This window comes from Erythranthe guttata, chromosome 6 (genome assembly GCF_056151865.1).
Source record: "Erythranthe guttata isolate IM_541 chromosome 6, IM_541, whole genome shotgun sequence".
Lineage (NCBI taxonomy): Eukaryota > Viridiplantae > Streptophyta > Magnoliopsida > Lamiales > Phrymaceae > Erythranthe > Erythranthe guttata.
Window position 1 is genome coordinate 16140950 of NC_142538.1, and position 71107 is coordinate 16212056.

Genomic DNA, 71107 nt, shown 5'->3' on the forward strand with positions numbered 1-71107 from the left:
CGATCTAGATCGCTTTGTGGTTGCTCTTTAACTTCCCCTTGCGAGCTTGTTGTAGGTTGGTGGGCCTCTTTTCAGTCCACATCACGGTGCATGCTTTATTTCCCTGTTTGTGACATTGGTCTGAATGTAGTTACATCCGCTGCTTACACATGTCTTATGTTGAATTATTTGGTAGGTTTTAGCGGTTGTAGTGGACGAGACGACCTTGGGCCTGGGTTGCTCTTGGACTTTGTGTAGAGCTTTTAGTTCAATATAGGTCTTTGGGCAATTGGACCTTTCGGAATCGAAATTCCACGACATGAGAAACCTTATTCCAAAGTCGAAAAATTTCATATTGTGGTAGAATTCGAAAAATTTCGAATTTTTAGTAACCTAAAATGTAAAATATATAATCACTTTTATATTATAAATGTATATTTCTATGATGCACGGAAACTTCAACCCACTCGCGTTTCCACGTTTCAAAAATGTTTCGGAAACTGAAACTCCATGACACTTGTCGGAAACGTTTCCATAAATATTTAAACATTTCGGGGACGTTTCTGATAATAATGAAAATTTGGAAACGCGTTTCCACACAAAATAAATCCAAATTTCATTTTAAATAAAAACTACGAATTGCATACGCTTAAAAAAATCTTAAATATTATGTCTCATTTTCACTTCTAGTGGTGTTTTAATATTTTTGTAGATGTTAATTCCATAAAAAATACATTATATGTAATTTGTGGAATGATATTAAACATTACAATATTTTATAGAAATTATGAATACACCCCTATATTTTTATTATTTACGCTTTTCCCCACATTCCCGTATCCAATTTTTTTGAAAAACAGAGTTTCTCCGTGTCCGTTTCCCTGTTTCCCATGTCCGCGTTCCGTTAAAATCAGGTTGGAAGTCGGTATCTCATTTATGGTGACCAATTCTAACCCAAAAAAAATCAGAAAAATCAAAATGAAAAATGAAAATTGTTGTTCCAAAATCGAAAAATTTCAAATAAGAATCGGCTGAAAATCAAAAAAATGACACTCATATTTCCAACCCCTATCTAAAACTCAGACCATTTTCATCAACTAAAAACTCGTATAATAGATATACATGTGATTTGACTTCAATAGAATGTTTTTCCTAATAAATGTAAGAAATATATATAAATTAGAAGGTATATAAGAAGTTAGGCCATAGGGGCAGGTCGATGAACACAAGAAGCAAAAATCCAAAGTGTTATGCCAACCCTTTTCAATAATTCAAATAGCCCTGCCCATATATATCGTCTTCAATATTATATTTACAGCCTGTTTATTGTCTTATACTACTTTTCATTACAAGCTCTCCACTACTACAATTTTTTTCATTTTTCTGTTTTCCGTTTCGGTTTCGGTTTTCGGTTTTCGATTTTCGGTTTCGTTTTTGGTTTGTGAATATGCAAACATGAAGCCACACAACAAACAACCTTAACAATCTCCAAACTACATACACAACAAAATTACACTACAGATAACAAGTCAACAAAACCATATTCACTATTTCTTTTTTCCCATTAAAATGCAAACCAAATATTTTCTAAGCAAGACAACAAAATATTATACATCCCACCCATCTTTCCTTCTATTAAACTCCAACTTCCTATCACCTAAACTCCCATACATATCTGAGAATTTCTTCAAGCAATTGCTCCTCACTCCGTAATGCGCCTGCGTATTCCTACTTATCGCAACCCCCGAGAATTTCGAAGTGTCGACCGCCCACGTCGGTCTCACGTACTCCACCACGCTCGAAGAACTCCCATTCGCATACAAGTAATTCATCAACACATCCTCACAATTAAAAAACCCATCCACCAACGCCCTACCGGCCCTAGCTTCCTCGCTCCAATACCGCTCGAAGGCGGCACCACCATCAATAAAAGCCGCCCCCGTTAAAATCATATTATACCCATTATGCCCCCGCGCATACTTCTCCCCCCTGTACCTCAACCGCCCCCCGCCGCCAACAAAACGGGGGTAAAACCCAACGATCCGGTCCGGCCGCTCCCGCCAAACCCTAAATCCCCGTTCGACATCATCGCACGTCATCATGATGTCATCGTCGAGCTCGAGGACCCCCCGCGTCTTTATGGCGGGGTCCGCTTTGAACCGGTTGTTCAACGAGTTCTTCTCCTCCACCCGGATCCTCACCGGCACTGCAGAGTCGAAATCGCTCTGCAGTGGAGGCGTGCCTTTGTTCCACACGACCACTATCTCGCGCACAGACGCACACCTCGAGTAGTGTTTCACGTACATCTTCAAGTTCCACAAACGAGCGTCGAAAGTCATCGTCAACATTGTGAATTGCGAGTAGCTTCCGTCCAACGGGTAGGGCTCCTCCGCACCGCTCCTGCCGTACAGATACTTCACCCCGGTGCACGTTAGTGCTGCCGCTGCCACGACCGCCAAAACAAGGAAAAGAACACCCGTGCAAGTGTTCGGCCGCACCCTCGCATGGACAATCGAGCTCGCACGATTCAAACGACTACATAAAAGCCGAATCTTCGAAGACAACAAACTCGGCCTCTCCCAAGCCAAGAAAGAGTCGCTCCTCTTCCCCATACTATGAGGGCACCAACTCAACGGCACCAAACACTTCACCGCACCGACCACCATGCCAACAAGTACAACCAAAGCACCAACCGCAATAACCGCACCGAATCCAAAAACGGAGCGGCGGACAGAATCCCCAGACGGGACCCGGTCGCCGTCGATCACCGCCACCCACTCGCCGGAGCTGAGCCGCTGCACGTCGAGGTGGTGGTGGCGGGCCCCGTTCCAAGCGTTTCTTCCCTTCAACGATTCCTCGATGTTGGACGGAACCTCAATTTCTTCAAAATCTTCGGTCGTTAAAACTGATATCTTGAATACGCGTATTCTACGCCCGTATGTATCGCCGCAGTCTTGGCCGATACGGTAGAGATTACCGTTGTGTACGAAGGGTCTACCTCCGTTTCGAGCCCCCACGCTCTTGTGTGTGTTGTGTACGGGGTTCTTCTTGTGGGGTTTCCATGGACCGAGAGGTGATACACTGTGCCATATTGACAGGTGTCCGTTTTTCTTGGTGCCAAATCCGCTGTGATCAGAGCCGAAAAGATAGAATTTTCCTTTGTGAGGAATCATAAAGGAATCGACTAACGGCTTTTTCATGATTACTTTTTCCAGTGTCCATTTTAATGGGAAGTCGGTTGATCGATATAGGCGAAGGTCCCCTTTTGTGCTGCCCTCGGGCATCATATATATCTGTCATATACAATTAAAAAATATATATTAAATACGTTAAATTTGAGTAATTCAAAATCAAGAAAGGATATTGGACTGGGAACAGAAAGTTGAACTTCTCTTACATTTCCGTTGTACTCGAAGACGTACGGGTAGGAGAGATGCCAATCTTCGTCGAGGGCGATACCGAGTTGCTGCCAGGTGGCGCCCTTGTCTAAACTTCTTGAAACTCCAATGTCTCCTTGCATTGTAATTGAGTTTTTCGTTTCGTAGAAAACGTACAGGATGTCACCCTGAGACATGTAACGAAACGTCAGGCTTATATTATATCTGAAATTTCCAACAGAAACTGCAAATTCATTGTTTTCGAGCTTACTAACGAAATTAAGATATGTAGGTAAACACTAATGTCAGTGAAAGTAATGTACAGAAACGAAAGGTATCAGAATTTTGCATTTGGCCAATTAGATACAGAAAAGATATGCGATTTATTATTATTATGAGAATTAATCCTAGTACTTCTGGTTCCGGGGCTTTCATACTTGAAAAATAAGTCTTGGGAATATTGTCGAATATTTATAACGCACTCGTATTTGAAGGCGAGATAATAATGTTGGTTAACCAATTAATGTGACGTGTGAGGTACAGCAATTACTACGAAATAAACATGATTTGAATGATGCTGTATTAAGAGCTAACTTGGTAAATGTGTCGGGTCGTAATTACTACGGCAATCCCCACAACCCAATGATCTACTCTATTTTCATTACAATTAAAATAGTTAGCCGACTAAGAAAGACCATTTCATGAGAATAGCATAGACAAATACAACACAACTCCAGACATAACATCGACTAAACACGACTTTCCATTCAAAACAACCTTTTGCGCATTCGAAAGAAAGATAATTAATTTCCTATAAAAGTATTCTGATTCTATCGGGGTGGACACACACAAACACACACACACACACTTCCCTTATCTGTGAGAATCTCCATACACCTCACCACGATAATCAATTTCCAGCAGTATGTTTTTTTAATTCTTGACGACAAATTTCCAGCTCATTCCACATAAGCACCGTTTAATTCAAACAGAAAAAAAGGGAAAAGGGAATATATTCTTTCCCCTCAGGGGCAATTAGATTCTACGTTTCTTTTCCCATTCTTAATTTACTAACGATGATTTGTATCTTGCATTTTTAAAGCATATGCTGCCGCCTTCACTATTTCCTCAGTAAAAAAAGAAAGAAAGCATATTCAGAACCTAAAGAATTATATATATAAAGACTCTTGTATCAGAAGCTGAAAACTCAACCTAGTTGCTTTAATTCCATCCCCACGTATGCACATAATATAATACAAATAGCAACGCAAATACTAGAAAAAACGAATCCCGTCATTTACAAACACCGTCGACTTAGTCTACTCCAAATTTAGAAGTGGTATATCCATTGATGGAAAATTACAAGGCCAGAAAATTAAACGGTAGCTACGAATATAACTAACCGATACTGTTTCGACACGCGTCTATAAAGCAAGCAGGCACGATTTAATAGCGAAAACGCGCAACAGATATCCGATTACATAATCCATACTCGAAATAACATATAAATTTATATATCAACTAAATTGAAAGAAGATAGATAAAATTACCTGAACATAAAGAAAAGGGTCGGCGACAAAATTACTCGGGGATCCAGCATCCGAAAGTGAGGCGCAAGTGATAATCGGATTGGCTACGGGCCATGCTGCACTCTTGTTCTTCCATACATTTATCTGTCAAACAATTCACTGTCTTAATAAGTAACAAATCTACAAACCCATATTTCAGAAACATAAATCAAAATCAGGAAAACCCAATAGTTCGAAAAATCGGAAAAAGACTCATGAATCATAAACACACAAAAGGGCATCAAAAATTAAAAGTAAAAAATTTCAGAAACCCAGAAAAACTTCACGAATTCAAAATAAAAAAAAAACTAATAATTAATATTGTCATGATTCAATTGGAATTTTAACCAACATGCAAAAAATTTAATTTAATTAAAATAAAAAAATAAAAAAAAAAAAAAAAAAAAAAAAAAAACCTTACATCTTCAATGGGTTTGAGAGAAAAGGGGGAGTCGCCGTAGAAAATGCCAATTGCCCACGAGCCCTCATTGTCTTGTTGACATCCCACCGCCGTGATCCCCGTGCGCACGTTAGCGGTGATCATGAACCTGGCGTACAATATCCCGATCGAACCCAAAACGGCTAACGACAACAAGAAATACGCAAGGGTTGACGAAAAAACACAGGCCTCGTTGTTATTATTATTATTATGATTCCCGTTCCTAGCAGCGCCGCCGTTGCTACTCTTGCCGCCGCCGTTACTGTCGTGAAACCACCTGGACCACCCTCCACCGCCGCCGGAGGACACAATCGGGCCCGAACCCATCACTTCAATTCACTCAAAAAATAAAAATTCGCAGAAATTAAAAAAAAAAAAAATTGTTCCTCCACCGCCACCGCCGCCGGAAAATCTCACGGCGGCGGCTATGCATGGAATAATGAAAAATCCAGAGATGCCCGCATTTTTTTTTTTGCTTTTTTTATTTTTATTTCCCCTTTTCTCGAAAGGAAAAAGAAGAAAAGGGGAGAAGGTTTTTAACTATTGGGAGGTTTTTTAAAAATTGATTTTTTTTTTTACGAATTTTGGATTTCTGAATTGGTAAAATGCAACGAAATAATAATACTCGAAAGTTGACAACAAGAAAACCGCTAACGTGTTTTGAGGAGAGAGAAAGAAGAGAGAGAGAGAGAGAGAGGGTTTGGGGGGTTGGAGGAGAAAACGTTGTCAGCCACCTTCTTCTCTTTGGAATTCCAATTTTTCTATTATGTGCTCATCTGTAATTGCATCTGTGTATATATATATATGTGTGTGTGTGTGCATATGTGTGTTTTATTGTGTGTGTATTTATGTGTGTACAGGTCAATGTGTATGTATGTATGTATTTTATGATTTATTTAAGAAAATGCTCTTTACGGGCTAATAAGTGCTATTTACCGTTCAAAGTAAAAAACAGTTTATCTCTCTAAAACCCCTAAAATTCGAAATTCTCTCCAATTACCCCCCATTCCAAAAATTTCAGAAAAATTTTTTTTTTTCGAAAAATTTCGAAATCAACCAAAATCGAGCTTGGGCTTCGATTTTTTCAGGTAATTTCAACACCTACATGTGTTATATGCAATGGGTAACTCGATTTTGCAACCAATTTCATGTTTAAAAGCCCTACAAATCGATTTGTAGGGCTTTTGAATTTTTCGGATGTTAGAGCCAAACGCCCAAACCGGGCGCTGGCTGCATGAACCGACGCCCAAAATGGGCGTCGGTTCATGCTAACATCCGTGATAGTCATCCACTTCTCATAGGGTGCTGGGGCGTTGTCCCAATAAGCGACACTCGCCAATACCCGATACACTAAATTACCACCACCGAAATAATCCTTGAAGAACTCTTCGTGTGTTTTAATACAGTTATAAACATCCATTCTAACATCCATCCAATCATCCTCGTGGTTCTTCACTGCACACGCGACGCTTCGATAACCACAATTACCATCCCCTTGAACGTCCGTCCACGTCACAACCTCCGGAACAAGGCAGAAATGAAGGTGTCGCATCCAAGGGGGTCGGGGAATTTGACCTATTGCGGGTCCACTCACGGTCGATGAACGAGCGCGACCACGGCTAGATCTCTCAGAAGATGAACCACGCCCTCTGTTGCCTCGTGATCGTCCTCGTCCTCGTCCTCGCCCTCGTCCAGACTCTTCACCTTCTCCCGGAAATAATGGAAACTCATGCCCTGACCAATCCCTCTGTGTAGAGTTCGTCCGCGGTCTACCTCTCGGGCAGTCTAGTACTTGTGGCGCATTCATTTCCATGGCCCCGGGATGCATTCGTTCAAAAATGGCATCTGTCACGTCCGTGATCTCAATTTCTGACCGCTCACGCAAATCATTCATTAACCCTTCTAGCCTGCCAATAGCCTGTGACCTGTGGTCGGGAACAGAACCAACACTTTCATCTAGGGAATCCCCGAATCCCGAAATAAATGTCCTCCAAAAAATGTGGACATCCTCTGCATAAAACACACCACGTCGTGCATTCATCTTTGCACGAATTTCATGTCTGCATGGGAGTCCAAGACATTTCCTCATATAACAGACGCAACCGTCTATGTCTTCATCCTTCTCATCGTCCAACATCTGCAGAGCATTATGTGTTACAATTCCACTGGACAATATTTTAAATACGGGCACGTTGATCGTCTGGGCCCGAATCCTCTTTGATTTTGCAAAATCGGCTAGTATCTCGTTAAATTGATCTTTCATCATTGAGTGATACTGTGCCCAAAATGTGTCGAAGCCACCCGTGGACGATTCCAACCATCTCTTCAATGCTCTATGGTTGCTCTCCACCCTAATATGTTTAGAATATGCTATGTTTCAATAAACTACATGACAGTAAGTTAAGTATATGTATTTAACCACTTATAAATAAATACCTGCTTGTCGATGTATTACCCAAATGGAAAATTAGATCCGTCCATGCTTTTACAAATTTCTCTTTGTATACGAGCCAAGTGTATTGGAGATACTCAATCAAATCTGGATAATTCGCGTACTCGTCCGTCAAAGCTGTGTAATTCCTGGCGAAATCTTCTTCAGACACTGATTTTACCAAAGTTTGCCACACGCCAACTACAAAAGCCGTGCCGCGACGCCTACTATTGCCGAGACATCTTGAAGCACGACGCCCCACATTCATGTTAATGTGCCAAAGACATAAGAGATGAGGTACGGTCGGAAATACATTCTCTAGCGCCTTTATGAGCCCTAACTCTCGATCCGTCACGATGGCACTAGGTAGAGTCTGAGGGGGGAAAAGTCTCTTCAGCTTTTGCAACACCCATGTGTAATGGTCTTCATTTTCATGGCGCAAAAATGCGACTGCAACAGTAAAATTTTTCCCGACAGGAGTAACACCAACAATCTCCAACAAAGGCAATTTGTACTGATTTGTTTTGTAAGTACTGTCAAGTAGTAATACGTACGGAAACTTACTTAACAATTCCACAGATTGAGGGTGAGCCCACATCAAATCAGTAACTGCATGTGTAGTTTCATCAGTGCGGAACCACTTGTAATAGTTATGCTCCTCAAGCAACCCAATCAAATGTTGCATCACTGTACGGTCACCCCTAGATAGTCTTTTCAATTTCGCCTTCTGATTGTATATTTGTTTTGAATAAGCATCGAGGCCCAAACCATTTTGTCTCAAGTTAGCCAAAATCTTCTTGGGCGGCACATGACTTTGTGACAGATCACTAATGATCTTCGCCTCCTCCTGAGACAATGCACTCATCCCATGCCCGGACTTGTATATCGGAACATGATTATGCTTCCCGTATATTACTCTGACCTCCCATTTATCATCCCATCGTAGCTCTCCGACAATATAAAAACCACAGCCTATCTTTTTGCTACCGGTCCTTCTCGGGCGCGCTTCTGGATTAGTTGATGGACATTCTCGTTTTTCCCCGAATAGGTCACAAGTCAAAAAAATCTTTTTTTTAGGACTGCTTCTTTTTACTATTTTCACAAAAAGACCTCTTGCAACGAACCTCACCCAAACCACTACCTCATCCTTTGAGTCAAACAACTGAGTAGTGGTAAAATAATCTGTATGATCAACTTCAAATGTAGTCGTATCGTCCTGAAAAAAACATAAAAAAATTGATTTAAAAAAAAAAAAAAAAAAAAAGAGGTTTAAAATTCAAAAGCCCAAGTCGGGCGCCCGGCAGTGCAGTGCACGCCCATGTTGGGCGTGCAGTTGGCCTACAAACGCCCAAAATGGGCGTGTAACAGCCAACTGCACGCCCAACATGGGCGTGCACTGCACTGTCGGGCGCCCAAGTTGGGCTTTTGAATGTTTAGCCCGGTTTTTTCGATCGAAAAGACGGAATTTTTACCTCGCTGTGTTCGCTATCCCGATCTTCATTCGATAAATTCATTTATGTTCGTATATCACACCAATAAGAATGATTTGTGAAGAAATTGTCTTGAGAGCAATTTTTTTTAGAGAGAGAGAGAGAGAGTTTTTTTGAACGGTAAATAGCCTTTTTCAAACGGTAAAAAGCAAATCCCATTATTTATTGTGAAAATTGAAATGTAGTGGAAATTGGAATAGATGTGGATGGATTTGTCTTTTGACTTGACTATCTAGTCTTTTTCTATTTCCTTCTCTTTCTACCTTTTTCTCTTCTACCTTTCTTTCATTTAATTATTATTATTATTAAAAAACAAAAAAGTAGCATTCAAATAGGGATGGCAATTGATAGCACCGGTAATTGAGCCGGGCTTAATCGAAGCCCGATGACTCAGCCTAATTTTATTTGAGTCGAATCTGATTTTCTGTAAGTCGGACTGAGTTTGAGCCTTTTTTTCAACCCGATTAATTTGTGAGCTGAGTTTGAGCTGCTATAGCTCAAAACGGATAACGTTTGCGCGATTAAATTAATAATTAAATATATAATATATTTATTATTTTAATGATATTGCTTAACGCACAAGTTACAGCCGTAATAGATCATTTTATTTAGTAAAATGATAAAAATAAAAATAAAAATAAATATAATAATAAAAAGAAATTCAAAATTAAAAATAAAAAGGAATTAAGTGGTGACGGTGATAATACTCAAATGGGAATCAAGTGAAAGATATCCCACTCAAACCTAATTACTGAAATTATCACTGAGATTTGAGAAAATAAATTGTTTCCAATAATAGGAGATATTAATTTTCTTTTACTTCTTTCACTTTGGACTATGATGCATTTTTTGTGGTATAATTAATTACTTAGTGACCAACCCTCATTAGGAGAGTTGGTATCTAGCCTTACCAATAGGGTAAAAAGGTCTAGGGTTCGAGTCACCCTCCCCTACTTCCCCTTATAATGACTTGAATTACTAAAAAAAAAAAATTAATTACTTAGTGATTAAACATTTACAAAATTAAACTTCATTTGTTTTAAGGAAAAGACTATGGTTTTCATCTTTCCTTGAGACTATAGTTATTATTTTATTTTGTTCTTCGTGAACATTTTAGATTTTGTTTTTAGGCTACAAAGGATTTTTTTAATCACGTCTAGCTGCAAAGTTGTAAAGTATATAAATTATATATTGCTCAATAAAAGTCCAATATAAACTCGAAACCTATAAAATACATGAGTCAAATTTGAGTCTATAATAATGAGGTCCGATAATTTTGAGTCAAATAAGTAGCTTGTCTGCCCTAGCAATTGGTAAGAGTTTAACGATTTTAGATAATAATAACAATAATCATAATAATGATAATTATTATTATTATTATTATTATTATTATTATTATAATATAAAATAATAATTAAAATAAAATAAAATAAAAAGATTCTAGAAATTAGAAATGAATAGTCATAAAATCATAAAAATCGTGTGTGACTATATATGAGAATGACTTTTTCTTTTTACATGCATTAAATAACAAAAAGTTCGATTTATTTGGAATTTGGAAGTAGAAAAGTTTAATTTGAAAGGTGACTAAAACGCATGGGGATGGATGTTTGACCAATTATTCTTTTGGTCTTCATCGAATTTTTAAATATTTAAATGTGGTTCTTCTTGACCTTGGGTCTTTCTCGATAATTGTCCTATAATTATTACACTCTGTACGATGAATAATAAGTATTTAATATTTTGTGAAACAAAATATATTTCTCCACTTATTCATTTATATATATACATATTAATTTAAAAACAATTATTGTTCTCTACTGTTTTGATCAAGGCTTTCACAAATTTTCATTGGTACATGACTAACTAGTGATATGATTTCTAAATTATGAAGCTAAATTAATGGATAATAATTGATATATATATATATATATATATATATATATATATATATATATATATATATATATATATATAGGGATCACTATTTCAAATACTAACTTTTGCTTACTTGAATACCAAAAAATTAAAAATTAAATAATTAATTGTAAATTACTTTAATGCCCTTAATGAAAATTAAAACCCAAAAAATATTACAAATACTATTTTTCTTTCTTAAATACCAAATAATCAAAAACCTAAAAAAAACATTTCCCTCCTCACTCACAAACCCCTCATCTCCTCCACTTCCTTCTTCTCCTTCCCCAAAAACCCTCCTAAAAAACCTCAAAACAAAAGAAATCAAAACCTTACACAACTTGCAAAATGGCGTCAAATGACAATAGAATAGTAGTTTACGAGCAAGGAGAACTCATTCAAGTATGTATTCATTTTTTTTTTTTTGAGCTAAAACATCGATTTTGAAATTTTTTTTTTTTTTAAAACTCGCCATGTATTTTCGACACATACAGGTCGAAAATACCCTTTTTTTTCGACATGTATGTGTCGAAAACATAACAATTCATACTTTATTAAGTTTCGACACCTAAGTGTCGAATTTTGATACAATTTTCGACACCTAAGTGTCGAAAATAAAAAAAAAAAAAAAAAAAAAAAAAAAAAAAAAAAAAAAAATTACACAGATCTAATTTGACAGGTAGCTGTCGAAAATTGGTTGAATATTCGACAGCTAGCTGTCGAAAACTCATCCAAATTTCGACAGCTATCTGTCGAATTATCAAAAAAATCCCATTTCAAGCTTTCACATTTTTCGACAACTATATGTCGATTTTTGATGAATTTTCGACATCAAGCTGTCGAAAATTCATCAAAAATCGACATATACAGGTCGAAAATTGTGAACGAAGAACCAACCCACGAATCTCAAATCAATGCTCAAATCGACTGAAATTAGATGCACCCATTACTAATTAACGATCATTTCTACCTAAAACAATCAAATCCTAATTACCCATATCAAACAATCAAATCCTAAGTAAATATTAAAGAAAAAAAAATTCGAAAAAAATTATTACTTGGATGAATGAAACCGGAACGAAGAAGCGGCGGCGGGTTGATAACAATGGACGAAGAAGCGGCGGCGGCGTACGGTGGCGTTCGGCGTCGGCGGTGGCGGCGTCGGCGGCGGCGGCGGCGGCGAGGGTTGGAGAGGGTTGGAGGTTTTTTTTTTACAACAAAGGGATTTTTTTCTTTTTTTTTATTTGGTTTTTGATTAGGTAATTTCTAATAAAATTTGATATAATTGGTATTTTGTATGAAAGGGTGTTTTTGTAATTTTCTTTTTATTTTGGTATTAAAGTAAGAAAAAACTGATAAATATGTACTCAATTTTGGTTTTAAACTTGGTAGTATTCAAGTAAGCAAAAGTTAGTATTTGAAATAGTTGCCCCCATATATATATGCTAAATCCCACATTATTTTTACCAAATCATGCACATAATTAAAAATATTTTTCTCCCTACAATCTTCTCTTTCCTTTCCTACCCTTCTTTTATTTCCCTAATTTTTTTCACAAAAATCACACAATAAAAATATCCCTAGCATTCCAAGTTCGAATTTGACATAGGCCATGTTTGATACGATTAAGCACTGAATGCTGAATGCTGAATTCATAGCTGAATGGTTAAGAGTAGTTTCTGAATACTAAATGATGAACCATTAAGCTCGTTTGATGGTTTAAGATCAATAATGTCTGAATAATATTATGTTACTGTTTTAACCTTGGCTAAATATTAAAATATTTGTTAATGGAATTATTATAGACATATATGTATAAATATAACCTTTTAGCATGATTAACTAAAGTTGTAAAATACGAAAATATTCCACATAAATTATTCTAGATCTCTCAAAGGAAGTTTTATGGACAAAAATAAAAGTATTTGGGTTGAAAGTTGAAACCTCCATGAAGACTTTTAAAAAACAAGTAACGCATATTATTTTTTGTTAAGACAAATGATGGAATTTACATACGTATTTTGTTAAAATAAATGAAAGAATTTTGTTAATATACAATAGAAATTGATTTTAATATTTAAGAGACAAATTGATAATGGATCACGACAAAAAATAATAATTAAATAATAACTCAGATGGATAAAATATAATTAATAAATGTATTCAAAAGTGGAGAACACTTTGAGAAAAAAAGAGGGGGTGCATTGCGCGAGGTGGCAATAAACGAGGGTAGTGGGGGTATAATTCTCATTCATTTATGCACTTATTCGGTCAGCATTGATTTTCCAGCTGAATAGTTCAGATCCTTTTGGAACCATTCAGCTATTGCTACCAAATGCCCTGAATGGTCCAAATGCTTACCGAATCAGCAAAGTTGTCATTAAGAGGCTCATTAAGAGCAATCAAACGGGCCCATAAAATCTTCACATGTTCAAACTAAAATAAATTTGAAATTTGAGGAAAAAAATCGAATTGATATGAATTTGAATAATTAAAAAGGCGTAATGAAATTGAATAAATATTAAATAAACGAAACTCATTTTTTATGATTATTTCACGTAAAAATTATTGAATTTCGAGTGACTTGGATAAAATCATTTTAGAGAAAATTTAGTAGAGAGATTTTTTTAATTTGTATATGGTATTTTAGTAAATTTAATATATATATAATGTCTGAAAAATTATACTTTTATCAAATTATAAGTTATAACTAAATGTTATAGTGTTCAACTCTTTGTCCAACCACAATGTTTTCCCTAATTATGGAGTTATAAAAATTTCTGAAAAAATCAAATCAAAATAATCAAAGCAAATGGTTAATTGTTTTCATGTTGCAATGTCTTTCTTTTTCAATAATTCTAGAAATTTCACGCGTGCGATGCACGGAATATATATATTCCTAATCAATATTTAATAATATACTTAGTGCAAAATAAGAATATTTTAAAAGTATGAAGAAAATAATATTGGAACTTGGAATACTAATATATATAACCAATATTTGTTTTAGGAAATTACTTGAACCAATAAATAATAGTCAACCTAATTATATAAATGCTACCGGATGTTTGTTTTTATTTCCAAAACCCATTTCCAGTTTTATACTATTCATAAAACCGAGATTATGTTTGTTTGATAATTTTATCCGGAAAATCCCATTTTTTTCTTATCAAATTTCTATTAAAAATACACTATTCATACTGTTGAATTTGAATGCCTATCAAAGTCCACTCATCTGTTGAGACAGACTACATGTTACGACATTAGGTGACGTAACAGAATTGTTGTGTTGTCACAGTAATAAATCTACGAAAAACAGAATAAAGAACACAACAATTTAATGTGGTTCGGATACAAATGTACCCTACATCCACGAGGACTTGCAAAACTAGTTCAGATTTAAGTGTACATTAATAGGACTTAATAAAACACTAAAGACTCCCTCTTTATGTGATACGCCGTTCTTGCACACGACTCGAACTTGTTGATAATCAAAGCAATTCCTCCTCCGCACTCTTGGACTTCCTCCAATGTTGAACTTCCTTCAAACGGCGGATCGACCTCTCCCGAGATCTTTTAAGCACTTCTCCCGAAACGCCGATCTTCTTTATGGCCTGGTAGAAGAAACCTGTTCTGTTGCCACACCTGCCGTGCAGACAGGGCTGCAGCACGGGCTGCACCCTTCAAAGCCTTTATGCTGGGATTTTTCTTATTAAAGCTCCATCGGACTCATATGAGGTTGAGGGCCTTATATAGGCACGAAATCCACCACCCTAAACCTAACTTGGGCCCTAAGAAATCGATTAACTAGGTAATAGAATCCTAGTCGATTTCTACTTCTATTCTAGATAAGTACAAAAGATACCTAACTAGGATATAATACATGGAAATAAATCTAAGTCCTAATAACAATATTACAAAAATAGGACTCTAATTAATTCCAAAATAAACATGGAAAACAAATCTTTGTCAATCATTAATTTCCACGTATGGCGGATTTCTTCAATCTTCACAAATAGAAATCTCGTGCCAACACATATTTTTTTTAATTTCCAAACCTACTAAAACCTACTAACTAACCTATATATTTTATTCCACCAATTCATTTCTCTCTCCTCATTAATATATACACTCTCTCCCATCTCATTTCTCTCTCCTCATTAATATCTACACTCTCCCTCCTCCCAATTTCTCTTTCTCTAATAATAATAATAATAATAATAATAATAATAATAATAATAATAATAATAATAATAATAATAATAATAATTATTATTATTATTATTATTATTATTATTATTGCTTATTTTGCTATTGTTATTATTATTATTATTATTATTATTATTAGTATTATTATTATTATTATTATGATTATTATTATTATTATTATTATTATTATTATTATTATTATTATTATTATTATTATTATTATTATTATTATTATTATTATTATTATTATTATTATTATTTATTGTAGAAGTAGTAAAAATATTAATAATGGTAATAGTAATAATAATACTAATAAATAATAAAATAATAATAATTATAATAATATAAGAATATAAGAATATAAACAATAATAATAATAATAACAAAAATAATAATACTGAAAAAAATTAATATATGATAATAATAATAATAATAATAATAATAATAATAATAATAATAATAATAATAATAATAATAATAATAATAATAATAATAATAATAATAATAATAATAATAATAATAATAATAATAATAATAATAATAATAATAATAATAATAATAATAATGATAATGATAATAATAATAATAATAATAATAATAATAATAATAATAATAATAATAATAATAATAATAATAATAATAATAATAATAATAATAATAATAATAATAATAATAATAATAATAATAATAATAATAATAATAATAATAATAATAATAATAATAATAATAATAATAATAATAATAATCACTATCATCATCCTCAATCTTTATATTCTACTTTTGCACGTACTTTCGTAAAGAAAATTCACCACAACCAAACGTATTCCCATTTCTACACCTACATAAAACTAAAAATACTACTTCATCCAAACATATTCCATTTTCTACACAAAAACCAATAATCTACTTTTTCCATCAAAAATTTTGAAAACTAGAAATTCCCATTGGAAACATAACCAAACATCCCGTACATGTTCCGAATTAAAGTCAAATATGTAGTCCATCATAATTGTTAGTTAACAATCAAATGAATTACACGAGAACCTCGATAAAGAAATATTCAATAATTAATAATCTTATTTAATAATATTTTTTCTCGATCTCGATTTTGAGAAAACATACTAAATTATTAATTAAATAATTTAATATTTTGCGGAGTTAATATAATTTTACTAGTCATGACTGTATTAATTGATGGAGTTTAACTGTATTTGGACAAGAGCCGACAATTTCATGGATTTTACCTAATTAGTGCTTATATAAAATTTAATTCGTACCAAATGTACGTGCTATGTTATACTCCACCGGTTCCTAAAAAGATGTTCTATTATTCACACTGTCACAAATTTTAAAAATCTCAATAAATATGTCTTGATTTATGATAAAATAGATATTGTTAGACAAAAATCCCATTGTTTACTAATTAATTAATGAAGAGTGCAAGAGAGTTGATAAGGGCCTAATTGAAAAATATGTAGCTAATACAATATTGAAATTCTAAAATAACAGAATATATGGAACAAAAAAAACCTTTAGACTTGACAGATATTATGGAACATAAGGGAATATTATTATACCTTGTGAAAAGTATTGGATGATTTTGCATCATATATTTATAAAAATAATTATTCACTAAACACGCATACACATATGTATGTGTGTTATTATGTGTAAATCAATGGTGCAGGATCAGCCGTTGTATTTTATTGGGTGTGAATGGTGACATTTAAGTTTTTGAAAACATTGATAATATTACATTTTCAAGCATGTGTCTAATTAATTAAAGAGACAAAGATAAAATAGTCTGTGAGTAAGCACATTGCACTTAAGGCTATTTGATAATGGGTTCGAGACACGAGGAGAGAAATTGAAAACTAGTAAATAGTCTCCTATAAAAAAAATAAAAAATAAAATAAAATAATAATAATAATAATTACTCCCTCCGTTTCCTATTAGGTGTCGTTTTTGGCTTTGCGTAAGGATTAAGAAGCTCAATAAATGTGTCTTGATTTTAGGTAAAATATATTAGAAAGACTAAAATAACCTTGATTATTTAATGATGTGATAAGAGAGAATTAATAAGGTTAAAACAAGAAAAAATGCATTTAATGCAGTATTGGAAATCTAAAGTGACAGATAATATAAAACAAAAATAATTTTAAAAAAAGACAGTTGTTGTGGAACAGGGGAAGTATTATTCAAAGAAACTATAATAAATTAAATTAATCACGATACTTTTGAATTTTGATAATATTTAATTATAATTTATATCCAAAATTTCGTAATGTAAAGGCCTCGGCCCTTTTTCAATTGTAGTCAAAAGCCTCGATAACATGTTCGTGTTGCAGAATGATGTAACTATAAAGTATATGGAACAATTTTCCATCCAATAGCTAAATTCTTTAAAAAAAAAAAAATTTAAATTTCTTAAATTATATTCTATTTAAGATTAAATGCACTTTACACTCCTAAATTATATTTTATGTACATTTACCCCCTTAAAGTATTATTTGTAACAATTTTTAGATATCTGCGATTTGGTATACCTTGGCGTCATCAACCCAACACCTATTAGTCTATTACAATTTATAAATGCAATATTTATTTTACAAATACAACTTGGTCATGTTGAAGCCAACCAAATTCTTTTATCACTAAATAAATCGAAAGTCACATATAAAAAAACAACAATAATAATAATTATGATAATTCTCTTCGAATATAAAATTTACTTTTATTTTATTAATCTGAGGGTCTAAAACAAATATAATTGTTGCAATTTGTTATATTTTATGATTTCAATAATATCATTAATTCTAGTGATATGTGGGATGACATCTAAAGTGAGAGTTAAATAATTTAGCAATTTAGCATTATGATGTTATTATGGCCCTATGATCTCCATTACTTTTCTAAAAGAATCGTTCCAAAGAATGAATTTAAAATATAATAATACAGGGATGTGGTTTGCGAATTATTGCACGAGTATATAATTTATTCAGTGCACTTTCAGTAGCAGCGGGTCTCGTGTCAATCGAAAATGAAAGCAATTGGAATGAAACTTCAAATTTCAATGATTTTGATTAAAACATACAATCAACTTTTGGACCCTTTTTTTTATTTACAAATAGAATTATATATGAAATTCTTATTTTCGGGGTAATTTTATTTTTTATAGAAATAATAGCTAAAACTAGAAAAAATACAAAAAATATATTTATAATATCAAAATATTATTGTGTTTTTATATTATAGGTAGATAAAAAAAATAGAATTCTGAATTCTTCGATTCCAATTTGATTTTTTTTTTAATCAATAATTTTCATTATGATAACAAAATCCTAATTTTAGGAACGGAATTGGAATTAGTTGTATATCGCTGTTTTTCTTTTTTTTTTTTTTTTTACCTTTTGCTTCTTCGTAAAGAAATTAAGTTTTCATGATGAATTATCAATAGATCGAAAAACGAATTACATGAATAGGTACTCCACTCCCATCTTCCCATTTTATTTGTCTTTCAAATTTTATTTTTATTTCAAAATAGTTGTCGTTTTGGGTTTCCAATAAAGCATTTATTTTATTTTTCTCATATTTAACCTTACTATTCTTAGAAAAATTAGCTGAATCAATTAATGAAAATGGTTTTTTAGTCATTGTATTATGATTTTTCCATAATCCATATACATTTTTTAGTTTACTTAATACGTGTGCATCAGCTCAAGAACGACAAATAAGATGAAAAGCAGGGAGTACTAATTAAGTTATAAATTATAATCGATGATGATGGTTACAAAGTTAACGATATTATTTGATACTATAGTCCACGAGATAAAATAATTAAAAAATATTAAAAAAATAAAATTGAAGGAACTTTCTTTTCTTTTACCCCATACTTGCTCCTTTGTTCTTTCTTTTTTGTCCAGATACAAAAATACAATAAATCTTTAATTTCTAAAGATGGATAAAATTAAGAATTGGAAAAATCATTCCAAATATACGTACATACACCATGATAAGAAGATGGAGTAGTTGATGTAGGCTCCAAGCATATTCTACAACCAGCTAGAGTTAAAAAATAAAATATACCTATTATTTTAGAACGTCGATAAATTAATAACTTTGTTTTCATTATTTAATTTATGCAGGTCCCGATTTTGTTACAATGTGCTAAATTATTAATTCAATAATTTAAGATTTCACTAAAATTAATAGGATTTCACATATTTCGACTGAATTAATTTATAGAAGTTTAATCGTATTTCATCCTTTTCTTTAGTTGCATTTCCCCAAATCATTATAATTAAACATCACTTAGTCAAAAGTTGGAATATATTTATTGTTGAATATCATGGGTAGTTAAAAGAATGTTCATTACTTGGACTTCTGTATTTTTTTAATAGAAATAGGAGTGGAAATTGAAATGAAATTTCCAAATTCCATCAATCTTTAATTCAAAAATTCTGGTTTTAAACAATATTTTTACTTTAAATCGCTGAAATTTGCAATTTTTTATTATTCCAATTTTTTGGATCTCAATTTGAGGGTATAAAAAAAATTGGGTTTTGGATCCTAATAATTTTTGCAAAATCAAATTTCCCCAAAATCATACTTATATTATTGATAGCGTTATGTATTTTATATTATTGGTGAATAAAAAATAAAATTTCAATTCTAATCTGATTTTTTTATTTAAGTTTCATTTCAACTTTGGACTTTCTTGAAATATTTTGGAACGAAACTGAAATTAGATTTTCACTTTCGATCTAGTCCGTCCAATTTCCAACCCCGAGAAAATAAATATTTACCCGATGGTAGATTAATAATTTCATTTTCTTTTAAAGAAAACTAAACATAGTACATTATTATGCACAAATTGGATGTACTTGTTGTATGCAAATATAGATACTTGTTGATATTCTTAATATTTATTTATAATGAAAACTGAAGCTCCAATGTGTGTAAGAGTCAAACTCGACGTATTTGGAGACTTCAAGTTCAAGCTCAACTAAAATTTTAACAGCTCGAACTCAAACTCGAGCTCGTCTAAGCTAGAGTTAGCTCGTGAATTTTCGAATATTTGGGCGAGTTTAATTTTTTTTAGTAATAGTATTAATAAGTTTTTTTTTTGTTATACGTAATACCTATATATTTCTGCTAAATAATAGAAAATTAAAGTTTACAAGTTGGCTCGTGAACTTTAGATAATCAAAAAATAAGTCTATATATATATATATATATATATATATATATATATATATATATATATATATATATATATATTAAACTCATCAAATTTGAGCTCGAATTTTTGTTAAGTCTTAGCTGGTTAAATTAAAAACACAAGGAATTTCCACTTTGAAACATTAGCTGGTTAAATGAGAGGTATTTGGAATTAAAAATAATTAGACAACCCCCACTTAATTAAATCTCGTAATTAATTTTGATTACTTTTGTGACCCCACCATTTGGTCACTTGTCCACTAGTATTTGGAATCATTTACTAAAAGAGGTAATTGGTGATTGATAATTGTATTGCTATTTAGATGTATTAATTAACTATATTTACCTATTGATGGTGGCCAAAAAAGATGGCAATAATGCACTATTCCCTAAAAGTAGAAACTTTTCCATATATATATATATATATATATATATATATATATATATATATATATATATAATCACATTTTAATATATAAATAGGTGTAGGATGAAATTTATACATGCAAATTAATTAAATTGATTAATAGATATGTAATATAAATAGCATAAGATGAACTTGGAAGATACTATCGCCAGATAGGTTTAGCTTTTCATGTGCTTCTTCCTATGTAGGGGGGATTGTTGTCTTTACAATATTTTTATATGATATATCATATTTAATTAATTTCGTCACTAAATGATTCATTACGTCGGCCTTTTCGATCTCGTATAATATTTTACTTTAGAAAATCTCATAATACGATATTTTCGATGTACAAAAATCTGGGTCCAAATGGTTATGATTTTATTGGAAAAACAAATATTTGTTATAAGTCCCTCAAAATATAATGTTATTAATAACAATGATATCAGTTTTGTTGTTCGATAAAAAGGTCATCGTTCGTTTTACAAAAATACTTACGTATTTCCGTTTACTATTCTTTCTGGAAATAGTGTGGGTGGGTGCGTTAACTAGCAAAAATCTTACTAATAATAAAAAAATAGATATATCATAATTCATGTACAATAAAACATCGATAAATTAATAATATCGCTTATATAATAATTTCTTATGGTCCCGAATTGGTAAAAAAATTAAATTGTATATATAGACAGAGAGATAAAGAAAGATTAATTGCTGGTCAATATCTTGCCCAACAAGTATATAATTCTTCACATAAGGAATTAGGATAAGATGAAATGAAGACTTAAAATCTTCTAGAAGTTGTTTATGCTTCTTTTGTATTGGTCAATAGATATCCAATCAGCACTAATTAATTTCCATGATTTAGGAACAAGATTGGAAGCACAAAGCATAAAGCACTTCCTATTAAAATATTACATCTTCCTTTTATTTTACTTTATTTTATTTATGAAAATAAATAGTAAAAGATGATTGGCTGGGAATCGTTTTAATTTCACATAAAATCTCACGATAATTCAATTTATTTTCTTGAAGCTTTATAACCACTACACCACACACTCACCGCCTTAACTTACAGACTAACGGTAAATTGACAAAAATGGTCAAAAAAGACCAAGCGTGCTTTTTGGGGACCATATGCAAATTGGTGCAAACTTGAGGGGTGAAAAGTGTAATTTTCCAATTATAATGTATTATTTTTAAATAAAAGGTATACACAAGATTTGAAGAGTAATAGATAACATAATAAGTATTACTTGTTTCCTAAATTGAATGGTTCAAAACTAAAATAAGAAGTTGTACAAGGAAGAGAAAACAATAAACTCTCAAACTAAACACATTGAAAAAAAAAACTCTTGCACAAATAATACCATAGCTATTCCTTCCTATTACATCAATGTATATCTATGAGAACAATCTCTCTGGGGGTTGGGGTGAATTGCAATAATTTCAATTGTCTACAACATACTACGAGGGTCCAATTTCGATAAAATTACTGGTAAAAAAAGAAGAAGAAAAAACAAAACATCAAGATTGTACCTTCTTAGAAAACCGTTGTAGAGACTTCGGCAGTAGTAATTGATCCTCCCCCACTTCGTTTCTCTTCCTCTTCTTTTTCGACATTTCGATATCTCTACTCTGTTCATCCAAGAAAGGCTTCTTCGCCATAGCCACAATTTCCTGCTTCTTTCTAGCCACTTTACTCGGTTTGCTCCTACCTTTTGTTTTCTTCTTCATCGGACGACTCTTGGCACCTTCCACAGCCGATTCCAGCTCAGCATCCTTCTCCTGCTTGGTTGGCTTCACTTTCTTCCTATTGGGCCTCACCGAACCAATCTTTGTAGGGTCCAGCATAATAGTCTCGGGGGGTAATTTGTCCAGAAGCGAACGCACTTCCTTTTCGTTTCTCTGCTTACGTGTCTCGAACGGATTCGCCACCCAAGTGTCGAAATTCGCCTCACCAGATCCAGGAATCAATATCGAAGACCAACCCATCGAATGCCCAATTGCCAAAACATCCTCGTAAGGCCTAAAAGAAACATTTCGTATTTGGTACCCTTTTACAATTGAGTGACCCATATACCGGCTATAATCCGACGACCCGTTTAGAGCTCCCAGTATCTGGACGAAAGATCCGGTTCCAGTGGCGAGCAAACCCTTGTGGCTGAAGTCAAGTGTCTTTGCATGGCCAGATAGTGTTTGGACAACCTCGTATTTCCTCAAATCCCAGATTTTTATTTTTCTTTCCATGCCAGCTGTTGCCATGAGGTGGCCGTTTGGGTGGAAGGCCATAGCTGTGAGGGGGCCTTGATGACAGAGCATCTTGACGAGTGGAGCTGCTGAGGTGGGCTTCCACATGCTGACTGTACCGCCGGAGTGGCCGACTGCTACCACGTTGTTGAACGGGTTGACCCGCATTGTGTCGGATCGACCCAGACCCGTTCGGTAGTTGCCTATCATTATGCCTGTTGTGATGTCTTGGAAATGGAGCTGACCGAGTTTGTTCATGGATGTTAGGAGGAAGTGCTTGTTCAGGAACTGAAGCTTTGTTACAGCACCGTGTTCCTGGAGAAAAAACGAGATTTGGGTCGCATTTTGATTTCTAGATGTTAGAATTAGTAAGTCCAAGCACCGATACATAGGTTTGCTATAAGCATATACAAACTGAGATGAAAAAATGTAACATCTGGAGGGGACACTAGTGAAGAGGATATATATACACACACACACACTATGAAAATTACTTCAGCATGCTAAAATATGCAAAAGAGTTAAAATTAGGTGAGTTGCTAACCTTCAGGCAGTGCATTTCAGTACCCTTCTCGTTATACATATACACATACCTGTCACATTCAAACAAAACGGTTCAGAAATGTGCATCAAGATTTGTTCTTTATCATTATCTAATTTTGTGAGAAAATGGGTGAGAGAACCTACTTCTTTTGAGCAGCCGCTAAAAGCTTCTGATTGTGCAAAAATACCACATCACGAACTGTTTCCCTAACCTGGAATAAATATTTGTAATACAGCATATATTAACACAGCTTCTCAGAAACGAGTCCAAAAATAAAGAGAAAGCTGGCTTCATTTGTTCCGAAAGCAGATGATGAGTCATGAATGTACTATAAATTCAGTTCTGTTCAAAAACCAAAACTCAAACTGACCTGCAATATAAAATATTATACCTTTGTTTCTCATAAGAATTTTCACCTCCTGTTCACTTTTCCCCTTTTACTCTCAAACCAAGAATTTAAGAAGCCTTGGCATAAAATTATCATCAAATACATGTCAAATTTTATGATTGTTTTGCTTGGTTCCTTTATCTTATGCTGCTTCTGAGAACGGGACCTCCTTTTGTTTCTTTTATTGAGTGGAAAATTTGCAGAATCTAGATTCTAGCCGATAGTTATATGCTATACAATATATAACAGGCTTTAACTTTTTAAGTGTCATATCTATAAGGGAATAATCATATATTTTGATCTTTTTAATGTGCAATCTTAAGATTATTTATCTACTTTTTAGGGTCGGCTTTGCAGCTAAGTTTGTGCTTGTCATTTTTACACGTGAACAACAATTCTAACTCAGTACCTTTGAGGGAGAGAACAAAATTTTGCAATGTTCTCTTCCTTATTCTTTTAAGCACGAGGAGAACAGTATTCTCAATCAAGATTTCTGGCATAATTTCATGTAAGGCTCAGCTTAGCAAAGAGCCAAATATGTAACCTAAGCAACCAAAAGCTACAGTTCATCGTAATTCTTTCTTTTCAAGGATGCTATGCCAAATGCTTACAGATTACACTTTGTCATTATAAATGGAGAAATCAGGATGTTTTAGCTTTTAGCTCATTAAGAACTCAAACGAGCTGCCATTATGGGATCATAGATGAAGAAAATTGTAACATATTTTGAGCAGACATCAACATATATTTAGCTGGTTAAAACCCTTACCATAATCTAAAACCTAAACATTAATTGTAAATCAGTATGCATACACATAATCAGAAAAATATTGGAGTACCTGAAATTCTTTAATGAGGTCCATATTTTTCATGTCTAAAAGAGCCAAATGGCCTTTTCTTCCAGCTGCAACCATATATCGACCACTCAGGCTGAAATCCATTGTGTATGGACCAAGATCTGAAAATAAATATATTTCTAAACATTAAAAGAATGAACAACGAACAAAATTAAGCCTATACCGAACTTTTCCCTTTTTCTTCTGTAAATGGATGACAACAACGAGAAAGAGACAGGAAACCCAGATAATCTCACAGAGCCAAAGGAATTGATGAAGTGACAGCAAAAATCAATTTATAAAGTTATTTGTAGTCGTACGGCACTTAAGTATAGATAAACTCTATGGTATTTCCCCAAAGGAAGTGAGTCACACCTTTTAAAGGTATGGGATTGATCATATAACCGTTAACTACTTCTTAGCCAATAAAGAAACATGAAAAAGGCTTAAAAGAGAAAATCAACCTATAAAATGCTTACATATCGAACTGTAAAATATTTATACTACATGTAGTAGAAATCTTGCATCGGTTTCACCTTTTTCCAATGAAACAGAACTGTTTTATTTTCTCTGTGTTTCTGTTTTTGGACAATCTAAATTTATTCTCTTGAGCCCAACTACATCGGTACTATATCCAGTAACATGAGACGACAGTGAGCTAAGCAAGTAGTTCAAGTATCTAAACAGTAAATAGAACTGAGTACGAGGGAAATTTGATTACATCAGTAAACCATGCGGAAGCAAACTAAGAAATACGAGGTCTTAACCTGGCAGGACAATATCGAATTGCTTTCTCGAACTCAGAATATCCACTTCAGCAGCAATTGCTTCTTGTTTAATCCTCCATGTTTTCTCTATACCCTCAACTTCAAGATAACCACCTTCACTTGGCATAAGCCACTAAGAAAATAAAAAAATAAAAAAATAAATTACATTATTCTAGAAATTAAGAATGCAAACCTAATCATTTACTCATAGTAAAAACGAAAAGAGTTACTTTTTCAGCTTTGGCAGCAGCTTGTGCAGACTTCCCAAACAAATTCTCCCTCGCAGCTAATTGACCCTTCAATTTCTTATCTTTCAACACCTGATTTAGAAAAATCAGAAACAATTACCACAAAATCGAAACGAAAAATTGCAGGTGTGGCAATAGTAAAAATCTCGAAAAAATTACCGACCTCTAAATCAGCGGCTTCGCCTCTGAGATATTTCTTTACATTCATTTCGTCTTCTTCGGAAACACCCTGAAAATCCGAAAGCCACTTCAATAAACAAATTTCCACACAACATAGAAAAAGTTCAGAGAAATTGCTAGTACTACTAGGGTTCACTTTTTTACCTTTTCTGCGGCGGGCATAGAAGTTATTCGGTCCGCCTTGGCTGCCTTCACCCCCATTTTGATTGAGTTTTCACGGTGGCGCCTTACGGGGAATTTCGACGGTGGTGTTACACGGCGGAGGTATGGCGAGAGAGAGGCTCTAAAACCCTGAATGCCGTTTCGCTGAGAATTAAGAGTTGAAAGGGCGGGCTTTTTGGACCATATATTTTATACATGGGCCGGCCCAAAACTCTATTTTTAAGAATTTTATAGTTTTCACCCGTCAAGTTTTCACCGATTACACATTTGGTCTCCATGTTCATAACAAATACATTTGGTCCCTCATGTTTAAAAAAATCAACACTTTTAGTCATTTCTGTGAATTTTCCGTCGCTACTAACAGAATAAAGTGTGTGGTTATCACTCAATTAACTGATGGACTAAAGGTAAATTGACGAAATGATAAAAAATGTTACTTTTTAGAAACCTGACAGATCAAATGTGTTTTTATGAACATGGGAGACTAAATATGAAATTAATCAAAACTTTAGGAGTGAAAATGGTAATTTTCCCATTTATTTTTACTTTTAAAAAATATTTTTTTTGATACTTAAATTTATGAAACTTTCACTAAACTATTTTTCTCTTGATACTTATAATTTCACTTCCTTGTAAATGTCTTCATCACAAAATATAAATAAATATTACTTTACTTCTCTAATTTTACTCCCAATATTTATTTTTCGAGATAAATGAAAATATATACACAAAAGGGCTTAAATTTTTGCACCCTTGCAATGTAGCAAATTGGCATCTTACAATCTTGGAAAAAATTAATAGCTCTTTGCACCTTCTAAACATAATATATTATTCACAATGCACCCTATATTTAATATTTAAAATTTATGGAGGATTATTTCATGTTTTATTGGCTTTTTATTTCTAGGGTGCAAAATAACAAATTACAATTGTTAATTTCTTCTACCTCCAACATAATTTCAATCGTCCATAATGCGATGAAAACAAATTCACAACAAATTATTGAAAAAACAATATTTTTCATGCTAAAAAAGTAAACTTTTCGGATTAAAATAGTTTATAAGATGTTTAACAGCTTATAAGTTCTTCCAAAGTGTTCGGTAATTTGTTTTCAAAAATATCTTAAAACTAAAAACAATAAATTGTTGGTAAGCAAATATTTTTTTTTAAAAAAGAAATACATTTACCTCATCTTTTAATTTAAGATCTTACAATGAGTAAAATAACTATAATATCATTATCTAAATACTTTAAAAATTATACCTAAAAATTAGACGTAACATCTTAGAGCAACTTGTGCTAAAATTTATCACTTATCAAATTATATACGGTAAACAGTGTTTTAGCACGCCACTTTGTCTGACTCATAGTGGTTGTTTGAGAAATTCTATGCTACACCTGGTGAATATAACCAGGCACCCTAATTAATAAGATTTCCACTACGAGTTCAGTTATGGCCCAATGAGTTTTTAGAAATATAATTATAAAATAAATAAAAAAAGGACACATGTCAAGAAAAGAGACACCCGGTGAAAATCACCAGGTGTAGCATCATATTCCCCGCGCTGTCGTACTTCTGCCACCTGGGTTCACGCAGAGGCGTCGAGTTCCCCTTTCCGGCGATCCGTCTCACCGCCCACGAGTTAACCATGGCGTTCGGCGATATCGAGTCCCACCGGAGCGAAGAAAAGGAATATTCCGACAAAGACGACGGCGCCGCCTTTCGGAACGATAACGGGTTCATGCTGGTGAACAGTTCTAGAGAGATAGAGGGCAAATACATAGATTATTTGTCCGAATTAATCACCAAGACTATCATACCAATTGGTTCATTGGTTAATCAAGATCCTTTAATCATTAAAAATAATGATGATGATGATAATGATGTCATCATGGATTGGTTGGACAAAAAGGACGAATTCTCGAGCGTGTTCGTTTCGTTCGGGAGCGAATTCTTCCTCAACGAACAAGAAATCGAAGAGGTAGCCCATGGTTTGGAGTTGAGCGGTGCGAACTTCATATGGATCATAAGATTCCCAAACTGTGCCGGGCCGGGCTGGGCCCACGAGGCCCTACCGAGAGGGTTCGTCGAACGGGTTGGCGGACGAGGCATGATCCTGGAAAAGTGGGCCCCGCAGGCGAGGATTTTAAGCCACTCGAGCATAGGGGGATTTGTGAGCCATTGCGGTTGGAATTCTTTGAAGGAGGGCTTGGATTTGGGAGTTCCGATTGTAGCTATGTCGATGCATCTCGATCAGCCGATGAATGCGAAATTGGTGGCGGAGATTGGCGGCGGCGTGGAGGTGAGAAGAGGCGGTGATGAGAGGCTTTGCAGGGAGGAGATAGCGAAGGTGATTAAAGACGTCGTTTTCGGGACGATCGGGGAAGAGTTGAGGAGAAGAGTTGGAGAGAAAGGGGAGAGTGTTAGATTGAGAAGTGGAGTTGAGGTGGAGGAAGTTGCATTGAAGTTGGCTCAACTTTGTGTGGAGGGGGGGAATTTTTTGCATGTTTAAACTGATGTTTACAAGTTCATATTTATATTTTTGGGTAAATTACAACCAGCCTGATGTATGATATTTCTGTTTGGATAATTACTTTTCTGTTTGGATAATTACAAAACTCCTTTCAACTATAATTTTTTTTACACGTCCATCCTTGTGGTTTTAAATTTAGTGGAATCTTCTTGATTATATGGAATATTATCATTTTTTTACCCGTTTTATCCTATTCGAGCTCCATATTTTGGAGCAAGATGATCATAAGATGCGTTTTTTTTGACTTGTATATATCAGATTGTGGTGTATCATAAACAATATTTTTACACAAAATTACGAGTACAAACTAGAGCACATTCCACGGAGTCTAGATGATTATGTTGAATTTGACACCATAAGGATAGAGATGTAAGAAGATTCATAGTTGATGGGTAGATGTAATTATCTAACAAGAGGGAGTTTTTCGTAATTTGACCATACCTCAGGATGGTGGTTGTAATTTACCCTATTTTTTTTTTTATTTTGTTGTATAATAGTTTTACTCTATGTGCAGCTTGAACTATTCTTACGTAGCAAGTGACCGATTAGGTTTACGAGAAAATCTAAAAATCGATCACTAATCCAATTTTAGTATCTCTATAGAATCGAGCTTAACAAAAACATGAAGAGTAACGACAATAATGGATTGAGCAAGTTGTATCTTGTTTTTTTTTTATCCAGAAAAGTATCTAACTATTTCAATTCATAATACAAATCTATGGAGTTTTCTTTATTTGCTACAACTAATACAAACCGTTGTTTTAGACATGATTTGACTGTTATAATATTTTCTGTCTCCTCTCATAATAAGTCTCAAAACAAAATGAAAATAATTTCCAAACATTGATTACTTTGTTGCCTCCACATACTATCTTTATATTCATTGTCGTGCCAAAGCACGATGGAAGAATATTATCAACGGTCCATTCGTCCCCAACATTTAAAGACGCCGCAAATAAATTTGAGTTCCAACTTACACATTCTAAGGCCTCGTTTGCTTAGTTCTACTAATATATATCCCATTTCATTTTGTCAAATCTCGTTCTTTTAAAAGTTTTACAAAATTATTTTGTCAGAATATCACATGAAGAGTTTTAATAAACTTAGGCACTTTATATAAAAATTCAAAACCTAATATATTTCATCTTATTTTTTTCAAACTCTTTTTTATAAGTATCCATCGATATTACTTTCGAAGAATATTACACAATTAATTATTATTAATTACCAAGAACATGGATTTATTGGTTTTGGAGGATGATATGACCGAAAATGAGATTAAAAGTGAGGTAAAGAATTTATTTTCGGTGCGAAAAAAATTTCATTTTTATGTGCCAAATTTCTCCTTTTTTTTTGCCACATTTTAAAGTATATATTAATTTTGTTACTAATTTGGACTGGGATCATCTCGACACGTTTAAAAAAATCGATTATAGAGAATATTTTCCATCGGATAAAGTATTTTGTAGTAAACGAATATGAATGAAATTAAAGAGTAACTTCAGATCTGTTTGAGATTGGAAATTGTCTAGAGTAAATGTAGTTTTGTAGACAGTTAATAATAAATATTGGATGATAATTAATTTTTATATTATAATGTCTATAGCTACTAAAATACGTTCTAAAATATGGATACAAATTAAAATTAAAAAAAATAGGGTAAATTACAAACACCCCCCTGATGTATGGTCAAATTACAAAAACACCCCTCTTGTTTGGATAATTACATCTACCCCCATCAACTATGATTTTTTCTTACACCTCCACCCTTATTGTGCCAAATTCAACATAATCATCTAGATTCCGTGGAATGTGCTCTAATTTGTACTCGTTTTGTGTAAAAATACAGTTTCCAATGCACCACAAACTAATATATACAAGCTAAAAATCACATATTATGATCAACTTGCTTCATAATGTAGAGTTTGAATGGGATAAAATGGGTACACAAGTGATAATATTTCATATAATCTCGAAGAATCCACTAAATTTGAGGAGTTGAGAGGGTGGTTGTAATTATCCAAACAAGAGGGGTGTTTTTGTAATTTGACCATACCTCAGGGGGTGTTTGTAATTTACCCAAAAAAATATATCCTACATTACTAAAAGCGGTCATGTATTCATCATTTCCTTTTTGTGAATGAAAAAAGTTTTTAGACATTTCATATTTAATATCATAATTTAACAAATTTAATGCATAATTTAATTTAAGAAATCAAAGATCTTACTGATTAAATAATTAGTTATCCAGTAAGATATTAATCTAATCTCCACTTGATCCAATGTGTTCTGATATAGATAAATAAACGAGGCTTTAGGATAAATTACGATTACCATGAATAGTATTCTTCTTTTTAGATAGTATTTTCTTATAGAAATTTTAATTACACATATAAGAATGTTAATGAGAAATCTCTCTCTCTCTCTCATACACACACACATATTAAGTTTGATACTAGATTTGATACAATAAATTGAACATTTAACTAACTAAATAATCAATTAATCAAATTCAATATACTAATCCAAAGAGCCTTATGGTGTTTAGATGCATTTAAGAAATTATAATGAATTAATAGTTGTTTTTCTATAGAGAGAGAGAGAGAGAGAGAGAGAGAGAGGAGAGAGAAACATTAATTGAAAATTAGATGTTAGATCGATCGATCGGACTTTTGAGGGAGGCATCGTCGGTTGCCATACCAATATGGAAAAAAACGCGTAATTTCATCATAACTCAATTTCTCCTTCTTCTTCTTCATTGAATCTCTCTCTCACTATATTCAACACTCTGACAACGAACTACTTTCTCTCTCTTCCCAAATCACCTGAAAACCCCAGTTAACTCCAGCCATTTTCCCAGATTCGAATCAATGGGGCGCCACTCTGTATCCGCCGCGGAATCCGCTTCCGACGACGCCACCGCCGGCCCATTCCGCTCGATCCGAGACCGTTTCCCCTTCAAGCGCAACAACAGCAGCACCAATTACAGCAGCACCAATACCCTCACGCGCTCGTCGTCCAAGACGACGCTGTCCTCGCACAAAGCCTCCCGATCTCACCACCACCACAAGCGGAAGCTCTCATTGTCGCCGTTTAGAGGGAAATCGTGCTTCTACTTGTGCATTTTCACCGTGATTTTCACCTTCGCCCTCGCCTCGATGGTTTTGCAGAGCTCGATCACCTCGGTTTTGCGGCAGGGAGTTGGCGGTGATAGAATGCGGTGGAGGTGGTCAGTTAAGGACGGGTTGAAGGAAGGGAGCTCGTTGGAGTTTGTGCCTCGACGGCGGTTCGAGCTGAACGGAAGCCGCGTAGATTGGCTCAGAAGCCAGCCGAGAATTGGCATTCGCCCTCCGAGAATTGGTCTAGTAAGTGATTGCCCAGTACACTTTGTTTAAATGTTTGTAATGTGAATTATGACGTGAATAAATTTGAAAGCTGTGCTGAAACTGGGGTTTTTTCGGTTCTGAGGTTTATGTTGTTCAGCTGATCAGATTTTTGGAAATTACTATGTTCTTGTATTAAATGATTTTGGGGAATGTACAACCATGAATACCAAGATTAAGTTGTTTGTTCAAGGAGAGAATATTTCAGATCCTGCTCTACAATGCTCTTAAACATTTTTGTTGATATACTCTTAAACCTTCTCGGTATACAAATTTAAGGAAGATATGTACAATTAGAGAAACAAAAATGCAGATGAAACTGACGAGTCTGTTAATCCGCAATATTGGTAATGTTTATTGCTAAAACAACGATGACAGAATATTATCTATTGTTGAGTGATAATCCGCTCTTGGTTTTGGCTTAGTATTAAATAGCATTTCAAGTGCTTTGAAAGATTCAAGGGTTGAATATGGAAGGTTGAGCGTCATGCATATCATGCCAATATTTTCATGTTGTTATGCAATTTATAGTGTTTCTTTCACTGTGAAGATGCACAAGTAAACCAAGATTAGATTGCAGCGATGTGTGTTCAGCCATCATATCAAAACATGCACAAGCTTCTTTTCTACTCAAGGACAAAGTACTTGTTAAGTGGTTTAAGATTAAAGTTCTATGCTCAACATTTAATCTGTCATCTGTTTGTCTTGGATTATCTGGTGAGTTGAGGAAGTGTTATTAGAAAAATCAATGCATTTTTAAGCGATAAGGGTGGTGAAAGAATACGAAGAAAGAAAAATGGGAAGTTTTGGAATATAGGCCTATTAGTGAATTTTATGAAATTAAACCAGAAATAACATACTGTTAATGCTTAACTAAAGAAAAATACTGTAAAACGGGAAACATGGTGATGCTATAAAGCAGTGAAGTAAAACCAATTGGATGGTGTCACCCTGTTCCAACTCTCAGAACTAAAGGTTTGGCGTTCACGTGTTTTAAACATGTCAGCGATTGAAAAAAGCGCTCTAAGAGTAGAACCTCTCCCTTTATGGTCTTTTTTGACTTTTATACCTGGATAGCCTTATACGTTATTCATGTTAGCAGACCCTATGTATAATTTTTATGAATGGCTGGCTAGCTTGAAACCATTCACCATGACTTTAATGTGGACATCTAAAATTTGCACCACATATGTGCAATTCCTTGATTTATTTTTGTTAGCTTCTAAAAATGCTTTCAGTAGAAGGAAGCAGCATCTGATTTTGCCATCCGTTATGCACATTTGCAGTTCATTTTTTAATATTTATTAGTTTATATATTTATTTATCTATTTTCCTAATGTAAGATCTTGGGGAACATGGAGAAAGATCCTTCAGCATTGCTGCTATATTCTGTGATGAAGAATTTAAAAGGTCTCGGCTATCTGCTTAAGGTAATTTTCTCAATTTTGTTTTCCGCATTTGATGCTATTATTATTATTGCAATGCATGATGAAATGATAATGTTGGTTAGCTTGCAGAATACTGAGGATGATGAAGTTACCTAATGAGTACATGACTGCAAAATTTTCTTGTGCTTATTTGGCAACTTTAAAATTCTATTGTTCTCTGTATTAAGAATTTTAGCTCCTCCGGTAAGGGTTTGGTGTTTGAGATATGTGTATCTTTCTCATTTAATTACATCAAAATACTAAGAATGTATCATTTAACAACATTAAACCAACTAAGAAGTATACTGGTGATTCTGTGAAAATAAAATCATATCAAACTTTCTTGCTCTTGGTCTAAGTGTATTTAGAATTCTACAGCCCAACTTTTTGCTGAACCCTCCCCTTCTCTCCCACCTTCTTTCCACGTCCGAACTAATACACTTGCTTTCCGTAACATTTCAGAAGTTTTTTTGGAATTGTGACTGAAATGAAAAGAATGACCCAGAGAATATAAAGTACATTCATTATTCATAGTAACAAAGAAGTCGGGTATGCCAAATTGATAGATTAGTACATGCACCAAAATGTAAATAGTACCAATCGAATATTAAAAGCGTGAACAGTTGATGGGCTGTCTCTCTGTTTATCCAAGCTCTGGGCATTTTATGCATACTTGTATATGGGATCTTAGTTATGAAATATTATTTGCAGACAGTGGCCTTTTAGATTTTAGGAGTTACTGTGATACATTTTAAGTTATCTTACAGCTCTTAGCTGTGAAGTTATGTCATAATGACTCTTAGTAAATAGATTCATATGTGCTCTGAATATCTCTCATCCACCCCCATTTTATGCATGTGCACGTCATCTGCTAAGGTAACCTTGGATATTGCTTAAAGTTTTCATATGATATATGGCCAGATTTTTGCTCTCCTCGAATAAAGTTTTTTTAGGATGTAGCTCTAAAATCATAGGTTGACACTTATAACTTATAGTTTTCTCTTTACTGACGTAACGTTTATGTCTCCTTAATGTGCACATTTAAAAGTACCATCTGGTCAATTATGTTCCACTCTCATTTCGTCTTTTACAGTTGTATGCCCTGGGAGATGGCAGAGCACGTCCAGTTTGGCAAGAAATTGGAGGTCAAGTCTCAATTTTAAGCCCTGAAAGATATGGTTATATTGATTGGTCAATGTATGTTCCCTCTTCTACTTCTTCTTGTCACTCCAAGAAGTTCCATGTTTAGTCAACTTTTTGTCAGTGCTATATGTTGTTAGTTACTTTTACCTAGATGGTACAGTTGAGTAATACCTTTTATCCCCTGCAGTTTTGAAGGTATTGTTGTCGACTCCCTTGAAGCAAAAGATGCCATTTCAAGGTACTTTATACATATATTCTTGAGTTCAAAATCTATCTTGGGTTTTCAGTTACATTCTTTAGGTTTTCATCCCTAGCCGTTCATAGTGCATTAAATTTTGGTGTTGCTCATAGATTACAGTAGAAGTGAGTAGTGCCCTGATGGCAGATACATTTCGCCTTACACTATTATTGTACTTGAAAATGAGAGAACCTTGAACAAAAAAAAAAGATAAAAGAAAAAGTAAAACAGAAGAGAAACAATAGAACTCCATAGAGTAATTAGGTAAGCAAATAATTCGAGGAAACAAATATATTTATTAAGAACCATAATATGAGTGAAAATGGTCAAGAACAAGTTTAATTTTACACTGAGATACCAAATCAGTTTGGTTTGACAGGTATTTAACCAGATTGCTGCTGCGCTCACCGTAGTCTTGTTGATCCATAGCATTCTACACCCCACATATCTATAAATGTTCTGCACTTGTTGTCTAAGGAAGTTGAATGCAGAAACTATGCAATAATGAATCCAAAATTTATGTTCCTGATACAAGACTACATTTCATCTTCAACTTTTTCGCAGCTTACGTTTTTGCTAACCGCAGCTGGCACGCCTCACTTAAAAATTCTCCTTTGACTACATTGTCAGTGTATTCTCTGCAACAATATTTAACATAACTTGATCTGCATTCCCGCATAAGAAAATTGATTTTAGAGTAAGAGTGGATGACTCTTTTCAGGTAAGGTGCATAAACTATGTGTTGTTAATACCCATGGTTCTCTAAAATGATAACTCTCTATTCTTTTGTCGCCTCCGGCATGCAACTATATGACGGAAAGTCCTGAGCAATGTAAATCAGATCGCAGTCTTTTGATATGCTATGATTTGTGAGTTTTATATCTATGCAGCCTTATGCAGGAGCCTTTCTGCTCTGTGCCACTGATATGGATTATTCAAGAGGATACTCTTGCCAGTCGTCTACAACTGTATGAGGACAAGGGTTGGGACCGCCTCATTTCTAATTGGAAAAATGCCTTTAGAAGGGCTGATGTTGTGGTGTTTCCAGAATTTTCTTTTCCGGTAAATACGTCAAACCTGGATTTCTTATATACTTAAGATATGAGTCATGGAAGGATTGTAATAGGGATTTTCTCAGTTATTTACTATAATTTATGCTATATCAGATGTTATACAGCGTGCTTGACACCGGAAACTTCTTTGTGATTCCTGGATCACCAATAGATGTTTGGGCTGCAGAAAGCTATAGTAAGACCCATTCCAAATCTCAGCTGAGGAAGGAAAATGGTTTTGATACTGACGATATGTTGGTTCTGATTGTTGGGAGCTCATTCTTCTACAATGAGCTAGCTTGGGATTATGCTCTAGCGATGCATGATTTAGAACCTTTGCTCATCAAATATGCGGGATCAGATGAAGCTGGATTTACATCCAAGTTCATTTTCCTTTGTGGAAACTCCAGCAAAGATTACAGTGATGCTTTACAGGTTTGCATTCACAATTTGCCATTTGAGAAGTACTTTTGTATCTACTGCATTTTTTTCAGTCACATACTAAACTACATCCTTCATATGTGATCTTTTGTTGGAAATTGAGAACTAATATTCCAGTAATTATTCTTGGTTGACGACATTCCAGATGGTCATTATGTAAATGATATAATAAGTCTCAGTTTGCTTGAGATCTTATTGTAGTGTACTGTGTATCTCATTTCTTTTTGTAATTGTAATTTCTTTTTGTTTTATTTTACTACTAGAATTGAAAATGCTTTGATATTATTGGTATATCTTTTACTTGGATAACTAGCAGCTTATTTCAGCTTCATATATTAACCATCAACTTATTATGTAGGATGTTGCTACTCGTTTGAGGCTAAATGAACAATCGGTGAAGCATTATGGCATAAATAGTGATGTGAATGGTATAATACTGATGGCTGACATTGTTCTGTACGGCTCCTCCCAAGATGAGCAAGGATTTCCTCCCTTACTCACAAGAGCCATGTCATTTGGAATTCCTGTAATTGCTCCAGATAAGCCCGTCATAAGAAAATATGTATGCCATTCATTTTTTTTCCCCTTTTCATTTCAGCTATCCTTGGAAGGTTGCAATTTCCTTATTACTTTCTATATTGGTAGGTCGTTGATGGAGTTCATGGGGTAATTTTCCCAAAAAATGACCCCGAGGCGTTAAAGAATGCTTTTTCCCTTTTGATATCTGAGGGAAAATTATCAAGATTTGCACATTCTGTTGGTTCATCTGGAAGGCTACGAGCCAAGAACATGTTTGCAGAAGAATGCATCATTGGTTATGCAAAGCTGCTGGAATATGTATTTGATTTCCCATCAGATGTTTTGCTACCTAGCCGTCCTTCACAGCTGAACAACAGTATATGGGAATGGAGTCTCTTCAGAATGGAACTTGACCAGATATCTAGTCACACAGAAAATTTGTATCTAGAAGGTTCGTCGGGTCCGAATTCGGGTATTGTTTACGACCTTGAAGAAGCCATGTTAAACGACCCTACGTCTAGTAATGAAACACAGGACCACTCTGAAAATCCCGGAGAGGATATCCCAACAATTTTGGACTGGGATATCTTGGACGAAATGGAAAGCTCTGAGGAAGTTGACAGGCTAGAAAGAGAGGAGGTATGGTCATGCTTCTGACATGTGTGGAAGTGTTTTTCTGCCATCTTCCCCTTCCCCTATACGTCTATTTGCTATTTAGCTAAAACATCATTTATGTCTGCAGATTGAGGAAAGAATGGAGAAAAACATTGGTGAATGGGATGACATCTATCGTATTGCTCGAAAATCAGAAAAGCTTAGGTTTGAAGTGAACGAGAGGGATGAAGGTGAACTAGAAAGAACTGGGCAGCCAATATGCATTTATGAGATCTACAATGGTGCTGGGGGGTGGCCATTTCTACACCATGGTTCATTATACCGTGGATTAAGTCTTGTAAGTTCCTTCACAACTAAGTTGATGTATTTAACTTGGTCCAAGTTTTTTTTTTTTTTTTGAGTAACGGGTGGAGCAAGAATGCCCACATTTTAAAGTTGATAGAGCAAGTATTGCCAATACCATAGTAATCTTATGATTTGACACGATTTGGTCAACGATTAGATCAATTCATTTATCTTATTTATTTCTCCTTTTTGTGCATTGATTTGTCATTTCAATACCTTTTTTTTTCCTTTTTCTTCTTTTGGTTTCTGTATCAGTCCACTAGATCCCGAAGATTGAGTTCAGATGATGTGGATGCAGTTGGTCGGCTTCCCATCTTGAATGACACATATTATCGAGATATCCTCTGTGAAATTGGAGGAATGTTTTCAATTGCTAATGGAATCGATGACATTCACAAGGGTCCCTGGATAGGATTTCAGTCATGGCATGCGGCTGGGAGGAAGGTATGTATTTAGACTTCCGAGTCATCCTATACATGTAGACCAATTATTTTCAAATTGGATGTTACCGGAAAAAATGGGATCTCTTATCTACTCTCCTAGGAGTTAGCTATGGATGTCTTTTCTGCTTGCATATTCAACTAAACTTGCTCGATCTGCCAGGTGTCTTTATCCAAAAAAGCCGAAGAGGTTCTAGAGAAAACAATACAAGAAAACAGTAAAGGAGATGTGGTATACTTCTGGGCATGTTTGGATATGGACGGTGGCATTGTAGGAAACAATGATCTGCTTACTTTTTGGTCCACATGTGATATTATGAATGCAGGAAGGTGCCGGTAAGTATTTATTCCCAAAAAAATCACAAGTCTTTAGATATATTCAGTCCAACAGTCAACTTCTTTTCTCTCGAAAACCTTCTTGTGGGGCCATTAGTAATTTTACATAAATGGCAATTTCCTTTCCCTTAGAAAGTTAAATGCAATCTTTACATGGTTATTTAAGTTGGATTTCCTTTTATGTCCCTCGTGTACTATGAGTCATCTTCATCCACCGGATATAAACTGAATAATTTAGTATCTTAGAGATTAAGATGGTATCGGTGTTTATTTTACTTCAAAAAGATTGTATAATAATGATGCTGACACATCTTTTCAAACTTACAGGACAGCCTTTGAAGATGCATTCCGAAGATTGTATGGCTTACCATCAAACGTAGAAGCTCTTCCACCTATGCCGGAAGGTGGTGGCCATTGGTTGGCACTTCACAGCTGGGCTATGCCCACCCCTTCCTTTCTCGAGTTCATCATGTTTTCCAGGTTCTTTACTACGTAGTTTTGTTATTAATTCATTCATACACGATTTTTTTAGTCTCTTCTAACTGCAAAAAAAAAAAATGATGACACCCTAGGATGTTTGTGGATTCTCTTCATAGTCTACACATAAATACATCAAAGCCATCCGATTGTCTTCTAGGCTTTTCCGCACCTGAGGTTAGTATAATAAACGAACCTAAAAATGCAATATTCTAGACTTTTAATTGCAGCGGAAAAAAGATAATATTTCTCATGCCCGACTGTTTCTTTACACAGAAGAAGCATTGCTACTGTCGACTTATGGAACTCTTAGTAAACGTGTGGGCTTATCACAGTGCACGTAAAATGGTTTACATCGATCCACATTCGGGGTTATTGAAAGAACAGCACCCCGTTGAACAACGTAAAGGATTTATGTGGGCAAAATACTTCGACATCACTTTATTAAAAAGTATGGACGAAGATCTTGCTGAGGCTGCGGATGATTATGACCACCCGTACAAACCATGGTTGTGGCCGTTAACTGGTGAAGTTTTCTGGCAAGGCGTGTATGAGAGAGAAAGGGAAGAGAGATATAGGGTGAAAATGGACAAGAAGAGGAAAACAAAGGAGAAGTTACTTGACAGGTTAAAACACGGGTACAGGCAGAAGACACTAGGAGGAGGATAGGGGCAAAAACGTAATGTTATTGATCGAAACAATTTGTCTATACACACAGCATTGGAGTTTTTACTTGCTGACACGATCTTCTAACATAACACACACGTAGAAGGCTATGGAGCGGCTCAGATGAAGCCCTTCTTCGACTTTTGATCGCTCGATTTTTTTTTTTTTGAGGTGTACCAATTTTGACTACCATTCTTTTATTTTTGTCTATACTATTAGTAACTGAAACTTCCCCCCCTTTTTTTTTCCATCTCTATAGATTGTACATTCCATTCATAGTAATGGAAGAATATTACTGAATTGCCATCTTGTTTACGAAGGGTATACGAGCTTACGGTTGATATCAGCGTAGTTACTTAATTAAAGGCAAATTAGCCAAAATAAGATGCTAGTTTAAATTTACATGTGGGACAATTTTTTTACATGTTCAAATTTTAAATTGTTGTTATGGAAATTTTCGAGGTTAAACTTCTATCAATTTTTTGTTTTGTTTTTGTTTTATATATAATTCAATCGTTCAAAATTTACCTGACTAATTCTCGGAGCAGACGGTTTCGGTTTCAGTTTCCGTTTCCGATTTAAGAGCTTATCTCTTATAGACTTGAGCTGAAATACCAATTGGAGAAATATTTACAAATTATTTAAACATGTGTATAACAAATTTATTATCAGATAATTTCTGTATATATTTTAAATTATTGCTACATAAAAGAAAGCTTAAATTCCATTATCATGTATTTTTTTATTTTGTATTTAAAAAAAATATACTTAATTTGGTTACCAAATTTTTAATAATCTTTCGATTTAATTGTTTACTAATATTTTAATTTCTATACAATTAAATTAAAAAGAAAATAGATATACATATAAATACATTTTGAGGGACAATTACATCATTTCATGTCAAAAAACCAGCTACCAGCCGCACATCCAGCAAGTGAGCCACACGAAAGTCAACCAAGAGGGTTTTTGCCTTTGACTAAATTTCATAGGAGGGTTTTGCTAATTTATTTATAGAGAGGGTTTTTTTGCTATTTAGAGATTACACATGGGTACTTTTTGCAGTTTACTCATTTTATTTTCTATGGGAGTAAATAGTGAAAGAAACTATTTAACGAGGAGTTAGATGTAATTATTCATTTATATCCACGAACTCATTTGGTCTTTTACAGACCAAATTTAACAAAAACGAGAAATTCAAATCTAATTTTTTCCCCAATTCACGTTAATTCACTATTAATTAATCTTGCAGAAGCGGCAACCTAGTATAGGTGAAGCAAAATCTGCATCCATCCGAGCCGCCATTGTTACTAAAGCTTCAATTCCGATTTCATTTCATCTCCACCAATCCAAAATTGAATTCCGAGTTGAGAATCCAGTTCCCTTCTTCTTCTTCAATGGCAACTCTGGAAGCAGGAAGAAATGAGGGTTCTTGAGTTACATCCTTGGAAGGATTTGTTGCTGCCATGTCTGTAAGTTTTTTAATGATCAGAAACCCCTGTTCGAAAATGGGCGTTTACTTTGTCAATTTTTTGATGATTTTTTATTGAGAGTTGATTGAATATCAATGGTGAAGGGCAAGCCATGGCGAATCATACCAAGACCCCTTCTGGAAACAGTCCTCAACAACCACGCGCAGCACCACCGCGTGCCTCAACCTCTCATCCTCCACGGCCCCCGCGGCGTCGGAAAAACCACCCTCATTCTTGAACGTAACTTACAACCACTACCCTTCTCTCTCTCTCTCTCTATATATATATATATATATATATATATAGACAGATGCCTGTATGTGTCAATGTGTGTGTGTTTTCGAGTAATTGTGTGTGCATTTATGTGCACAACTTATTTATCTAATTTCCTGGAATTTGGTAAAGGAGGATTCTGAAAAGATGAAAAATGACGAAATGCTTTTCAACTTATACGAGGATGGTTTCGATGTTCTTCGTTCAATCAATGTATCTAGCTCTGGAAGAATCTTGGAACTACCAACATAAGTAGTAGCTTTGTTCATTCCCAACATAAGAACGAGTGCTAAAGATTCTATCGTATTGTAATAACTTTACAACGTCGTTGCTTTCATATGCTAAAACTGTGTCGAGCTGATGTCGATTCTGTGGTTATCATTAATCTGAAATATGACCTCCATGATGTTGATATATATATATATATATATATATATATATATATATATATATATATATATATATATAGCTCTTGTGTGAATCTTGATTTAATGCGATACTTTCCATATTTCTCTTCGACAGGTCTGTATGAGAAATGGAACACAGGCCCTCACATAACTGGTTACGTCGACTTTGCAGAGTCGATAGAACAATACCATCCAAAGCATGGCCACTCGTACCCATACACCTCATGGAATCTTTGCCCACCTCCAAAACTCGCCACACTCAAGACTCAGCTCGAGAGCTGCCTCGAGTCAATGGCTCGCCGAGCCATCAAACTCGGAAACATAAGCTCCGACCAAATATTCACCACACTCACCAAATGGCACAGCCCAACCACTGTCCTTAACCAAATTCTTAAAACCGACTCGGGTTCCAAAATGCGCGTAGTGAATAGAAAGAACAAAGTCTCCACCTCGAATTTGTGGGAAACTGCAGTTTTCAAGTTATCGGCTGGAGTGAGTGAACAAGAGTTGGATGGGGTTTTTGATAAGAGTGTTAGTGTGGAGGAGGGTTCGTATTATAAGGAGGCTATGGCGGCACTTAAATTGGCCAAAGAGGTGATTGGTGCTCAAGGAAAATGGAGGGAAAATGCGATTCGGGATTTGAATAGTAAGGGCGGGTTTTCTAGGTCGTTAGCAAATTCTGCTACTGATTGGCCTTGCCTTTTGCTGGAGTTATTGTCTTTATCTGCTGAAATGGACTATTTTCAGGTAATTAATCTAGTTGATAAATCTTGATTTACTACATTTAACTTTTAATATCGTAATTCGGCTTACTATGTGAATCGTATTGCCGACTGATGTGGTAATTTGTTTGTTTGAAACCGGAGAGAAGAAAAGAAAGTTGAGCAGAGGGCCTGTTAATTTGCCATCTAATATTCGTACAAGTTGAATTCTTATGTAGCATAAGTGCGAAGTTAACTTTTTTCGACTTTATTTGTTTTATTTGGATGTTCTAATATAAATAGAATAATTAATTGGTATTGTGCTTATCTTTCTTCCATCGAAACAAAATCAGATGCTTAAAAACTAAGATACGTCACAATTTATTATTGGCAATAATTATCTTTAACAGCTGTTTATACATTCCCTCGGTTTTTTAATTTCTCATTCTTATCTGTTTTCTTCCTTTGTATTGGGATTTGACGAAATAAGTAGCCGAAGCTGGTGATAAACAATATTGAGGTTCTGAAGAATGCTGTAAGAGAAGATGATAAAACAATATGTGGATCTATGTATCACGACAGTCTGATTTGGAGAATCATAGGATTGGGTGCAAACGAGAGGTGTCTTCCAGTTGTTCTCGTAACATCTGACAGGTAATGATTCTTACCTTTGCCTTGGTTCAAACATCGATGACTTCATATGAATGATATATCTTCTTTAGAAAACATTTGGTTTTATTTTTTTTCCGGGAAATAGGTCAACACCGATATTGTGGCGATGCTTTTAGTTCAGTCAGAGTCAGTCTCATTATGCATGCTGCAGTTTTTACGATTCAGTTTAATTCCTTTTGCACCAAACGAATGGTATTCGTATTTGAACTAAAATCATGTGAACTTGTGTGTGAGGTGAATAAAAAATAACTTGCTTATTTTGCTAGAAGGTCCTGTATCTATTGTCATTTTTACACTCAGCTGAAATTAAATCTGCAGCTACTACTCATACCGAGCTTTTATGGATTTTGGATTTCCCGATATTTTCATCTCCCGCGAGGTAACCTCGTGCTTGTTTTTTTTTTCCCTTCTTATTTTGAATATTTAATTTTTCAGAAGGATGAACGGTTTATCTTGACGTTTTGAAATTTAAAATGCTTGTTATTTTCAGTTTTTATATGATCTTGAGTAATTATTGCAATTTTACTGGATTTTTCTATCTGGTATGGTGCTATGACTAACAAGTAGGAATTTCTGATGAATTAGCAGTGGACACGTTTTGGAATTGAAGAATCCGTTTCTCAAAGTAATAAACCTGTATAGAAGTTTAATGTGAAAGTATACTTTCGAGAAAGGAAATATGCATTTTAAAAGTACCATGCATCTTGATACAGACACAACCATATATCCTAAAAGAAAAATGTTTTATTCTTGTCTGAAGCGCGTAAGAAGAGCAACAGAGATTATGCTAAAGAGATATACATTTCTCTTCTTACACCATCTTCTTGATATATGCTTCTTTGGACGATACATGTTTGTAATAATTATCAAATAATTATTTATTTCATGCTTCCGCTTGTGTGGTCCGATTCAGTCATTTCTTTCGTTTCACATCTTCATTTGGTGGTTAAATTAATTTGCGTGAGGAAAATTATACATGGCGATGCTGTTGTTTTCGTTGTTGCCAGTCTATGGAGCAAGGCAATGAGGGAGACAGTTACTGTGTAAGGATGTTTGCCGAAAGTTGAGATACAGGAAATATGTATATATGTCACAATACGAGTCCGATAATCTAGTCTTCCACATTTGCGAATGTTCCTTCCAGTTTCGCACCCGTAAACACTGACATTATGACAATGGATCGAAAGCTTTGCATCGTTTTGTGGCTATTATAATTTATACATATAGTTTGAAGACGTAAAAGAACTGTTCATGAGAAAGGATACATTGAAAGAAACTTGTTATCGAATTGTTCTATGTTTCATGTTTTGCCTTAGATGTTTCCTTTGTCTCTTTAACAAAGTGTTAATGCAATCATTTTTTAATTCTATTCTCGTCATATATTGTATTCTAAAGCAGTTGGTTGAATTTTGATTGGTTTGTATGCAAATTTTAATTGCAGACGTTTGGGTGGACTCCAGCAGAAGCAAAACTGCATATGGTCGATGACTATTTTAGTCAATCTGAGGTATTACCAAACGAACAAGTTTCGTTCATTTCTATTTTGAGTTCTTAAGTTACTCTACACTTCACGCTCTAGACACTCGTAATTAGGGGTGGAAATTGGAATTAAATTTCTGAATTCTGCCGATCTCGATCTGAAATTTTCCGATTTTTGGAACAATATTTTTCAATCCAAATTCAGGAATTTCGACTTTCGATTTTTCCAAAATCATTTGGATCGGAATTGGAATATATATGAGATTTCGATTTCCGATCTGATTTAATTTCCGAAAATTCCGATTTTTTTCCCGAATGATATTGAAATTATTATGTATTTTATATTTTAGGTAACCAAAAATTGGAAATTTTCCGATTTCCGCCGATTCCGATCCAAAATTTTCCGATTTTGGAACATGTTTTTTCGTTTCCGAAATTCCGAATTTTTCCAATGTTTTTGGAATGGAATTGGAACTAGTTTTCACTTCCGAAAAAAATAATATTTTTTCCGAAATGGCTAATTCCGATCCGATCTGTCCGATTTACGCCCCTACTCAGTAATATTTACTTGGATTTATATTCGTCATGTTCAAAATATCATTGTTTTATTTCGAAATTCAACATACTGCAAGCAGACACACACACACACAGTGAATTTTTAGTGCTGCATTTACTGACAATGGTTATCCAATCTGCAGTGGAATGTGATTGTCGACGTACTGGGTCCGAATCCAAGACATCTTTTTGAGGTTTATGCACTCAAGCTCAGTAATTATTACCAGAAGTAAGTTTTCCAATAGGTCCCCTCTTGCATGTTTTAAATATTCCGTCATCTTTTATATATTCCATTACGTCCCTTCTTTTATATAAAAGTACCAGAAAATTCTTGAATTCCGAGAACATAAACCGTAAATTGACAACTAATAAATGATATAACCGAGCTCGGCCCCTTTTACTAGAGAACATAATTTTCCGAGTTATATGGAGAATTATTGGATTTGAGATTTGGAAGAGCTTCACTCGTTCGTTTCGTAAAAAAGTGATTACTTCTAATGACAGGGTGATGAACTATGAAAGTACGTTTGAAGATATCGTGGATCTCTATTTAGCATATTTGCAAGTAAGTTATTCTAATTTAGTTCTCGTTTTTTTTTAAATGTTTACGATGAATAAGTGAGATATTTTTTTTTCTTTTCGGGATATACCGTGTCCTTAGTACAACTACTCGTCTACTACAGGTAAATGTGGTAAATCCTGCAATGGATAAAGCACTGTTGCTCCTCGAGAAATTTGCTGTCGATGCACAAAGTGGAAAAATCCCGAAAGACAAATTACGACTCGGTGCCCCTTGGAGGCACCCCCCTAAAAAAGATATCTCACTTTGGGCTAAAATTCAGCTAATGGACTTTATTCAGTCTCTCGTCAGTACGGGTTTTGCGGTAATAGTTTAATCCCACAAATATCATATTATTACGGCTTTTAAGTGAGGAAATGTCGCATCATTTGATATGATTACGTTTCCGAATTATGTCAACTATTTTGCAGGTCAACTATTTTGCGGATTGTTCTCTCGAGTTATTGGACGATCCCTCTGTTCTTGCCATGCTAGAGGTAATCCATCAAGAAAATCCCCTAATGGATTTATGTTGCTTATTTAATATAATACCCCCGTTTTTTTTTTTTTTTTTTTTTGTAAAGGTCGGTCTGTTGTACACCCAGCGGGACCCGTCATTCATTCGCCCCGTTACCCGTGGTATTCAGAGATGCCTTGTGAGATGGTAATAAATGCTTATTCCACGGTTTTAAGTTCCTTCGTTTTTTTTTTGGCTTTTGCTGATGTATGTGTAAATACTTCAGGCTTGTTCAAGAAAGGATTGGCTTGAGCTTCAAAAACTCCGTCCGGTACAGGTGGCAGCGTGCTATTCGAGGACGCAGCTATCGACATTTGTTGTTATATAACAAGTAGTCGACGGTAATACGTGCAATTCTTTATATATATATATATTTTTTATTTTAATTTTGGCTAAATTAGTGAAAGTTTAAGTTTACTATTTCAGGCAATAAAGAGACGATTGTTCGTTTATCGGTACGGAGAACTCTTTTGGCCATCAAATTACCCAATTTACCCTTCAACGTGGAATCACTCTGGGGGCAAATTAGGCAATCTACAGATGCAATCTCTGTTCTGTTCCACAAACCAAACGAGAAATCGGGAGTTATACGTGTGTCGTATTTATACTTTAGAATACAAAATTTTGAAGATTCTTAAGAGCAACCTAGTTTGCATTGAGGATGTGGGACAAGAACAAATATGCTTAGATTGTTATTTTTACATATTTTTTTGTTTTAAATTAAAATAAAACCGAGGGTGTTTTATTTATAGGAGTAATTACATATAAGCCCATCAAAACTAATATTCTTGCAAATAGGTCTTGTCGAAAAGTTGTGTTACTTATAGATTCTTCATGATAAAAATACTCGTCTTATTTAAAATTTCGTCGCATCGATTTTCGAACACGATTTAAAATAGATTAGAAAATAGTTGAATTTCACGAATTACAAAACGTGAATGTATTTTTAATCCTATTTGATCGTTGATTTGTTAAATTGACTATAGAAAATGACTAATTTATTTTTTGAAGGATAAATTACAACCACCTCACTGAGGAGGTAAATTGTAATTACAAAAAACCCCCTATTTATTGTTGAGAAATTACATCCAGCTCCTCGCATTTTGTAAATTTCTTACATCCAACCCCTTACGAAAGGGTGTTAATGTAAGAAATCTACAAATTGCAAGGGGTGGATGTTATTATGGAAAAATGAAGGGGTTTTTTTTCTCTCTCGTAAATATACCTTAGCTAAGGAGGTGATTGTAATTTACCCTTATTTTTTAAATTTGAGATTAAGATGAAGAGATGATCGACGATTGAAGTTGTCGAGAGAAGAAAGATGCAACAAAGTAGAGAGACGAAAATGCGTGAAAATAAAGTTGAAGGAGCATAATTTAGTGTTAAAAAAATATCATTTAGATTTTTAATTACATAAACAACAACAAAATCATCTTCCAATATTCTTAATTTCCCTATGCCTTTTCTTTTAAAAAATATTTTTAACAGTAGTAAAATTATTATTTAACGAATTTAAGTTCGATTTATATTTAAAATCGAGAACTTTAGGGAGGTCTTCGGAGTTCTAAAAAAATACAAGGCATCAATATATATATAGATCTAACCTCAAGGGAATAAATACAGTATAATTCACTCAATATTTGGTCAATCTTAAATTTTTTTTTATATAAGGTCAATGATAATAGGATCAACAACATTGTATGTGTATTTTTTTTTTATAATATTTTTTTTATTACTTTTGAAATAAAAGAAGGTAAAACAGATAAAACATATTTTCTATAAATTTAAACAGTCAAACACTGATCATGAGGGAGATTTTTGTAATTATACTTTATCTCTAGGGGTTTTTCCGTAATTTATGGTTTGAGAGTTGTGAGTTTAGGAATATGGGTGAAAAAAAGCAGCACGCAAGAAAATGTTGGGTGGAGTACTGAACAATTCACGTGGAAAGATTCATCTCATCATTTATTTGGTATTAATACCTAACCCAAAAAATAAAATATAAAATAATACATTAAATATTTTAATTAATTAATTAATTAATAATTAATAATTAAGTGAGATCTGTAGTTGTTAGGCGTATTCAAGGCTCCTTCATGGTATCCTATGACATTTCCATTCTCTCTTTTTCTACTCATACATATGTATGTATGTATATGTGTATATTTATAGAGAGAGAATATACAATGTATATATATAGAGAGAGACATATATATATATATATATATATATTTATTGCATTAATGCACACAATGGGAGGAGGATATGCAAACATGCTCATCAATTTGTACGAGAAAAGCATTGCAAACACACACACACACAAACATAATTAAAATACAATTAAATTACGCTCGTATGATTTGCAAGCTACTATATTAGGTTTATCCAGTGTACCTATACAGTTTAACTGTGGTTCATTACTTCATTCATTAAAAAAAATTAAAATTACCCAAGAATTATTTTCTGAAATATCATATATTCTAAATAACGTGAGACATATTATAATTAATTCATAAAATTAATGGATATGATAGTTTGACGGATAATATATTGTATTTGATCGATCCGTTGTAGCTATACCATTCTCGTTTTATTTTCTTCTTAAAACTAGGATGTTAGAATTTCTTTTTACTATTAAATTTTGCAAAAAGAAAAAAAAAAAAAAAAGGAAATTACTTCACACATTGTTTTAATATTTATTTTATTTTCAAGCCCGTAAAAGAAAAAAAAAAGAAAAAACAAGTAAAAATAGAAGGACTAAAAAAAAAAAAAAAAGTAGATTGATGTGAAAAGCGCGTGGAAGGGTGGTGGGAGCCCATTCAGTTAGAGACCACTTTATAGCCTTTTCCAAGTTAACGTAACTTCTAAATTTACAGTTAACACCAATCCCTAAAAGTTATTTATATATATTGCCATCAATTTCAGCTCACCTTTTTTTATTAATAAAATAATCTTTTTTTTTTTTTTTTTTGGATAAATATTTATAAATATTAATTAATTTAAGTATTAACAGCGAAGCCATGCAGTCATCACTTTAGACAGCAAACAGAATAATGAGAATGGTCTTCTAAGTTAAGAATCTTTTCTTTGCTTGATTTTTTATTTATTTATTTATTAAATAATATCTTAATTTTATTTGCCATTTTGATCTTGTTTCAATGTGTTACTCATTATAAAAACTTAATGACTTATTAATTTTATTTTTCTTTCATGTACATATATCATTAACTTCATTTTATTGGCATTTGTTATTGTGAATAATTACACTAGTTGCTCACCCAACAATATTTATAGCTAAAATTGAACATTTGGAAACTCATAAAAGACTGATAATATCTGTTCCATAATATTTGTCATTTTTGACACATTTTTCTCCAAATTATCTGTTATTTTAAAATTCCAATGCTGAATTAATTATATGTATATTTCAATTATCTCTCTGCATTAATAAGTAAACGAGGGTATTATAGTCTAACAATATCTATTTTACTAAAATCAAAATATTTTATTGAATTTCTTAAGATTTGTGCAAACTTGAAAAACGACACCTATTTATGAACGGATGGACTATGAAGTATATATATATGATATTCATTACCTTTTCAGTATATTTTTTTCACAACAAAAAGAGAACAAATTAATTTACGATCCATATTTTGCATAACTCATATTTAGTAGCGCTATTTCTCATTAAAATCGCGTTTACTCAAATTTAACTTATTTTTTTTTGATAAATAAATTCATTATCAGCTGATGTGAGTAATTAATCGTATGTAAATCAGTGGTGGTCCAAATATATTTAACCAGATGTATCATCTAACCTACATAATCGAAAACAACTATATATACCTAACTTACCATATCCCTTTACTAGCTAATCTCAAAGTGACCATAAAAAAAGAGCTAAATGAGTAGTTAAAGATCACATATCTAACAAAATCAATGCAACAAATACAAACAAGCCAAAAAAGTATTTTGACAACCTCTCTTACCTAACCATAAGTCACACTACCAGCTGGTGTAACCACAAATGGCACCTCATCATTTAAACACTATAATCTTCTAAATTTAATGCTCTCCATAAAATTTTAAAGAAAAAAAAAACGTTTTAACCATGGTTAAAAAAACATCAAATCACCATAAACAATTTCATGTATTCAACAAAACAAAAAAGGGTAATTTGCAATCACCCCCTACGATAAGTTTTATTTACGAACAAACCCCTCATTTTTTTCGTAGTTACATCCAGCCCTTTCAGTTTGTAGATTCATTACATGCATCAACACCCTTTTGTAGGGGTGGAAGAAAAACTTACAAAATTCAGGAGGCTGAACATAATTTCCCTAAGAAAACAAAAAGGGTAAATCACAATCACCTCCTAGGATAACATTCACCCCTTCCAGTTTGTAGGTTTATTATATTAACACCCTTCTGTAGGAGTGTGGATATAAGAAATGTTTACGAATTCAGGCGTCTGGATGTAATTTCTCAAAGAAAAAGGATTTTCATAATAATTACACTTTACCCTAAGGAGCTGGTTGTAATTTACCCAAAACAAAATATGTTGCCTAACAAAAAGCCAAAGATTTTGTGCATTTAAGGTGAGTACCACATCAAATAATTTAAAAAAAAAAAAAAAAAAAAAAAAAAAACAAGAAAAAGAAAAAAAGAAAAGCAAAGAGTTGATGACATAGACATGTTACAAAAGTTGAATTCACTTGTGTAAGAATAAAGAAATATATTTTCCCAACTCAATTACCTTCCACACCACGCCTCACCCCACCCCCCCTACCCCCACCCTAACCCCACCCCCACCCCCTTCCTCTTCATACATATATTGACGTGAAAACTCACATTATATATATTCCAGCTCATCTACATTTTCTTGTCCAACAAAAAAACCATGTCTGCAGATCTTGAATTCTTCACTACTGCTCTGCCAATCATCAAAACAGTTTCTTCTGACGTCACTGCTGACGTCACTGATGATTGTCAGAGCTGTTGCGTCAGTAGTACTAATGATGACGACGAAGCTGATTGCCGGACTCCGAAGTCGCCGGAGAATATGATCCCTCCAATTCTCGTCTGCCCGCCGGCTCCCAGAAAGCCGCTGCGGCGGCGCACCACGGCGGCGGCCTCCAAGAGGAAGCTGTGTGAATTGCAGTTCTTCGAGATCGTCAATAGAGAAGAAGTCGAATCTTTTTTCAGAAGGGTTGAGGAAAGTATCAACGGCGGCGCCGCCGCCAAGAGGAGATGCGTGATGTGATGAAGAAATTGGGTTTCACACTCACACCGGTGGGATTTTTTTTATTTTTTATTTTTCTTTTATTATTGGCTTGGAAAAAATCATCAGGCTTATAGGTATATGAATTATGTATGTAGATTTTTTTTAATTTTTACACGGCTTGAAAAAAAAAACATATTTTAATTAATTTATGTATGCAGATTAATTATATGGATATTGAAAACAAATTTGTAATTTAATTTTTACCACTGTTGTTTTATCATGTTGCTATGGTTAATTAATTATATTATTTTCTTCTAATTCTAATTAACCTCGTTGATCATCATATTCTTTTCTTGAAAGTCTGGTCTAGTTAACGTTAAAAGTGTTATTGTACGAAAACTTCAGTTTTACAAAAAGTAACTAATTTAAGTGTTTGATTGTATATATATATATATATATATATATATATATATATATATATATATATATATATATATATATATATATATATATAACAATAATAATAATAAATATATATTTTACTTGTACTTTTAATAAAAAAAAAGTTAAAAAATTTAATAACTAAAAACGGGATGGTACTCGTTAGAAAGCTCAAGCTTAAATCGAGCCAACCATCACGATTAGTAATATAATAAACCCAAATCATAAATTATCGAGCAGGACTAAAAATGTGATGGATCCGGATTCATGAAAAATAAAAATCAATGAAATAGATTTTTACAAATCTTTTTTTGTTTAATTATTTTTACTTATTACTATTTTTGGATATACATTTTCAATGTGGTTAAAGGAGAAAACCTAAATATGTAATGGCTGAAAAAGGGAAGAAGTAATTGGTTAGTTGCTTTTCTTTGAAGGAAGGAAGTGAATTTTTATTTTTTTATTTATTATTTATTATTAATTAAAATTATATGAAGAAGAATTGAACTTTTGATGGGATCATGAATTATTATAAGATTAGTAATTGGTAATTAAATGGTTGATCTGCATAATATTTGATATTAGTTTGAGTGACTGACACGACTTTGGGATTGATAATCTTTTATTTTTTATAATTAATTTCATACTAATTAATTAAGAGAGAGGGGATTAATAAAATATTTACTCTCCTTGTCCAATCATGTGTCCGGTTTAATTGGACAGAAGTTTGTTATGTGAAGGTTAATGAAATGATTTTTTTTTAATAATTTTACATTTTGTTTTTTGAAAATTAAAATATGTAATAATCACTAATTTTTAGAAGTTGTGGTATTTGTGAATGTCTCAAATTTGGGTTTAATTAGCTAATTTAGAAGTTGTATGTAGTCTTTGCTGATAAACTTCAATCTTCAACTCTCCATTAATTATAAAGTAATTTTAAACAACATTTTTATTTTTTGCAAATATGCTTTTGAAATGCTATTTAAATTAACTTATTTTAAGGAAAGTATAAAATAAAAAATGTATTTGCACACTCCGCTTAAGATTTATCGACAAATAACAAAAAATGTGTTCGATTTAATGGGAAGAGAATGTTATGTGAAGTATTAAAGAAAAAAAAAAATTATATTTTCGTTCTACAAAAAATAGTGATTAATGGAAAGTCCTTAGTGTTGTATTAAAATTTAAAATTTATCGAGTATGGTGTTTAAAAAATAAATAATTTAGAAAAAATAGGAATTTTAAATATTTCAAAAAAAAAAAAAAAAGGAAACAGGAAACAATTGTCTATTTTACTTATTTTGCTTATGATTAATTACTAGTTACAGTTAAACATCTACAACTTAATACAACATCTACAAATAAAATTCTATTAATTTAACAAAATATTAGATTATCAAACTAATAATTTAGTACATTTTTACGGAATCAGATTAAAAATATTATTATTTAAGCGAAATTATTAATTTATCGAGATTTTACTGTTATTTATATTGGGATTGCAGACGACTTAGATCAACTATTAATTGAATTAGTGCTTGTAATAATCGGTAAGATGTAACATTGACTCTCTCACATAGTGCATTTTAAAACAATTTCAAAATAAAATCATATTTAAAAAAAAATGATTTTCCATCTTTATTTAATCAATACTATGTCCAGAAAATTTTAAATAAATTGGAACTTTGGTGGAAAAAAACACTATAGACATCTCACCCACCTTCATCAATTCCATGAATGCCTAAGTACGATTTGGTAGGACCGAATTAAATTAAGAGAGAAGAATATATTCATCTATTTAAAATATTTGAATTGGAAATATAAATTTTAATATCTTTATTCATATATTTTTATAGTTAATAACAATTAAGAACTAATTCCACGGAATTCATATGAGGTTAGTGTTTGCAAAAGCTTATTCAAAAGTTGAAGTAGTGATTGTGAATTAAGTCAATATTAAATATTTATTTCTAAAAGTTAGGATGTTTACAAATATACTGGAAAATCAACTTAAATATAAAAAAAAAAACAGATCCAATGTGCTTCTCAAATTATAGTTTTATGCAGCTTATTTAAAAGAAGCAAAAACAAAAGTTAATTTTACAAACACCTAAAATTAAGTTATAAGTAAAAAAAGCTAAGAATCTATTTTTTTTTTTTAAATTTGTAAACACCACCTAAATAAATATTTATGAACCTTTTTAACCTGATTTTGTTTTCCAACAAGTTTAATGAAATGAAATCTATTTTCTATAGGATGAAAAATGAAAATAGAAGTAATTGCAAGTTGTGCCTAATAATTAATTGTAAATAAATGGAGTACATAATAAAGATAATATATTAATAATGATTTGCATGTGGGGGTGGATGAAGTACTTGACAACCAGAAATGAACGACTGACAAATTGTAAATCAATCCCCATCACATTTTAATTTATTATATCTGGCCCATCGCAAATTTATTTTGTTTTGTAGTAATATTTCAAAAAATAATATAACATGAAACAAAAAGTATTAATTTTTTTCTTGCATATTCATCATTTGCTATCAACATTGAATGCAATATTTTTTGTCTCTATAGTTCTGGCTCGATTGGTTCAAAACAATGATAAAAAAAATAATAAAAAAAAATTAAACTACGGACAACCCCTAAAGCAAGACTAAATAACTTACAGACCCCTGTCGTATTGCAAATTACAGATATTCCCTGAGCTATTTCTCCGTCCTATAATTACATCCTTACGATAATGAAGTTATGAATATCGAAATCTTGAAAATTTAATGAAATATTTGTTTTGAATTTCAAAATCTACCATGTGGGGATAAATATAATATATCCACGGTACCTGTAATATATTTTCTTACCGCAAAAGTACGCATAATTTACCCATAGTTTGTTTGATTAATAATAAAATGGTAATTTAGACAACTCATTCATTTCGTTAGGGTTTATAACAAACTTTTAATTTTAGGAGATATTAGTAATTACCAATATCACAAGGATTTATAAGTTATTTACGGGATGTTTACCTTACAAGTTATTTACGGGATTTATAAGTTATTTACGGGATGTTTAAGAGTTTATAAGTTCTTTCAAATTGTTTGGTGATTTTTTTGAAAAAGATCTCAAAAATTCAAAAAAAAAGTAAGTTGTTGGAGAACAAACAAGTTTTTTTTAAAAGTACATCTATATCACCTTGTTATTTAAGATATATAATGAATAAAACCAACTTATAAGTTTATTATCCAAACAGTTCAAAAATTATTTAAAAAATAAGACGTATCAGCTTATCAATCCTTAAAACAGCTTATTTGAAGTATTAACTTATCAGTTGTTTAAAATAAGTTTAGTCTTATCTCAAAGGAGTATCCTTAATTTACACAATAGAAAATATGGTACACTAAGGCAATGTTTGGAAGCGTTTTGAAACTTATTTTGATTTCATTTTGAGGAAATATGTTTTGGGGGAAGAATTTGAGAATGAAAGTAATGTTTGTTTATATTTTGGAAGTAGACAAAATATACTGTATGAGTCAAATCATGTTTAAAGGTGTTAGAAAAAAGTATTTTAGAAGAAAAAAAATGAAAGATGAAGTGATATTTATCTGTTTTTTAGTGAAGACATATTTTACTGTAGCAGTCAAATCATTTTTGAAAGAGAAAATCTTTTGAAATTGTTTTGAGAAAATGATTTGAAAAGTTTAATAAATCTCATTTTGTTTTGGGGAAACAATGAAAACAAAATAGAAATACCAAACATTGCCTAAAAAGCTTTTGCAAGGATACCTAAAATTTATACACTATTTTCGGATTATTACTTTTTAAGCTATAATAGAAAAAGCTATAGCTTATTGTGATACCTTATCGGGTACGAATAATTTTAACGTAAGGTAAGGCCAACACTAATTTATTCTCTTAACAACTAATAATCAGCTTTTGGGATATGTGAAAATGAAGCTAAGGTGACTAACAAGTAGTTTAACTATTTCAGGTCAATTAATTAATCATGACGCTAACAAGTATACATACATTTCTATAATATATTTAAAGGTAAATTACACCCACACCCCTGAGGTATGCTTAAATAATTTTAATGTCCCTATGATATCAATAATTACACTCACCCCCTTAAAACGTAGTTAGAAACTCTAACGGGATAATGCATTGGATACATTATTCCGATAGAGTTCTAATGGATTATTACTTTTAGCTAGTGGTGTAGATAACATAGAGTTATGGGGAGTTATGGAGTGACATGGCTCCCCCAATATTTCTTAAATCACCCATAACTCTTTGTTGTCTCCACCACTTTCTGAAATCAATAATCCGTTAGAACTCTAACGTAATAACGCATTCAATGCATTATCCGATTAGAGTTTATAACTATGTTTCAAGGGGGTGAGTGTAATTATCAATACCATAGGAACCTTAAAGTTATTTAAGCATACCTCAGGGGTCTGAGTGTAATTTACCCTATATTTAATAATGTATCATATGATAAAGTAAATATTATAATAGTTTTTTGATTAATTTATTTACATCCCCAATTATATGTCATATTGTTTACTAAGTTTTATTGATTCAGTATATCAAGCATATGTTTGTGATATTTTTTTAGGATAAATTACGGTCATCCCCACTGAGGTAATATTAAATTATGAAAAATAACCCTCATGTTTCGGTAATTACAACAACTCCGGTTAGTTGTATATGGTCTTAAACGTTCACTCTACGCGGTCAAATGAGTTGGGGGGTTTCGTTAGACAATGCACGGTGGTAGTTCTAATTATCCAAATAAAAAAAATATTTTTTTTGTAATTTAATCTTACCTCAGTTGTGGGATTAGGGGCGGAACTAGGATCAAAATATAGGGGGAGCCAACTAAATTTTAGGTTCAAAAGCATTGCAAAAAATAAGTTTATATTACTAATTTTTAATTAAAATATCATATATATTATAATTATATCATATTTTAATCATCACAAAAAATTATAAATTAATTCAAATTATTCTAATAATGTATTGCACTTAATATTTCGGAGATTCATGCCACGATCTCATCTTATTTTTTTAAAGGCGTTGACCCAAAAAAATTCAAAAATTAGTGATATTCATAATTTTTATTTAAAATAATACAAGTTTTAACCATCTTATTTTATATTTAATATTAAATATGATATATTTATCTATAATTTATATAAGATTATGGAGAAAAAATAAAAAAATAATGAGTTAAGACACATATTTACAAAAAATTTGGGGGAAGCAAAAGTAATATTCAAAAAATACAATACCAAATACCTAAAAAAAATTCTTTCTTAGGGGGTCAACAGCCCCTGCTCCTTGCAATTACCGCCGGTGGGTGGGATAACCGTAATTTGCCATTTTTTTCAATAAATACTTATACTGTTATACAACAGTAAATTATGCTTCAAGTGCAATATTTACCTGGCAGATGAACTAGTGGAAAATATTTTAATACTTTCAGAATAAATTGGACAAAAATTAGACATCTTAATTATTGAAATATAAAATAAAAAACTTTCATGTGCCTAGGAACATTATCTAAACGGGACCATATGTTCATGTTGGCTAATTAATATTAAATTAGATAGGCCAAATTGAAAATACTATGTTTATTGTAATTTCACATTGCAATTTATTTCCTTCTTTTTTTCCCCCATAAAAATAAAGTAAATTACAACTACCTCCTTGAGGTAAAGTGTAAATCCAAAAAAAAAAAAAAAAAAAAAAATCCTTATGTTTGAGAAATTACATCCAGCCCTCTGCAGTTTGTCAATTTCTTACATCCAAGTTCCAACCCCCTACAGAAGGGTGTTAATGTTAGAAATCTACAAAAGCAGGGAGTTGGATGTAATTATGTAACATTGGGGGATTTTTCATAAATAAACCTTACCTCGGGGAGGCGGTTATAATTTACCCTAAACAGTATGAAGCTATTGCTCCAAAGATTGATAATTACAAAATTTGATCATGAATATAAATTTGTTTTTAAAAGAAAAAAACAAATTCAATTAGTGCTTCAATTTTTTTTTTTTTTGGCTTTGTTATTTTCGGAAAATAATAAAATTTGGCATCGTCATCTTGGTGGTTCTTGGTTGTTTATTTTTTCTTTTCGCTTTGTTCTTTTCTCTGAATTTACGATGGATTCATAAGTAAATGTTTACCCTATTACGGTTCGAATTTGGAGAGAGACAACATGAAAGTTGGAGCGTGTGGACTTAGTTGAATCATATCATTTGGACCGGAGTTCGAATAAAAGAAATGATATCTAAATTCCAAATAATGTTAAAGTAGTAACTCAATTTGATCTCCAAACACTGATTTTGCTATCAAACTTGTTACGAAATAGAGTCCATATCATGCACTTAGACTTTTGCTCGTTCCGAGTAAATAAAAATGGAACCTAACAAATGATAAAACGCTACGTTATTTGGCAATTCCTGTTGTGAATCTGCTATGAACGGAAATTTTGCCGAGGCGAGTTGTCTCTGTCCTTAAGACGAAATTTCCCCGCAACGGTGCTAACGGATTAAATGGAAATTGTCTCCCAAGATACAACGGCAAAACTTGGAATAGGAGCACTCCAAATCCCAAGTACGACGAACTGTACTTTGTGTAGAACTTTTCGAGAGAATCTGTAAAGGGAAGGCTGAATATGCAGTAGGCTTTTATTTGGATTGAAGTGAGGAATCCTGGGAATGTTAGGGTCTATTTATAAGGAGGTTTGAAAAGTAGTGTCCTTTGGGCAAAAAGGTACCTTTTGTTTGAATGGTTGCACCATTTCGAATGGAGCCAATTGGGAGTAATAGTTGCACCATTTCGGGTTGAGCCTGAATCCTAATGTTTTTGGCCCAAAAAATTAATGTAGTGATTTGGGCCCGAGCCCAAATCCAAATCCGATCCATACGTACGAACGTACGAGCGAGCGAGCCGAGCCGAGCCGAGCCGAGCCGGCCGGCCGGTCGGTCGGACGGACGGCGGCGGCGGCGCGCGCGCGTGTGTGGGCACGATTTGAAACATATAACATATAGGCCTTTCTCCCAAACAAAGTTGAATGCCCAAAGGGCGTGACCCTTTGTCCCCATATTTTGATATAAATACAGCTCAGTACTTCTCTACTTTTCCAATGTGGGATAACTTAAAATCCCACTTTCCTTATATTTTTGGACTAGTAATTTTTCATTCACCATAAAATTGGTTCTAATCCAAAATTCATTTATGTATTAGACCGTACACTAATATTGATAAAAATTGTTCATGACTCAATTTTTAACCAATTTTCCCAACAATCCCCCACATGAATGAAAACGAGGGCGTCGATTCTCTCTAGAGTTCCCACGAATAGTATTGCATCGGGATAGGTAGCATATAGCTTTGAACCTTCCGTAGTGGAGTTACATCGGATTTACTAGGCTGAGTAGTGAACGCGATGTCTTGAACTGTCAGCCGTTCGTGTAAACCAAGACAATGCAACCCACACAATACTATTCTCACATTTCCTTAGTTCTCATGATTGTGTCCGTTTTGGCCATGGACAGACATCTTGGATTCATAAGTGTTTGTCAAGTTTTGAAGCGGCCCTCACTTCATACACTTACATAGGTGATCTCCTATTAAAGGTATCCTGCCAATACCTCACCTTTTGTTATAAGGTTTTGGAATCATTAAAAGCGTTAGCTTATCCTTTACCCTTTCTGCAGGTAGCACTATTATCTTTCGCGGGAATGAGTTAGGAATGAGTTCCTTAGTGCTCAACTGAACTTTCTTAGCTTAGTTGTCCCTTTTGAACCAGTTCTTGGGATCTCCAGTCAGCATGGTTGGGTTACCACCAAGATTGTTCTTAATTTATGGGTTTTAATCCCATTCCCCTAGATAGGCATTGTAGTTGATCTCTTGGTAAACCTTTAGTCAACGGATCCGCTAAGTTGTCTTTAGACTTTACATAGTCTATAGAAATTATTCCATTTGAGATCAATTGCCTTATGGTATTATGTCGGCGACGAATGTGTCTAGACTTACCATTATACATGCTGCTTTGTGCCCTTCCAATTGCTGATTGACTATCGCAATGAATCAGTATTGCCGGCACTGGTTTATTCCAACACGGAATATCTTCTAGGAAATTACGAAGCCATTCCGCTTCTTCTCCAGTTTTATCTAAAGCTATGAACTCCGATTCCATTGTGGATCGAGCTATACATGTTTGCTTTGTAGATTTCCATGACACAGCAGCTCCACCTATAGTGAAAACATATCCACTTGTGGATTTAGAATCTTTGGTATCGGATATCCAATTCGCATCACTGTATCCTTCTAGTACAGATGGATATCTTGTAAAATGCAAACCAAATTCTAGAGTGTGTTTTAAATATCTAAGTACTCTAGTTAGTGCATTCCAATGGTCATTTCCGGGATTGCTTGTAAATCTACTTAATTTACTAACCGAATGAGCAATATCCGGACGAGTGCAGTTCATGACGTACATTAGACTGCCTATGATTTGAGAATATTTCAATTGATCCACTGGTTCTCCACGATTTTTGGCTAAGTGAATTTTCAAATCGATTGGGGTCGTAGCAGGTGGACTATCAAACATTTTAAATTTTTGTAGTACTTTCTCAATATAATGCGATTGAGTAAGAACCAGTCCATTGTCATTTTTGATGATTTTTACTCCCAAAATTACATCGGCTAGACCCATATCTTTCATGTCAAAATGTGTTGATAACATTTTCTTAGTTTTCACGATTATCTCGTGATTACTACCCATAATTAACATGTCATCCACGTAGAGACATATAATCACAAATTCATTTGGTGTGTTTTTAATGTATACACATTTATCACACTCGTTTATTTTAAACCCATTTGATAGTATTGTTCTATCAAATTTTTCATGCCATTGCTTGGGAGCTTGTTTTAGTCCATAAAGTGACTTCACAAGTTTACATACTTTGGACTCTTGTCCATGAGCAACAAACCCTTCGGGTTGTTCCATGTATATTTCTTCTTCTAATTCACCATTTAAAAATGCTGTCTTTACGTCCATTTGGTGAACTTCTAGATTGTGCAAAGCAGCAATTGCTAGAAGTACTCTAATTGATGTGATTCTCGTTACGGGCGAATAGGTATCAAAGAAATCTAGACCTTCCTTTTGTCTAAATCCTTTGACTACTAACCTTGCCTTGTATTTATCAATCGAGCCATCGGCTTTATACTTTCTTTTGAGAATCCATTTGCATCCCAACGGTTTATTTCCCGGGGGTAAATCAACCAATACCCACGTATGATTTTGCATAATCGAATCAATTTCACTATTGATTGCTTCTTTCCAAAGCGGCGCTTCGGGAGTGGATAAGGCCTCTTTTATGGTCCTTGGATCATTTTCCAAAGTATATGTTAGGAATTCCGGTCCAAAGGACTTAGCAATTTTTGCCCTAGTACTTCGTCTAGGTTCTTCATCACTTTGAAACCCATCATTAGCAGTTTCATATGTTCTTTTGTGAGAACCCGTTGCTGATTTTTCTTTATAGGGAAATCTATCCTCAAAAAATTCAACATTTCTTGATTCAATGATAGTGCCTTCATTCATATCAAGAACATTAGACTTGTGTATTAAACATCGATATGCACTACTGTTGTTTGCGTAGCCAATAAAGATACAATCAACAGTTTTAGGCCCAATTTTTATTTGTTTTGGTTTGGGTACTTGTACCTTAACCAAACACCCCCACACTTTTAAATATTTATAGGACGGCTTGTGACCTTTCCATAATTCATAAGGGGTTTCTTTCTTTTCTCGGTGCGGAATCTTATTAAGAATATGATTTGCCGAGAGGAGTGCTTCCCCCCACAAATTCTGAGGTGAACCCGAATTTATCAACATTGCATTCATCATTTCTTTAAGAGTCCGATTTTTGCGTTCAGCAACACCATTTGATTGGGGAGAGTAAGGTGCCGTAGTTTGATGAATAATGCCGGTTTGAGAGCAAAATTCATCAAATGGAGCACCATATTCTCCACCTCTATCACTTCGAATCATTTTGATTTTCCTTCCGAGTTGATTTTCCACTTCAACTTTATAGCTTTTAAAAGCTTCCAAGGCCTCGTCTTTGCTTCTTAGCAAAAACACATAACAATATTTAGTGCAATCGTCAATAAACGTAATAAAGTATTTCTTTCCTCCTCTAGTTTGCACAAATTTTAAATCACAAATATCACTGTGAATTAAATCTAGAGGTTCCGTTGTTCTTTCAACAGAATTAAATGACGATTTAGTCATTTTTGCTTCTACACAAGTTTCACATTTTCCTTTTTGATAATCGAATTTAAGATGAGGTAGTAGTTCTAAGTCTACTAACTTTTTGAGTGTTTTAAAATTCACATGTCCTAGTCTAACATGCCATAATTTAGAACACTCTATCAAGTACATAGAAGTAGTAATTTTATTATCATCAAGCTTGTGAACAAGCGTCATTACATTCATCTTAACAAGGCCGTTATCAACATAGCCTTTCCCTATAAAACAACCATTCTTGGTGAGAATTAATTTCTCAGCCTCAAGAACTAACTTAAAACCAGCTTTAGTGAGCAATGTTCCGGAAATTAAATTTTTACGGATATCCGGAACGTGCATTACATTAACCAAAGTGAGCTCCTTCCCGGAGGTGAGCTTCAAAATAACCTTTCCTATGCCTACAACATCCGAGGTGGCAGAGTTTCCCATGAACACCTTTTGACCATTGATTGGAGTGTAGGAGGAGAACGACTCCTTGTTGGAGCATATGTGGCGAGTTGCGCCCGTATCGAGCCACCATTCCTTGGGATTGTCCACCAAGTTAGCTTCAAAGACTACGGCACATAAGTTGAGGTCTGACATGTCGATAGGAACACTTTTGTCTTCGACCATGTTAGCTTGCCTTTTGGGTTGACGACAATCCTTTGCCATGTGATTTGGCTTGCCGCAATTGTGACACGTTCCATTGAACTTGAATTTCTTTGGCTTCCATTTTCCTTTGCCGTTGTTGCTTCCATTTCCACCGCCACTAGCATTTCCTTGAGCCTTTCTTTTCTTGCTAACTTGCACGTTAGGTTCCATAAGGTGTGCTTTAGCCTCCATTTGCTGCTTGCCGATTTTGGACTCGGTCTTTCGATTGTCTTCTTCAATCCTTAGCCTCACGATAAGATCTTCAAGCCCCATTTCCTTGCGTTTGTGCTTGAGATAATTCTTGAAATCCTTCCAAAGCGGTGGTAGCTTTTCGATCATTGCAGCGACTTGAAAGGATTCACTTAGTCTCATTCCTTCGGCATGAATATCATGCATGATGAGTTGCAACTCTTGGACTTGGCTCATAAGAGTCTTGCTGTCCACCATTTTGAAATCCAAGAACTTCCCGACGATGAATTTCTTCAACCCGGCATCTTCTGTTTTGTACTTCTTTTCTAAGGACTCCCACAGTTCCTTAGCGGTTTTGATCGCACTATACACATTGTATAGTGAATCATCTAGAGCATTCAAGATGTGATTCCGACACAAGAAGTCGGAATGAAACCAAGCATCCCACGCAACTCTCGTTTCCAAGGTAGCGTTGGCATCAGGCACAGCGGGAGGTGTTTCCGTAACGAAAACAGCCAAGTTGATAGTGGTGAGGTAAAAGAGCAATTTCTGTTGCCAACGTTTGAAATCAATACCTTTAAACTTCTCCGGTTTTTCACCATGAGCGACGACAGGAGGGTATGGGGCGGGACGAAACGCAGGTGGAAGAGCCGGAGGTGGAACAGCACCGTTTGGGAAAGGAACAGGAACATTTGGCGGCTGCACTCCTTGGTTTGGTGGATCAACATGTTGGTTTTCCGGGGTGTTGTTGTTGTCGTCTCCTTCGGCCATTTTGCAGATTGAAAGTAAGTTTTCGTCTTAAGATTGTTGTGAATCTGCTATGAACGGAAATTTTGCCGAGGCGAGTTGTCTCTGTCCTTAAGACGAAATTTCCCCGCAACGGTGCTAACGGATTAAATGGAAATTGTCTCCCAAGATACAACGGCAAAACTTGGAATAGGAGCACTCCAAATCCCAAGTACGACGAACTGTACTTTGTGTAGAACTTTTCGAGAGAATCTGTAAAGGGAAGGCTGAATATGCAGTAGGCTTTTATTTGGATTGAAGTGAGGAATCCTGGGAATGTTAGGGTCTATTTATAAGGAGGTTTGAAAAGTAGTGTCCTTTGGGCAAAAAGGTACCTTTTGTTTGAATGGTTGCACCATTTCGAATGGAGCCAATTGGGAGTAATAGTTGCACCATTTCGGGTTGAGCCTGAATGGTTTGCATTGGTTCGGCCGCACCAATTCAGACCAGTCAGATCAATCGAGATGGGCTTCGACTGAATGGGTTAAAGCCCATGACCTAATGTTTTTGGCCCAAAAAATTAATGTAGTGATTTGGGCCCGAGCCCAAATCCAAATCCGATCCATACATACGTACGAACGTACGAGCGAGCCGAGCCGAGCCGGTCGGTCGGACGGACGGCGGCGGCGGCGCGCGTGTGTGGGCACGATTTGAAACATATAACATATAGGCCTTTCTCCCAAACAAAGTTGAATGCCCAAAGGGCGTGACCCTTTGTCCCCATATTTTGATATAAATACAGCTCAGTACTTCTCTACTTTTCCAATGTGGGATAACTTAAAATCCCACTTTCCTTATATTTTTGGACTAGTAATTTTTCATTCACCATAAAATTGGTTCTAATCCAAAATTCATTTATGTATTAGACCGTACACTAATATTGATAAAAATTGTTCATGACTCAATTTTTAACCAATTTTCCCAACAATTCCTTCCAGAAGGTAATGGTTTACTCCTATAGCGCGTCCTCGTACAATGCCCAAGCTAAGGCTCTCGGCTGAGTACTAGAAGGATCAACTTTTACTCATATGACGGAATTACAAGAGATGCATGTGTCCGTAAGAAATTCCGGAGCCGCCATCAATAGTAATAGAATGTAATCTCTAATTACCGGAAAAGTCTCCATATAATTTTTTTTTAGCAAGAAACCCCTATGAAAAGTAGCCAAAGCCAGTAAGGCTCCTGCGAGCTGATCGTGCCACTACACTCGTCGTTTATGCAAATGGAGGTGTGTTTTTTGGCCTGCACTTCGACACGACGCTTCAGATGGGGATGAACTACTACTCGGTTTTGATGATATCTCGGAACGTGACGGCACATGTCTTTGGGATATCCGTTAATGTTCCTAGGTGACTGCTTGCTCATAATCGAAGCCCTCAAGGCCGGTGAAGACTTACCGTCGTCATTTGGAGCATTTATAGATAAATAGTTTACTTATTGAAGGCTTCGCATGAGGAGTGAGGACTAAATATTTCATTAAACGTGGCTTGATTTTAGAATATATAAAGTTTTAGACTAAAATGCCCTTGTCTCAATCCATTCTCAATCGACTAAAGATTCCGATTCCTCGATCACGAAGAAGAAAACGACCAACAACCCAATCCATTCTCAATCGACTAAGGCTCAAGACAATTGTTTGAAATCGAAGATGTGAGGAGAGAGGTAGAAATCATGAGGCGTAATATTGTGACATTGAAGGACAGTTATGAAGAAATTAATTATTTGCAGTTGAGGAAATTTCAATTGAATTGAGTTTAATTGAGTCCTTTGTTTTTTTGATAAATTCAATTGAGTCCTTGAACTTTCAATTTCACCATCATATGATATATTTCCATGAAAAGACGAAAAAGCCCATGGATATAGCCCTGTGCATCGTGGGTGCACCGGAATATTTCAATATTCGCTTGAAAATTAGACGTAGGTGGTTAAGTGGGTCAAAATAACAAGTTTGGGCGTACCCGTTCAATTTTTTTTTTTTTTTTTTTTGTTAAGGTGGCAATATGCAAAAACGGGCAAAGTACGGGTAGCAAAATGCTATTTACCCAAACAACAGTTAACCTTATGGGGCCCTTTGAACAAAGTATTTATTATTTTTAAATATCTCATTCACAATTTTATAGTATTACCATCATCCTTCTAAGGATGATTTTTGTCTTAAAAAAGTAGCATAAATAATTGTCACGCCTGCAGGGGTAAAACTATTCATTGGAATAAAAAAGATTCCGTGAAAAATTATACCGTAAGAAGGCGGTGTAAGAGGGATAAATGAGACTGTTTTTCGTAATATAGACTAAGTTCAGGGTTTTTTTTTCTGTAATTTACCGTTTTATTTTAATGATGTATTGTAATTAGATTATAGGTTCTTTTGTTGTGTGTGTATTTTTGTAGCCCGCGAAATACAGTTTGGTGAACCCGATTAGAGCCACCCGATATGTAATCCCGGAATGTGGCACGGGTTATCATATTCGTTCGAGGTTTACCCCGCTGCCACGTGTGAGGGTACGTAAATATGTCAAAACTGCCAAAAAAATTCGAATCAAAGCTTCACTGTAAAGTCTATTTTATCAATAATAATTCTACTAAAGTAGTAAGAGAAGTAAACTATGCTCACATTGTCAGGTGATTCAGTCATGGATTTAAACAGTTGGACTTGGATCGAGTCAAGTAACGACTCGATCGACCCTTCTTTTCTTTTCGTTTTTAGTAAACAGAAACTCTTTAATAACGAGCTTCGATCGACTTAACATTACATTATATGTCCTGATCAATTAGATCGAGACTTTGTTCGGGCTTGCTGTTTCAATCGGCCTCCTTGTTAATATTTTGAAATTTCCATCGTTGCCTAAATAGATTTATTCCGCCATCTCCGATTATACAACGAATGCCTCCCTTTAAATAAATTCTCGCTTTGAGAATACTCTTTCCATTCAGAAAATACCTTGCTTCAAGAATTATTGAATAAGAAGACTTGGATTAGTCGAAAAATTAAAATATGAATAACCACCTACATATAACTAAATACCAAGTTTATAAATTTCGTCGATTTCTATCTGGTTAGTTTCAATTTTGGAACAATATTTTTCATTATGAATTAGAAAGTTCCGATTCTGATTGAACATTTTTTTAATAATGGATTTGGAATACATGTTAAATTCCGATCCAAATTTAGTTCTGAAAAATCTCATTTTTTCAAGGTTAAACTTTAAATGTCAATATTATTATATATTTTATATTACAAATGGCTAAAATAATTGAAATTCCAAATTCGACGACGCCGGTCCAACAATTTCTGAAATCACAAAATTTTCCGATTCTTTTTTAATGGAACTCTAACTAGTTTTTCACTTTCGAAAAAAAATATATTTTTTAGAAACCATCAATTCCGATCCGGTCTGTCCGATTTCTACCTCTACGATAAACACGAGTACCTGCTAATTTGTTTTACTAGTGTATCCGATTTTTTAACATCGTTTTGGTTCTTCATTCGAAATTGTGATACAATCTCAAGGCAAGCAATGTTTCTTACAAATAATATATGTAAAGTTTATTCAAGAAACCTGCATAATAAATAAATAAATAAATAATCCCCCTAAAACAACGATTGATACTTTTTTTTTGAATAAAAGGTAGACTCCATATTCCAAACTAGTTGTATGCTAATAATACCTTGATTTGAGTTTTTGCTAATATTAGTTTCCCTATTTGAGGAGTTGAATTATAAAAAAGAAAATCATTTATTTTAAAAAGATTATTGTTAATTTGAATTTTCTTTTCTTCTTTTCAATGTAATCCTACGTGTCGCGCACCAAAAACATACTCCCTCCATGCCATTTTAATTGTCTTTTTGGGCTAATTCACACATATTAAGAAAATTAATAAATGTGTATGGATTCTAGAAAAATCATAATAAAATGACTAAAAACCCATTTTTATTAAATGTTTAACCATTAATTCTCTTTATAGTAATAAGGGCATAGTTGAGAAAATACAATAAATATTTCATGGGAATCCTAAAGTGACAATTATTTTGAAATGAAAAAAATTCTCTAGAAAGACAATTAAAATGGAATGGAGGGAGTAATTGCATATCCCCTTTTCTCCACCAAAATCAAAAGCACCACTAGGGGTGAAAGTTGGAAAGTTTCGATTTTGGAATAATTGATAATCGAAATTCCGATTTTCAATATTTTCTGATTTTTTTTGGATTGCAATTGAAATTATTTAAAAGATATTGAAAGTTTCTGATTTTCGATTCGATTTAATTTCTGAAATTAATTCCGAAAATTCCAAAAAAAAATTCCAAAACATACACCAATTTCGACTTAGTTTATTCCGTATTTTGACTTTTATCATTTCGAGAGTTTAGAATTTTATGGTATTTAAAAATATGTGCCGACAAACAAAAGAAGATAGGTTCCTAGTACCATTGAAATCATATTAGAGTTGTTTTTAAAATATTAAAATTTATTATATGAGTAGTTTTAGTTTTATCATTTTATGAAAGTGAGTGTTATGATTTTTAAAAATTTATAGAAGTTTCCGAAAAATTTTAAAAATATTAAAATTCATGCGATTTCCAAAATTCATAGCTTTTGGAATTAAAATGAAATTTTAGATACCGAAAATTCTGAAATTGGAATTAGTATTAGTTTTGTACTTTCAATTTTCGTTGAATATTTCTCGAAAAGGTTATTGTCAATCTGTTCCATCCGACTTTGATCCGTAATAACCACACTTATAAATTTAAGAAGAAAAAAAAAAGAAATTATATAAGATGACCTACACACACCCCACTTGGCATATATTCCCATAACGATGATGAAATCTCTCACAAGATAAAAATAAATAAATAAATAAAAAATCTAAAACATATCTTTATCGTCTAATATTATTGCTACCATTTTGTGTATAAAACCACCCACACAAAACACAACACACTCACACACTCACACACACACAAACACACACACACACACACACACACACAAACACACAAACACACACTAAAGATGGGAAGTTTCAGTGAGAAGCAAGAAGCATTGGTTAAAGAATCATGGGAAATCATCAGGCACAATATTCCTGAACTTAGTCTTCGTTTTTTCACTTTGTAAGTCTTTGTGTGTGTGTGTATGTGTGTGTGTGTTTATATAATGATGATATATATAATTAATTGGGAGAAATATATATATATATATATATATATATATATATATTTATAATAAAATAAAAATTGAATAGGATACTGGAAATAGCACCAGCAGCAAAGAAGATGTTCTCATTTCTGAAGGACACAGATGAAATCCCACACAACAATCCCAAGCTCAAAGCCCATGCTGTTAAAGTTTTTAAGATGGTGATTAATTAATTATTATTCTTTTTTAATTAGTGGTGTGTGCACAAATTATTTTTACTATTTTTTAGCTAATTAATGGAAATTACAGTTTTCATCCCTCAAGTTTGCATCGATTTCGCATTTGGTCCTCTCCATGTTCACAAAAAAACACATTTGGTCTCTCATGTTCCAATAATTTAACATTTTTTGTCATTTCCGTCAATTTACCGTTATTCCGTTAGTTAAGGTAGTCATGGAACACGTTTGATTCCGTTAGTTTTAACGGAAAATTGACGGGTAGGACTAAATGTGTTGAATTGTTGAAACATAAGGGACAAAATGTGAAATCGATGCAAACTTAGGGATTAAATGTGTATTGTCCCAAATGTATTTTTTGTGAACATGAGGGACCAAATGTGAAATCGGTGCAAACTTAGGGACAAAATCTGTATTTTCCCCTTAATTTTTAGTGGGATTTGAAACCTTTTATGAGTTTTTACTTATAATGTTTACATCAATCATTAACTTTTGATTTTACTTATAAAAAAGAAAAGTAGTTTCAACTTTCAAGTGTTATAGTTTGAAAAGCACCCTTAAAGTACTTTATTAAGACAATTTAGACATTTCACCATAATTTAGACGATTTTGTTTGCTAAAATAAGAGTCGTTACGAAAGGTACATTTTACTACTGCGACAATCTAAGGGTTGTAGTAAATGCTAAAATTTACCATATCAAAAAAGTATTTTCTGCGGCCGTTTACTGTAGTAAAATTTTTATCACGCCCGCATTCGATACGGAGAAAACTCGTAGAAAATCACTGCAAAAAGCTTTTCACTATCAATTCGGCATCTTACCCTACAAATTTATGTGGTAGTAAAAAACTATTTTACTACTAGTAATAGAATTTTAATTTCTCATATATGTATATATATTGTGTATAAAAAATGACTAACTAATTGAAAATTAAATTGAGGAAAGACATGTGAATCAGCCATTCAACTACATGAGAAAGGTGAAGTGGTAGTTGGAGAAACTACTCTCAAATGGTTGGGTTCTATTCATCTTCAAAAAGGAGTCATTGACCCCCATTTTGAGGTAAACTTACTACTTTTTCCATGTCCTTTTTCGTAATTTTACTTGCTCCACAATAATTTTACTATATAACAACAAAAAAAAAATCATCAAAACTCATAAATGATATCTATGATTTATTCATGTTACACGAGTTTGTCTGGTTACCTATATCAGATTAGTTTGGATTAGAGGAGATTGAAATAATTCTCTACTGACTAAAGACGTTCGTTTAAAACCTTTTATTTGACAAATTAACATGTTTGAAGGATACAATATTTTTTTACTTGTTCAGTCACCGTCTATTAAATTAATCTCGTAGAAAGGGGTGCTGTTAATTTAATGAAATAGTAGGCATTTAATAGCGGACTTTAATTTTTATAGCAGGTTTGAGTAAGTATAAATCTTGTCAATCGAACGTATTACTAGCCCATAATATTTAGTT

The 71107-nt window shown here is 33.6% G+C and overlaps 8 protein-coding genes across 10 annotated transcripts in view; 5 read left to right on the top strand and 3 right to left on the bottom strand.

Moving 5' to 3' along the window:
• Positions 1-1529: 1529 nt before the first annotated feature.
• On the bottom strand, positions 1530-6237 carry LOC105957312 (glucosamine inositolphosphorylceramide transferase 1). The gene is made up of 4 exons (XM_012981242.2): positions 5346-6237; positions 4907-5029; positions 3377-3544; positions 1530-3272 (listed from the first exon to the last, which is right to left on the bottom strand). Exons 1-4 carry the CDS (start codon positions 5688-5690, stop codon positions 1587-1589), a joined length of 2322 nt encoding a protein of 773 aa, XP_012836696.2. The 5' UTR covers positions 5691-6237; the 3' UTR covers positions 1530-1586.
• Positions 6238-6457: 220 nt separating this feature from the next.
• LOC148770294 (protein FAR1-RELATED SEQUENCE 4-like) lies at positions 6458-9308 on the bottom strand. Its single transcript, XM_088819101.1, has 4 exons — positions 9267-9308; positions 7800-9010; positions 6584-7714; positions 6458-6464 (listed from the first exon to the last, which is right to left on the bottom strand). Exons 1-4 carry the CDS (start codon positions 9306-9308, stop codon positions 6458-6460), a joined length of 2391 nt encoding a protein of 796 aa, XP_088675227.1.
• A 13067-nt stretch (positions 9309-22375) lies between these two features.
• LOC105957311 (Transducin/WD40 repeat-like superfamily protein) lies at positions 22376-26572 on the bottom strand. Its single transcript, XM_012981241.2, has 8 exons — positions 26394-26572; positions 26233-26298; positions 26052-26141; positions 25822-25954; positions 25058-25176; positions 23974-24041; positions 23831-23879; positions 22376-23601 (listed from the first exon to the last, which is right to left on the bottom strand). The coding sequence occupies exons 1-8, from the start codon at positions 26448-26450 to the stop codon at positions 22564-22566; spliced, it is 1620 nt and encodes a 539-aa protein (XP_012836695.2). The 5' UTR covers positions 26451-26572; the 3' UTR covers positions 22376-22563.
• A 1404-nt stretch (positions 26573-27976) lies between these two features.
• Positions 27977-29046, top strand: LOC105957299 (mogroside IIIx synthase). The gene has a single exon (XM_012981230.2). It carries the CDS (start codon positions 28061-28063, stop codon positions 28922-28924), a length of 864 nt encoding a protein of 287 aa, XP_012836684.2. The 5' UTR covers positions 27977-28060; the 3' UTR covers positions 28925-29046.
• Positions 29047-31489: 2443 nt separating this feature from the next.
• Positions 31490-40373, top strand: LOC105957310 (UDP-Glycosyltransferase superfamily protein). Its single transcript, XM_012981240.2, has 14 exons — positions 31490-32310; positions 33672-33758; positions 34849-34952; positions 35086-35136; positions 36027-36198; positions 36303-36623; positions 36988-37191; positions 37275-37787; positions 37891-38100; positions 38364-38552; positions 38712-38884; positions 39212-39364; positions 39457-39538; positions 39638-40373. The coding sequence occupies exons 1-14, from the start codon at positions 31816-31818 to the stop codon at positions 40028-40030; spliced, it is 3147 nt and encodes a 1048-aa protein (XP_012836694.2). The 5' UTR covers positions 31490-31815; the 3' UTR covers positions 40031-40373.
• A 796-nt stretch (positions 40374-41169) lies between these two features.
• LOC105957309 (uncharacterized) lies at positions 41170-47457 on the top strand. Of its 3 annotated transcripts, XM_012981239.2 has the most exons (13): positions 41170-41499; positions 41604-41739; positions 42295-42926; positions 43374-43534; positions 43871-43931; positions 44994-45059; positions 45730-45815; positions 46091-46151; positions 46270-46470; positions 46577-46642; positions 46730-46809; positions 46889-47003; positions 47089-47457. In XM_012981239.2, exons 1-12 carry the CDS (start codon positions 41494-41496, stop codon positions 46995-46997), a joined length of 1665 nt encoding a protein of 554 aa, XP_012836693.1. In that variant the 5' UTR covers positions 41170-41493; the 3' UTR covers positions 46998-47003; positions 47089-47457. The 3 variants fall into 3 exon arrangements, with proteins under 3 accessions (XP_012836693.1, XP_088676085.1, XP_088676086.1); XM_088819959.1 differs by lacking the exon at positions 41170-41499 and having other exon boundaries at positions 41595-41739; XM_088819960.1 differs by lacking the exon at positions 41170-41499 and having other exon boundaries at positions 41595-41739; positions 47192-47365.
• A 4108-nt stretch (positions 47458-51565) lies between these two features.
• LOC148770295 (uncharacterized) lies at positions 51566-51928 on the top strand. Its single transcript, XM_088819102.1, has one exon. It carries the CDS (start codon positions 51566-51568, stop codon positions 51926-51928), a length of 363 nt encoding a protein of 120 aa, XP_088675228.1.
• A 17159-nt stretch (positions 51929-69087) lies between these two features.
• The window catches only part of LOC105963475 (anaerobic nitrite reductase HB2), a 2621-nt gene continuing 601 nt past the window's right edge, over positions 69088-71107 (top strand). The window contains exons 1-3 of the mRNA XM_012987881.2: positions 69088-69364; positions 69496-69610; positions 70570-70686. Coding sequence (XP_012843335.1) covers positions 69267-69364; positions 69496-69610; positions 70570-70686 — 330 coding nt within the window. The 5' untranslated portion in view covers positions 69088-69266. The remainder of the gene's footprint in view (positions 69365-69495; positions 69611-70569; positions 70687-71107) is intronic.

Excerpts from the sequence above, each read along its gene's own strand:
- LOC105957312 (XM_012981242.2), bottom strand. The coding sequence starts at position 5,690 with ATGGGTTCGGGCCCGATTGTGTCCTCCGGCGGCGGTGGAGGGTGGTCC. Across the intron at positions 3,545-4,906 it reads ACCCTTTTCTTTATGTTCAG|GGTGACATCCTGTACGTTTT; the intron begins GTAATTTTATCT and ends TACATGTCTCAG. Across the intron at positions 3,273-3,376 it reads TCTTCGAGTACAACGGAAAT|ATATATATGATGCCCGAGGG; the intron begins GTAAGAGAAGTT and ends TGTATATGACAG.
- LOC148770294 (XM_088819101.1), bottom strand. The coding sequence starts at position 9,308 with ATGAATTTATCGAATGAAGATCGGGATAGCGAACACAGCGAG. Across the intron at positions 9,011-9,266 it reads GGGATAGCGAACACAGCGAG|GACGATACGACTACATTTGA; the intron begins GTAAAAATTCCG and ends TGTTTTTTTCAG. Across the intron at positions 7,715-7,799 it reads GGTAATACATCGACAAGCAG|GGTGGAGAGCAACCATAGAG; the intron begins GTATTTATTTAT and ends TAAACATATTAG.
- LOC105957311 (XM_012981241.2), bottom strand. The coding sequence starts at position 26,450 with ATGGGGGTGAAGGCAGCCAAGGCGGACCGAATAACTTCTATGCCCGCC. Across the intron at positions 26,299-26,393 it reads CTATGCCCGCCGCAGAAAAG|GGTGTTTCCGAAGAAGACGA; the intron begins GTAAAAAAGTGA and ends TCGGATTTTCAG. Across the intron at positions 25,177-25,821 it reads ATTCGATATTGTCCTGCCAG|ATCTTGGTCCATACACAATG; the intron begins GTTAAGACCTCG and ends ATTTATTTTCAG.
- LOC105957299 (XM_012981230.2), top strand. The coding sequence starts at position 28,061 with ATGGCGTTCGGCGATATCGAGTCCCACCGGAGCGAAGAAAAGGAATAT.
- LOC105957310 (XM_012981240.2), top strand. The coding sequence starts at position 31,816 with ATGGGGCGCCACTCTGTATCCGCCGCGGAATCCGCTTCCGACGACGCC. Across the intron at positions 34,953-35,085 it reads GGTTATATTGATTGGTCAAT|TTTTGAAGGTATTGTTGTCG; the intron begins GTATGTTCCCTC and ends TATCCCCTGCAG. Across the intron at positions 36,624-36,987 it reads ATTACAGTGATGCTTTACAG|GATGTTGCTACTCGTTTGAG; the intron begins GTTTGCATTCAC and ends CTTATTATGTAG.
- LOC105957309 (XM_088819959.1), top strand. The coding sequence starts at position 41,595 with ATGGTGAAGGGCAAGCCATGGCGAATCATACCAAGACCCCTTCTGGAA. Across the intron at positions 43,932-44,993 it reads ATATTTTCATCTCCCGCGAG|ACGTTTGGGTGGACTCCAGC; the intron begins GTAACCTCGTGC and ends TTTTAATTGCAG. Across the intron at positions 46,152-46,269 it reads TCTATTTAGCATATTTGCAA|GTAAATGTGGTAAATCCTGC; the intron begins GTAAGTTATTCT and ends CGTCTACTACAG.
- LOC148770295 (XM_088819102.1), top strand. The coding sequence starts at position 51,566 with ATGTCTGCAGATCTTGAATTCTTCACTACTGCTCTGCCAATCATCAAA.